General features: G+C 39.8%; 1 protein-coding gene and 1 long non-coding RNA gene across 6 annotated transcripts; both read left to right on the top strand.

The window, feature by feature from the left end:
* Window positions 1–1,646: 1,646 nt before the first annotated feature.
* Window positions 1,647–3,194, top strand: LOC129643766 (uncharacterized). The gene is made up of 2 exons (XR_008710492.1): window positions 1,647–2,541; window positions 2,967–3,194. It is a non-coding gene; the product is annotated as an uncharacterized LOC129643766 (long non-coding RNA).
* A 2,819-nt stretch (window positions 3,195–6,013) lies between these two features.
* SENP2 (SUMO specific peptidase 2) lies at window positions 6,014–44,158 on the top strand. Of its 5 annotated transcripts, none has more exons than XM_055568828.1 (17): window positions 6,014–6,424; window positions 11,312–11,367; window positions 14,850–14,983; window positions 15,623–15,689; window positions 17,347–17,437; window positions 20,858–21,026; window positions 22,834–22,937; window positions 24,187–24,281; window positions 25,015–25,073; window positions 25,735–25,797; window positions 27,749–27,925; window positions 29,758–29,889; window positions 31,119–31,322; window positions 32,376–32,455; window positions 34,777–34,861; window positions 41,163–41,258; window positions 42,843–44,158. In XM_055568828.1, exons 1-17 carry the CDS (start codon window positions 6,150–6,152, stop codon window positions 42,903–42,905), a joined length of 1,950 nt encoding a protein of 649 aa, XP_055424803.1. In that variant the 5' UTR covers window positions 6,014–6,149; the 3' UTR covers window positions 42,906–44,158. The 5 variants fall into 5 exon arrangements, with proteins under 5 accessions (XP_055424803.1, XP_055424805.1, XP_055424804.1 ...); XM_055568830.1 differs by lacking the exon at window positions 6,014–6,424 and adding an exon at window positions 7,370–7,679; XM_055568826.1 differs by lacking the exon at window positions 6,014–6,424 and adding an exon at window positions 8,890–9,218.
* Window positions 44,159–50,803: the final 6,645 nt, after the last annotated feature.

Below are 50,803 nucleotides of genomic sequence, written 5' to 3'. Positions count from 1 at the left end.
CTAGTCAAGGCTATGGTTTTTCCTGTGGTCATGTATGGATGTGAGAGTTGGACTGTGAAGAAGGCTGAGCACTGCAGAATTGATGCTTTTGAACTGTGGTGTTGGAGAAGACTCTTGAGAGTCCCTTGGACTGCAAGGAGATCCAACCAGTCCATTCTGAAGGAGATCAGCCCTGGGATTTCTTTGGAAGGAATGATGCTAAAGCTGAAACTCCAGTACTTTGGACACCTCATGCGAAGAGTTGACTCATTGGAAAAGACTCTGATGCTGGGAGGGATTGGGGGCAGGAGGAGAAGGGGGAAGACAGAGGACGAGATGGCTGGATGGCATCACTGACTTGATGGTCGTGAGTCTGAGTGAACTCTGGGAGTTGGTGATAGACAGGGAGGCCTGGTGTGCTGCGATTCATGGGGTCGCAAAGAGTTGGACACAACTGAGCGACTGATCTGATCTGATCTGATCTGAGCCTGCCATTTTCTTGCTCAGCCAGATTTCCCAAGTAAAGTCGTATTCCTTGCCTCAACATCTCATCTCTGGGATTTATTGGCCTACCATGCAGGAAGAAGAGCAGGCTTGGACTTGGTAACAATAATCCAAATATAATAAATAATATTTTATGATCCTATATAATAATGTGATAAATTATATAAATATTTAATAATATATTTGTGTAACATTATTATATGAATTTTTTGGTAGTTTGTTATAAAACAAGAAGGAAAATATCTACATACTACTTTTCTGGCCTAAGAAGTATTTTTCATGGAATTGAGCTCTTTGGTTTAGAAATCATGACTCCCTTGAAAACAACTTGTCAAACAAAAGCAGAGGGAGCTCAGCTCAGTCATTTCAGTAACTACTTGATTTTGGAATGCTGCTCAGAACATTTCAAGGAGAGATTGCTCTAGCAAGACCTGTATGCACAATGGCAAGACATAGGCAAAATGCTTTTTACTTAGTAAAGTTCATGAAAAAAAATTTTCTTTTTCAGAGGAATGTTCAGCATTTCAAGTCCATTGGTACCATGTTTTATAGATTTACTTGAACCTTAAACCATTGTTTTATTTTATTTAAAAATTAAAAAAAATTTATTTGGCTGTGTTGAGTTGGTTGCAGCACAGGTGGTCTTTGTTGTGTCATACAGGATCTCCTGTTGAGGAGGTGCAGGGACTTTCTAGTTGTTACTCTCAGGCTTGGTTGCTCCACAGCATGTGGCATCTTAGTCCCCCGACCAGGGATCGAACCTGTGTCCCCTGCATTGCTTCCCTGGTCGCTTAGATGGTGACGAAATCAGCCTGCAGTTCAGGAGAACTGGGTTCAATCCCTGGGTTAGGAAGATCCCTGGAGGAGGAAATGGCAACCCACTCCAGTATTCTTGCCTGGAGAATGAGGAGCCTGGCAGGCTTTCATGGGGTGTTGCAAAGAGTTGGACATGACTGAGCAACTATCACTTCCTCCCCTGCATTGCAAGGTGGATTCTTAACCACTGGACCACCAGGGAAGTCCCAAACTGTTCTTTTAAAATACTGTTATTAGAGTCAGGTTTTGTTATTATTTATTTTTAATTAAAGGCTAATTGCTTTACAATATTGTGTTGGTTTCTGCCATACATCATGTTTTTATTTTTATTCAGCTGGCTTCCCAAGCATTGCTCTTGAGAATCCTGCACCTTCATTAGACAATTATTCCCTGGAGTATGCACATAAAGTTGTCTGTGCAAGAAACATCTCAATGGAAAAGTTCACCCCTGGAATTTGGAAGATCTATCCTTGTGACTTTTGACTTGGGTGACTGTTTGGAACCATCGTGAACACTTTGAGGGGCTTACAGTGTCTAAATTGGGAGGGTATTTCTTGCCAGGCTTTTCCTCCTCACCTGTCTGCACCTCAGTTTCAGCTGCTTTCAGAAATACTTGTCTCTCTTTTTGATATTCTCCCTAGGGCCATCCAAAGTAAATTTTAAGGTTGCCACATATTTCAAGTCAGGCTTACTCCAGACAAACCTCCCAAATTTGGCAAAAATCAACTCAACCATAGTTGCTCAGTAACAGAAAAGTAGAAGCATGAGTTATAAATTTATTTTCACTAAGAAAAAAGAACAACAATAATATAAATTTACCTTCCTTAACAACTGGCAACAGAAGAACAACAACAACGAGAAGACAAAGAGAAACCTGAAAACAGAAGAGGGGCAGGGTAGAAGGGGAGACAGCTACGGCAATGGTGTGAGAGATGCTCAGGCCCGAAGGACGGTGATTTGGATGGGTTTGTGTTCTTGTAACAGAGTGAGATGAGCACAGCCCTTAGCAGGCAGCCATTGCTGGCCGCAGTACTTTGCACCCTGTTACTAGGCAACAAGCGTTGCTCAGCGCCACAGTGGGCCCTCTCCACAAGCAACCAGCTGTCAGTGAGTGACCGTTAGTTGTTCTGCTCAGCTATTGGTCAGTGCTGCAGTGGGCCCTGTCAACAAGTAATGAGGGACCATTAGGGAAGTGATTCAGCCAAGGGTCAGTGGTGTGGTGGTCATCAGGTGGAGAGTGAGGTAAGAGGCAGATTCAGGCCTTCTCCTGGAGGCCCTCCAGCTCACGCAGTCTTGGGCCAGCAGAAGAACTGGAGGGCCCAGGGATCAGACTGGGGCTACATCCTGCAGGCCTGCAGGGCCCTCACTAAGGCCCTCCTCTAGCTTTGGCCTACACCTTGAGGAGTGGTGAACCTCTCCCCCATCCCTGTTTCTGTGACCTAGTAGCAATGGCTGACTGCCTGAGTTGCAGTGTGTGAGACTTGGTCTCTCCCATTTGGGTGGCCTGAGGAGACTGAGGGACAGTTGGGTTGGATGCCTGGCTCCCTCAGGGATAACAGCTGGGCAGGGTGTGGGAACCTGCCCCTGAAGGAGCTGCCTCCTCTTAACCAGGACTGGGACCTTGGAGGGGGAAAGTTGGGCCTTGGACCTTTGCCCTTTCTTTTCAGGACACAGAATAACAGGCAGAGATTTGCAGGAACATCGTTACCTGACCATGATCCAACCTCAAGAGCAAAGGATCTGACACCAAGAAGGCTGCAACAACTAACCACATGCCTCCCTTAGCTTCTGCTTTTAAAGGGGCTTGCTGAAAGCTTTCAGTAACTTTCAGATGGGAGGGCATGAGCCTCCCATCTCCTGTATGAACCTGTAATAAACCTTTCTCTGTCCAAAACGCTAATGTTTTAGTATTGATTGGCCTCAACTGTGCGTCAGGCACATGGACTTGCAATTTGGTAACATTCCCAAATTGGTCCTATAGACCTCAACTTGGGCTCTGGCCCAGCCAAAGTCCCTTGCCTTAGTGGGGAGGGTTCTTTTTCTATTTGGATTCACATGACTAATAACAAAACTGATGCTGAGACTGAAACAGCACATGCTTTAATCAATGGCCAGAGAATGAGAAACAGGAACTTGGCTTGAGACTCAGCTTCTCAATCTACCCGAGATACCATATATATAGGAGGGTTGAGGTCAAAGGAGGGGACTGAGTAAAGAAGAAGAGGAGGATTTCGTTGGTGGTCCTGTGGTTAAGACTCCCCCCTTACACTGCATTGGGGATGGGTTGTTGGGATCTAAGGTCCTGCAAGCATGGCCTGAAAAAAAAAAAAAAAGAGGGAGGAATATTTACGACGTATCTGAGAACAGGGATGTGCTATGCTTGGGAAGACAGCAGTCTTTTTATAACACTGGATTTCAGTCCTTCAGTGGGCTTGCTTGGCTGTTGCCACAGCAACTGTCAACTGTCGGATGTGTTATCACGCAAATATATTACCATGAACATAATAAGGAGGGTCTACTGGAGGCTTTCTACCATCTTGGACCTAGTTGGTTCTAACAGATTTTGGAGGGCTCTTCTTTTCTGGTGGCTTCCAGTAAGATAACACTTCCCTGCAGCTTAGTTTTCTCAATGAAGGGGGAGGATTATAGCTGAAGGCTAACAGCCTTGGTAACATTTGGAGAGGGGAAGGGGCAGATGTGTAGGAAATAAAGGGTGCAGAACTGGCAAGTTAAATGACTTATTAGTTATCAGAAAGAAAAAAAAAGAGGGAAGAGATTATTAATAGTAAGCACTTAGCTATGCTGGGCATTGAAGTAGCCTCTTTATATACATAAACACATTTAATGCGCCCACAGATCTCTTACTGAAAGCTTGGCCTCTCTGTACACTGATGCTGAATCAAATCTTGGAAAACAGTTTTGGGTGAAGTAGAAAGTTATAGTTGCTCAGTTGTGTCTGAATCTTTGCAGCCCCATAAACTGTAGTAGGTCACGGCTCTGTCCATGGAATCCTCCAGGCAAGAATACTGGAGTGGGCTGCCATTTCCTTCTCCAGGGATCTTCCTGATTCAGGGATCGAACCTGGGTCTCCTGCACTGCAAGCAGATTCTTTACCATCTGAGCCACCAGAAAAACCCAAGAAGAAAAGGATAGCTTTATTACTTTGCAGGCAAAGGGAGATACCCCAGGTTTTTGACTTGAAAAACTATGTTTCAACCCCAGAGGACTTAATGAGGCTTTTTATAAAAGTGGGTCAAAGGTGGGGTCTCGAGACTTCCCTGGTGTTCCAGTGGTTAAGAATCTGCCTGGCAATGCAGGAGACATGGGTTCAATCCCGGACTGGGGAACTAAGATCCCACATGCCTCGAAGCAACTAAGCCTGCTCACTCTGGAGCTCAGCTGCCACAACTAGAGGTCCCACATGACAATGACGCATGATGTCAAGATCCCGCATGCTGCAACTAAGACCTAATACAGCCAAATAAATATTAACCCCCCCTGGTGCCCCGCCCCCCCATCTCTGACAAGATTATAGTCTTCCCTGGTGGCTCAGCAGCAAAGAATCTGCCTATAGTGCAGGAGATACAGGAGATGAGGGTTTGATCCCTGGATCTGGAAGATCCCCTGAAGAGGGAAATGGCTACCCACTCCAGTATTCTTGCCTGGGAAATCCTATTGACAGAGGAGCCTGGCAGGCTATAGTTCTTGGGGCAAAACTTTGAGCCTAAACCACCTGACAAGATTGGGGTGTGAACAGGGCTCCCTATGCCCTTAATCTCAGGTGGTTTGTTTCCTAATCTTGAAGATCTTCTCTAGGCCCTTTAGTCTTGCCTCAGGTGATTTCTTGGCTGCCCCTCCCTTGATTAGCAACTGCTCTAATCTGCCCTTTGGAACTCAAGGAAGGTCATAATGGCTGGAGTCTGCCTACCAGAAATGAGAAACAGAAAGGCCTCTATCCCTGGGAGATCCACAGGGCCCTACTTGGTTTCAGATCTGAGAGACAGACACTCTGTTTTACAGTTGGGGAAGTAGGCGTAGGTAGGGCCTGGTGCTATTTCCCTACATGAGGGAGGCCGAGCCATTTGCAGTTAATGTGAGCAAATTTTGTGATAAAATCTAGGACACAAAAGCTGTACTTGCTTTCAGCATAATAAGGCCAAAGTTATTAGATGAATTGAAAAAGATCAAAGTCACATTGGGCTTCCCAGGTGGCACAGGGGTAAAGAATCCACCTGCCAATGCAGGAGACACAAGAGATGCAGGTTCTATCCTTGGGTCGGGAACATCCCCTGGAGGAGGAAATGGCAACCCACCCCAGTATTCTTGCCTAGGAAATCCTATTGACAGAGGAGCCTGGCAGGCTACAGTCCATGGAGTTGCAAAGAGTTGGACATGATAGAGCGACTAAGCACACATGCAAAGTCACAGTATCAGAAGGGCATGTTTTCCTTGAGTGCCAGAGGAGTTGGTCTGCAGAAGGAAATTAATTTTCAGGGTAGTGAATTATGGTAGACATTAGGCACATCAGGCCCAAACCAACAATATCTCATCTTTGGGCTCCTATCCATGTCCATTACATGGCCCAGACGTCTGTTCCGACAGGGGTCAGCAGAAACAAAGTTGAGACGAAATCTTTTAACACTCGGAGAAGGCTGGCAAAGGGAAAAATTTGCAAGCCTAAAGAATGGATTAGAGGGCTGGGTCTTCATTGTTCTGGGAGGGGAGGTAGGGTTTGAGGAAGACGGGGGAGGGGCCATGGAAAGACTTGAAGGAGAGGATCTCCGCTGGAGGAAGAGGTCTTTTTAGAAAACTAGGGTAACCAGTTAGGAAACCTTACGAAATCTGAAGCAATGCGGTTGAGCTCCTCTGATGGTCCACGGGTGCACATTATCCAAACCAAGGACAGAAATGTCAGTATCTTCATTACTGTATGTGATTTTGGGCTTCTCCTCTGGGCCTCCGGTGAAGAGTTGCTGGGTCTGGAAATGGCTGCGGCAGTGGTGGACTTGGGGTTAAGGATAACCCCCCTCCTTGGTCAGTGGATGGGCAGTGGTCCAGACCTCTGCTGTGGACAACAGGACATCGAAGGCACCAACCGGCAGATGAGACCCAGGCGGAAGCGACTGTAAGGCTCAGTACCTTTTCTCCATTTCCAAGAGTGGCTAGAGAAGTAGACGGACACGGGGCTGTAGGTGTGGGGAAGGGCTGGCAGAGTTACTATTGGCTGATAAGGTCCTGAGATTCTGACTAAAGTTTGTAATTTCACAGCCTTCCCACTGTTTCTGGCGGGTGACTGACATTACAGAATTGGGTTTGTGAGGGTGCAGGGAAGGAGGCGGGAAAAGAAAAAAAATTGTGTCATGGTGATGTACTACACTGTTCTGAGACTTGATGCCAATGTTTCTCTAATCTTGGTGGCCAGAACCTGGGAGAAGCTGCTATTCTAAAGCGGCTTGCAATTTTCTGACTTGTGTTTTAATGAAGACCGCTCTTTGGTGTTGGAGAATTCCTTCCCTGAACTTGAGGGGGTCTTTTTGGTTTGGCAATAGTAAAGACCAACTTCTTTAGCGGAATGTACAGTTGGGACACAGCTGAACTGCCCTGCAGAATAATGCCCATGGTAATCTCCTTTTAAGTTAACTTGAGAGTCCCCCCTGAAATGAGTTGGGGTAGAAGGGCAATTGTCTTCTGTTGGTGACATGTAGAAATTGCTGAGAAGAGTGAAGAGATGAAATTTTGGGAGACAGTAGGCTTTAGATGCTGTACTTTTTTTTTTTTTTTTACTGCACCATGGGGCGTGCAGGATCTTAGTTCCCCAACTAGGTAAGAAATCTGTGCCCCCCTGCACTGGAAGCAGAGTCTTAATCTCTGGATGGGGAAGTCCCTAAATGCTGTACCTTGTAATGCTGCTACTGCTGCTGCTAAGTCGCTTCAGTCGTGTCCGACTCTGCGACCCCATAGACGGCAGCCCACGAGGCTCCCCCATCCCTGGGATTCTCCAGGCAAGAACACTGGAGTGGGTTGCCATTTCCTTCTCCATAGCCATTTCTAAATCTTTTCAGCTTTGCAATTCTCCTTTTATTTCCACATTATCTCTAACAGCCACGTGTTAGCTATATTTTAGGGCATTGAAGGAGGAGCCCATGTTCACACTTAGAATTTGCTTCTAGCCTCTAGAAACTGCCTCCATCTCCCCAGACTAGTGTGAAGGTAGCCACTGGAGGGTAGCTGGTGGTTCTGGGACTCTAGGGGGTGGCTTGCAGCAGAATCCAGGAACAGTGTTTATCGAGCAAAGGATGAAGCTGTACTGAGGAGTGCCTGTGTTGAAGTTCAAGCAAGTCTGAAGTATGACCTTAATTGAGGATGAGATTAAGGATCAGGTACATACAGAGAGGATTTTTGTAGGGCATAAAAACTTTTGAGGATTCTCAGGAGTGTTGGGGGAGGGGAGTGGATTTGGGACTGGATTTTCCATTAAAAAGGATGGGTCATTTTCTGTTGTAGATAATTAACCAGAACTAGGACCTCTAAAAAAGAGAGGGAGAGTAATTAGCACTCCCTGCCAGCTCTAGGCGGAGAAGGCAATGGCACCCCACTTCAGTACTCTTGCCTGGCAAATCCCATGGACGGAGGAGCCTGGTAGGCTGCAGTCCATGGAGTTGCTAGGAGTCGGACACTACTGAAGCAACTTAGCAGCAGCAGCAGCAGCCAGCTCTAGGGAGACTAGTAGGCCGCAGGTAACTTTTCATCCTTAAGTTTCTGTGAGGCCTTCCTTGAGTTCTGTCCTTCACTTCCCTAGCCGACTGTTTTCCTTTCTCTGGTTCCTACTGCACTTTGTACCCACCTTTATCACAGCAGCCAATTATCTTTTTAAAAATTAATTGAAGTGTAGTTTACTTACACCCAATTATCCTGTATTGTAATTTGTAATCATATCTCTCCCAGTAGACCTCAAGGGCGAGGGACTGGCGCTGGTACACAGATCGCAGTTCAAATTCCAGCTATGCCACTAGCTACCTCTTTGACTTTAGGTAATTACTTAATCGCTGTATGCCTCGATTTCCTTATTAAAAATAGGCACAAAAAGTAAAAAATAGAAATGGGCACAAGGCTCCGCATCGCCTGCGGTTGCTGGGACAAATGAAGGTGACTGCGTGTAAAGTACCAGGCACAAAGTATGTGCAAAACAAAGGGCGCCTAGTAGGGTAAATTAGAAAGGGAAAGGCTACCCACTCCAGTATTCTGGCCTAGAGAATTCCGTGGACTGTATAGTCCATGGGGTCACAAAGAGCCGGACACGACTGAACGACTTTCACTTTCAGTAGGGTAAACATTTGTTAATTAACGTGTACTCAATTATTTACTGATAAACCACCCAGGTTTCAGGCCTGGAAGCACTCCCTCTCTCTTGGAGAGCCCTCACGTGCGGTCTGTGGGCCTTGTCCCGCGGGCAGCCTCAGGACTGGCTCTGCCGAAGAGAAAACCCCTCCCACAGCCCTTACGGTCTCGTGAGCCATTGGGCCAGGACCAGGCTTTCAGGTTGCTAGGCTAGGGAGGTGGGGATCTAGGCTGCGCCTGCGCAGACTGAGGGCTAAGATGCTTTCCGGTCGGGCGGGAGGAGGTGACGTCAGAAGCGGGGGCCCGCGGGGGCCGCCTGTAGCCCTGGGGACGTTGTATCTCTGGGCCCTCGGATCGCGTCACAAGTCGGCGACTGAGCTTTGGCGGCGGTGGCTGAGGCAGCGAAGGCGGCAGCGGCGGCGACAGCTCTGGGGTTTGCGTCTCGGGGTGTGTCGGCCGCCGCTGCTGCTTGGGCCTGGTATGTACAAATGGCTGATTAGGATTCTCGGCACCATTTTCCGTTTCTGTGACCGGCCGGTGCCCTCTGCCAGGGCCCTCCTGAAGAGGCGACGCTCGAACAGGTGAGAGGAGAGGGGGCCGAGCCACGGCCTGGCTCTCCCCCTCCCCCACCCCGGATTCGGCTGGCGTAGCGTGATCCAGCCAGGCAGGCCCCGCTCGGCAGAAACAGGTAGCTGGGCGGAGGCGTTAGAGGTGCGGGTCGCGGGTGTCCCGGTGACGTAGTCGCTCCTCGGCGCTGTGCAGATGCGACTCCTGATGATGAAAGGGACTAGTGGTCGGTGATGTGAATATCTTTCTTTTAGAGTCCAAGCTGGTTTCTATCAACAAATGGGGTTTTTATCATATTTTGCTGCTCTTAGGTTGAAAACTTAAAATTGAAGGAATACTGTGTTTGTGTGGCTCATTGTTTACAAAACACACTCCCAAGTGTCATCTCTGCGCAATAAGTGCAGTTAAGGGAAGTGAACTTCATAGTTTGCGCAAAGCCGTTTTGACTACACTTTCTGTTCTCTTAGCACCAAGACGCAGTAGCTGTCTTGTTTGGAAGGCAGCTGTCAAACTTTGCGTTTGTGTGTGTGTGTGTGTGTGTGTTTTGCTGGGGAGGGAGGGAGAGTGATCCTGTGCTTTAGCATTGCTGCTGCTGCTGCTAAGTCGCTTCAGTCTTGTCCGACTCCGTGCGACCCCAGAGACGGCAGCCCACCAGGCTCCCCAGTCCCTGGGATTCTCCAGGCAAGAACACTGGAATGGGTTGCCATTTCCTTCTAAAAGATTACTAATCTGTACTCTAAAATTTGGGGGAAACTAAAAGTTGTTCTTAGCATTTGCCTGTTGGTTTGTCCAGTTTCCTAGTGTCTACCACCTTCTTTAAGAATTAATCTAGAGAATAAAATACCATACCAATTCTATACATAATCCCCCCAACTTTTAATGATCAAATGTTAATTTCATTTATTAAGCCTCAAGATCGTCGGAGGGTGGTTTCTTGGAGCTTGAGAGAGCAAGGTGATTATTTACTATGTGAGTCTAAGAATGCAGGTCATTGAGGAATTAGTTGTGGACTAAAAATTCCATCATGTGTTCCGGAGAGGGCAAGGTTTCAAAATATTCTTTCTACCTTTCTGCAGGGTTGATATAGGGATCATTTGAGAACAAGTTGTAAAGTGCCTAAAATGATGCTTAGGGTATGTAAGGGTAGTGTTTATGTATTTTGTCCCAAGGGCCTTGTGCAGAGGCTGACGTGGATAGGCACTTGCTACTTATTTATTGAATAGAGAATTGTAAATTTCCTCTCCCTCGTCCTTTATTATTTTTACTATGAACCTCTACTGGTCAGGAAAACAGTGGTTTGTATATCAAAATCCTGTTCTTTACCACACATCCTTAATCTAAAATAACTTTTAAATGTAGACCATTTTTAAGTCCATCTTTAGAAAGATGATTATACCATGAGCTTTTTTTTAAATTTTATTTTATTTTTAAACTTACAAAATGTATTAGTTTTGCCAAATATCAAAATGAATCTGCCACAGGTATACATGTGTTCTCCATCCTGAAACCTCCTCCCTCCTCCCTCCCCATACCATCCCTTATACCATGAACTTTTAACTTTCTTGAAGCATAGGCCCAAAAATTTTCTTGAATTTCCAAATTCTTGTTATCACTAGTAATATAGTTTCCATGATAAAAATGTAGTTAAATATAACACCTTTTTCTGGCTGAGAACTATCTTTTAAGGCGTCTTGTCATCTTGTGTTTCCTATTTCTATGTGAAGTAGAAAATGACTTTCTCTTGTGGGGAGTGTCATCTTTCAAAAGGAAATTATTCTTAAATCATTTCTGTAAAGAAAAGAAATAACATAGTCCTAAGCTTTTACCTATATTCCTTTACTAGGTAAATGATATCTGGTTGGTTTCATGTTTGTATTTTAGCCAGACTACAGGTTATTATATAATAGGGAGTTTTGCATCTCTCTCATGTAGTTGAACCATAGTGTTACATCGTCAAATACTAGAGGCCTACTATATCGTAAACATCAGTTGGATCTCTTGACAAAGTGAATGGAAGATGATGTATGAATAGTAAGCTTACTTATAGAAATGCATATGTGTGGATATGCATATATACATATATATCTCTCTTTTCTCTTTTTTTCAGCACTCTGTTTTCTACAGTGGATGCTGATGAAATACCAGCCAAAAGACCAAGATTAGGTATTAAATATTAATTTTAAAAGTTTTTTAAGTAAGAAAAATATATGTGTGGACAAATTCAAAAGATAAAAAGTACATACAGTGAAACGTAAGTCTCTTTCCTCTCCCTCTTCTACTCAGTTATCCTCTCTAGAGGTAACCAGCATTACCAGAGACTTAAGTATCTTTCCGGATAAATAAATCTGTGTGTTGAAAGTGCGCTTCAAAATTCCTAATCTTCCTATAAAGTAAAGGTGCTGAGATAGCTGAATGAGTCAGTCTAAGCTGCTGCCTCAAATTGTTTCCTTCTCTATGTCTGAAGGACTAGACATCATTTGGTAAATGATGTAGATAAGAGGGAAAAGACACAGGGGACTACTATAGTAATATTTTCCTCTTTCTCAAAAATGCATGTTAATTGAATCTACCTCCAGATGAGGTAAAGAGTGGCCCTGTCTGTGTTAAGATTTCATTTAAATCCAATGAGTGGTTATTGAGCCTGTCTTACTGTTAAGCAATGTGTTGGGTTCCACAGGAAATATAAAAATGAGTATGACAGGGTCTCTATTTTATGTACCTTAAAATTGTAGGAGGTGTCTGATTATTTAGTGGGGGGTTTTAAGACAAGTGTTATAAATAATACTAATGTCCATGAGGATATGATAAATGATACAAGAAAGGAAGTAACAAAATACTGTCCAGTTTTCTTCTGGTTAAGAGTCTCAATAAATATTTGATGAAGGAGCTAATATGTGAGATGAGTCTTGAAGGAAAGATGGGATATCAACAGAGAACAATAGGAAGGAAAAGCATTCTAGGCAGAGGGAACAGTATGGGAAAGTTGTGCAATTCAGGAAATAGCAAATAAAACTTAGGGAAAAAGTTGACAAAAGAGAGAGTTCAAAATATAGAGGGACTTTGACAGGAATTTATACTGAATTCATTAGGACAGTATTCCCAAAACATAGAATAGCTAATAATTCACAAAATGATTTTAGGAGATCCAACATTCATAGCATTAAGCAACATCTGAATTAGGTTATAAACTATTCATATTAATAAAAATATTGCATCTTTTTTCAGTTATTTTAATTTCTGATTATTTTAAGCAGAAAACATGTTAATTTAATGCTACCATGTATTTAAAACTTGGGTAATACATGTTGTATGCGTGCCAAGTTGCTTCAGTCATATCTGACTCTTTTTGACCCTATATCTGTAGCCCACCAGGCTTTTCTGTCCAAGGGATTTTCCAGGCAAAAATACTGGAGTGGGTTGCCAAGACTTCCTCCAGGGGATCTTCCCCTCAGGGGTCTCCTGCATTGGCAGGCGAGTTCTTTACCACTGCTGCTGCTGCTGCTGCTAAGTCGCTTCAGTCGTTGCCCGTTTCTGTGCGACCCCATAGACGGCAGCCCACCAGGCTCCCCTGTCTCTGGGATTCTAGCGCCACCTAATTGTCTCTTTTTTAACAGGCCCATCTAGAACTTAATATTGTTGTGTTTTCATTTCCTCATAAGGCAAGTGAGGTGTCTTTACATTAATGGTAGCAATATAAAGTAACCTTTTATAAATATATTTGTTTAGCCAAAGGAAAAAAAGAGTCAATTTTGTTTAGCCGAAAAAAAAGAGTCAATTTTATAGAAAAATGTAAATAAACAACTGTATATGGTTAAAGATTTGATAGTGATACTAGAGAAGGTTCCTGCAGTAATTTTGGCAGTTATCTTGGACTTCTCTGTTAAAGTTCCCTCCTTCCTTGATTTCCACAAAATATAAAGATTTCTAACTAGAAACTGTAAAAGGGAACTTCCCAAGGGGGAGGCAGTGGGTAACAGAGACAATACTTATTGGCACAGCTTGGAAAGGTCTCTAGCAGTCCTGGCCACTCTCTGCATTGATGGCTATTAAGCACCTCAAGTGGGGCTATGTAACTGAGGAACTGACTCAATTTTAATTGAATTTAAACTTAGGTAGCCACTTGTGGATACTGGCTACTATATCAGACAGTATGAATCTATTGGTTGCTTTGGAGAGAAGAAAAGGAAGGATGAAAATAAGGAGGAGCTTAGAATTGCAGACTCGATCTTACAGATGAAAGGGATTCAAAGAGGTCTATGTAGTGTAGTCTCAGCAAAATAAGATGGTCTTGTCTTCATTTTACAGATGAAGTGGACCTTCTAACCTTGCTCTCTTTTTTTTTTAATATATGAAATCTTTTGACATAATTTTGGAGTACATTCAGATTTTGACAAAATTTGTAGGAAAATACAACAGTACATTTTGTGCCCACTATTTATGTTAAGAGTACCTCCTGCCCTTTGAGGTCTGGATGGCAGTCTGGATGGTAAGTGCCAATTCCTGAAGTCCTTTTTCTCCCACTTACAGCTCAGGAGAGTGTGTTATCCCTCAACATTATTAGAGGGTTAACCTGAAATTCTTTCCTATTCCTAAAATGAGAAGACATTTGCAAAATTTGGTACTTCTAACTATTCTGTAGTGACAAATTACTTAAAATTGGATTCTGCTTTACCCATTTAGCACACCTTTCCTGTTGTTTAAATTATTCATTTATTTTTCTGGAAAGTATTTTATATCTTGTATGTTCTGGAGTGCTTGATGCTTAAAAGCCACCGTTTCACTTTCAGGCTGTTTTCCTGTGAAGCAGAATGTGGTTCTAAAGCACTCAAGCTAGTGCTTTAGAACACCATTAATTATGAAATAGAAAAGGAATTGTAGAAAACAAATCAGCAGTGTAGGAAGTGAGAAAGGGATAGTGAGCTAAAGGGAGGAAGTAGGGAAAGCATTGAAATCTACCCCCTCCACCCTTATTTATTTACTTAGTTTGTAATCTTTATTTTTGGTGACAAGGAGGGATGAGTCTGAGATCTTTCAACACATCTTCTCCAGTATAGGCTAGCCTTGTTTCCATCATGGATATCTAGGAACCACATATCTTATACTTCACTAATTTCTATCCTGAATGTAGCCAAGATAAAATAGGCACTAGGTAAGTTGTTGTTTAGGTCACCTGTATTGGTACTTGCCTGAAAAGTAAGGACAAATCAGTGAGTTAATGGTAATGCTTCCTATAGAATTCTGCTATACCTAGTAGCTATATGCTCCACCTTGTCTAACTTATACCCTTATCTCTCTAGGAAAGATTTATTTTACAGTATATATTCTGGGGAACTCATTGCTTGAAAGTTGTCCTTTATGGCCTTTATTGTGTGTGTGAATTGGTATGTAATTTGCTAGGTGGTGATTTCATGCTTTTGTAGCCTCCCAGATACTTTACTTAAAAACTCCAAAGTCACAATGCTGAAATTGCAGATATTCAGATATGAGAAAAATTATTTTTACAGGTACTTTTTTCTCTCAGTGGTTGAAGACAGGACTGCTAATAAAAATGGAGAGAGGCCTTTTCTAAGATACAATTTTTCTTTTGCTTGAAGCTTAATTACTCTATAGTTACATGTATATGTAATCTGTATTACACTTTCCAGATTGCTTTATTCATCAAGTGAAAACCAGTCTGTACAATGCTGCCAGCTTGTTTGGATTTCCATTCCAGCTGACCACAAAGCCCATGGTAACTTCTGCTTGTAATGGAACACGGAATGTGGTCCCTTCAGGAGAGGTCAGTGAGGATAAGGTTTCATTGGAGCTACTAGTCTTTGTACTTAATCATTAATGTTAAATTTTAGAAATATTCTCTTTTTAGGAATTAATGTGTAGAATGACTTCTTTCTGAAATGTTCATGTCTTAATTAGCCTTTATATAGAAATGAAATAATTAAAGGTTAAGAGATTATAGATCTAAAAAATATTTATAAAGAGCCTAATTACTAATAGAGTTGACCCCTGAAGAATGCATGGGTTATGGGCCCCACCTCTCCACATAGTCAAAAATTCAGTAGTTGGCCTTCCAGATCCATGGTTCTGCCATATCTAAAGTCTTGCATCCCAACCTGTAATCATGTAATGCTGTAGTATTTACTATTGAAAAAATCCGCATTTAATTGTATCCACACAGTTCAGACTCTGTTGACCAAGGGTCAACTCTACATCTGCTTTTTCATTTAAGTATGTGTGAAGAATCTTCAGTTGTTACTTTTTATGTCATTTTGTGAGTCTTCACAAATTAAACTTTTGGTATAATTGATGAAATTTCTTCTGTGAGGTAACTAAATCATTACCAGCAGAGTGATTTTTTTTTTCATATTAAAACATTTAAATTCTAAGAGTTATTACAGAGGTGATTCTTTTTGATTTCAAGGTGTTTTCAAACTCTTCATCTTCTGAACTGACCAGTTCTGGATCCTGGAACAACATGCTAAAACTGGGTGAGGTGGTCAAAAATATTTCTGTTTCCCCTTCCTCCTCCCACTTCTTTTCTCTGAGTTTTGGGAATATGAAAGGAAAACACTGATTTGGCTTTGGATGAGAGCATAGACATAGTCTCTACCATTCTAAAAAGCCAATAGCTTTCCTTTAGTATTGTCTTTGAATTTACTGTTATGATTCCTATTTGCTTTAACAGTGTCTTTAATGTGACTTAGATCAGGGCTTATTCATTAAAAAGAAAAAAAAATACAAAAAACAATGTTACCTGAGCACTTACTTTATGTTAGGCACTCTGCTAAATTATCAGGAATAACAAAATAATAAAACCTTTAGTAACAAAATAACAATAGTAAAACTTTAATAGCAAAGTAACAAAACAACAATAAAATAGCAAAATAATAAAACCTTGCCTTTGAGGGACATCATCTGGTTGGGGAGTAACCTGAGGTTCCCAGTTCTCATAGTTTTGTGGATTAGGAATCTCTGTATCATCCTGAGACCCCCAAACTGAATTGTAATTATTTTATATATGATATAAAATGCTCTGACAGGAAAAAATAGGAAGACAGAGTCCTGAAGATGACTGTGATCTGTGCTACACAGATAGGCTTGAACAGTTTGAAAGAAAGAGGGAAAAAGCTTATAGAGAAATTGTGCATTCAGAAAATTGACATATAGAGGAGATACCAGATTAACCTTGTGTCTGAATACTAGCACTATGTTTCTGTGGGTATGCAGAGCCTATTGAGAGAAGCACAGGTATTCCTAGAGCAGATTTCTTTTGTAAAGAAATCCACAGTCTCTAATCTGAAACGCTTGGAGATGTTTTTGGGAATTTTTTCTTTTTCTTTTTTTTCTTTTTTCTTTGTTTATTTAATATTTAAAGAATCCCAACAACTCCGCCTACAATGCGGGACATCTGGGTTGGATCCCTGGGTTGGGAAGATCCCCTGGAGGAGGGCATGGCAACCCACTCCAGTGTTCTTGCCTGGTGAATCCTCATGGACAGAGAAGCCCAGCGGGCTACAGTCCATGGGGTCACAAAGAGTCAGACATGACTGAGCCATTAAGCACACACACAAAACCCCACAGGATTGAACACCGATTCAAGTCAGGCTTTACAAACAAATGAATGCAGGTCAGTTTAAGTTTTGCTGCTACTGACTTAAACAAGTTCAGCTCTAATCTCTTTGCACTCCAAGGCCCTGTAGTAGCTCCAGCAGAAAATGTGGCTGAAGTATAGTGACCATCGCACAGGTATTGGAAACTTCTGGTAAATGTAGTAACATAGCAGATTTTCATTTAAAAATACTTCTGTTATCTTGAGAAGAAGAAACAATTTAAAAAATTTACTCAATTTGACTAGATTACAAAGAGTTTATAATCATTGAATTCCTCATGCCTGTTGTTAGCCCCAGCAAGCAAAACTAGTAAAGCTTTCCTGTGAATTATTACTGCCTACCTGAGAGCAAAGACAGATTAAATGCTATTGCTTTTCCTTTAACTTTTACAGAATTTGTGCTAGATAATAACAGAATTTGAAAAAAAAATTTAGTTCTACTGTATAGACTGCTTTGGATTTTCTTTTCTAATGAATACTGTTCACAGGTTCCTTTGTGTTTTTCTTTTACAATTGCAAATGGTTTTTAAAAATAGGTAATAAATCTCCTAATGGAATAAGTGACTATCCAAAGATCAGAGTGACAGTAACTCGAGATCAGCCACGCAGAGTCCTGCCTTCCTTAGGGTAAGTGTTAATTCTGCCCTTCTGTAAATGGAAACTTGGTAATTTTTAAGTGCTCATTCTCGCTGGGCATTTTCGCTTTTATTCTATTGTGTAATCTTAGTAAATAAGTACTTTGTGGTTAGTAACTTGCCAAATAATCATATAGCTGATGAGAGACTTGTACTCAAGTACAGGTTACTCTTTTCTACTGTATCATATGCTTATATAATTTTGAAAAACTTTTTTTTTTTAATTATTTTAATTTTTATTTGTGGGCATGCTGTGCAGCTTGTGGGACCTTAGTTCCCCAACCAGGGATCAAACCCGGGCCCTCGACAGTGAAAGCACGGCATCTTAATCGCTGGACTGTCAGGGAATTCCCTTGAAAACCTTTTAAAAAGAATTGTCACTCATAAACTTTTTTTGAAGAATAATAAGCATACAGAACAGTGCAGAAATCATGTATGCAATGAACTATTATTATTTTATTAGTAATTCTTCTCCTTTTTATATTCTCACTTTCTAGAATTTCTGTTGCTTGGATATTGGACCTCCTGGATTGATATAATTTTTCTATATATTCTCTTTAGTTGTTATCCTTGCCCTTTTTAAAAAAATCTTTTATTAAAAAATATATACATATGGTATATACATATACATATATGCATATATATATTTTTGGCTTCATAGTTTTTAATTTGTAAGCATCCTCCCCCTCCGTACTCCTCATGACTTTTTCTTTCTCCAAGCATTGGGTTCTTATTAAAGAGATGCAGTAACTTTTATCTTTTTAAGCTGTTCATTATTTTACAATTACTTCTCCTTGTTTTGCCTGCTTCCTTTGAATTCCTCCTTTGGTTTATTTTGGTCTTACCTTTTCTTATTCAAATATCTGATAATCCCTGGCTATCCACTCATGTTTGAAAATGAGACACTAACTTTAAAAAGTAAGGCTCCCTGGACTTGGATAAATGGCTAATTATAGGGTTAGGAGGCTTCCCTGGTGGCTCAGATGGTAAAGCATCTGCCTGCAGTGAGGGAGACCCAGGTTTGATACCTGGGTCTGTTAGGAGAGATAGTAAAAAATGATCATGGAACATCTTGTGCTAGCAATTAAAGGATGCTTCAAAATTTAGGGACAGTTAAACATCAAATTTTATTCATTTCATCTTTATTCGACAGGAATATAGATGTGTTAATAAATAAATACATAATGTGAGAGGAAAAGACCTTTAAGTTGGATGCTAACTATTAAGGATAGAAGGAATGATGGAATTAGAAAATCACCATCTTGTAACTATCACAGTAATAACTGATTTATACAGGGATCATCAGTTGAGCTGGAAGTAGTAAGTAAAAGTTTGATGGAGAAACCTGCCTGACACCACAACCAAAAGAACAAAGTTTAAATCACCTACTGTGGGCAGACTGACGTCTTGGCCTCCAGATACATTGCACTGAGCAAGACATCATCACCTACTGTAGTATTCCTGCAAAGATCAGTAATCTGAATGTAATTACAAGAAAACTGGTTAAGCTGAAATTAAAGTTAATTCTACAAAACGGCAGGCCTATACTCCTCATTTTACTCTTCATTCGTACTCTTCCTCTTTAACCTGTGATTATTTAGAAGTTTAAAAGTTTAATTATTTAGAAGATTATTTAGAATTGTTTAATTTCCACATGTTTGGGCCTTTCCAGATATTTTCTGTTATTGATTTCTAGCATAATTTCATATGGTCAGAGAATATACTTAGTATGATGTCAGTTCTCTTAAATGTTTTAACATTTGGGACTTCCCTGGCAGTCCAGTGATTAAAACTCGGTACTTCCACTGCAGGCGGCATGGGTTCAATTCCTGGTTGGGAAACTAAGATCCTGCATGCTGTACAGTGCAGCCAAAATATGAACAATAAAAATAAATTTGTTAACATTTGTTTATGTACTAGAGTATGTTAGTTTGGGTGTTATTCAGTGTGCATTGAGAAGAATGTGTATTGTGCTACTGTTGGTGGAGTGTTCTATAAATATCAGTTACTTTGCATGTTTATAGGTCTTACTGATTTTCTGTCTACTTTTTTGATGATTGATGAATATAGTGTTGATGCTTTGTGCTGTAATTGTGGACTTGATTATTTCTCCTATCCAGTTATGTTAGTTTTAGCTTCATGTATTCTGAAACTCTGTAGGTGAATAGATTTGACCTAGACCAGTTGTTACCATTCTGCCAGTTTGCTTTATCATTCTGTTATATGTACATAATGTTTTTTTCCTGATTCATTTGAGAGTACATCTTAGACTCATACCCCTTTAATCATAAGTACTTGACTGTTTATTTCTAAGAATGAGGACATTCACTTATATAATCCTAGATTACCAAAATCAGAAAATTTAACATTGATGTAATACTATTATATAATCTTATTTAAATTTCTCTATTACAGAGATTTTTTCTGGCCCACAATTCAGGGCAGGATCATGTATTATATTTAATTTTCATGTCTCTTTGATCTCCTTTAATCTAGAACAACCCCTCAGTCTCACTTTGTAATAGCATGAATATTTTTAAAGTGTACAAAGCAACATTTTCTCATGATTTGTTTAAGATCATGCAAATTTTTTTGGTAGAGATACTGCCTACGTGATATAGTGTCCTTTCTTTTTTTTTGGCCCTGCTATCAAGCATGTGGGATCTTAGTTCCCCAACCAGGGATCAAGCCTACGCCCCTTGCAGTGGGAGATCGGTGTCTTAACCACTGGACTGCCAAGGAGGTCCTTGTTGTGTCCTTTGTTAAATACCATATCAGGAGTGGTATGATGTCAGTTTGTTCCGTTATTGGTAATGTCAGGAGAGGCAAGATCTGTCAACCAGCAACAGTGACTAGGTGGGGGTTTCATGGCTTCTGATTCTTTAGCATTTATTAATTTATTGTTCATTAGTTTGCTATTCAGCAGACACTGATGGAGTGCCTTTTGACTTAGCTCATGTACCAGGATACAGTGGTGAAAGGATGGAGTCTCTGTCTTCGTGGAGTTTAAAGTTGAGTGTGGGTTGCAGACATTAAACAATCACACCAACACTTACTTGCAGCGGTGCCAAATGGCTAAAGGAAAAGCGCAGTACCAGCGGAGGGCGTGTAGTGGGATAGGGAGCTGAAGCCAGATTTGCAGTTGGAAAACTGGGCATGAGGAGGAGGGCAGAGGCTTTCATGTGGCAGCCCTGCTGGTTCATCTTAGTTTGAGTAGACATTTACATTTAATAGACATTCTATCACAGAATTCTGTGGTGTCCTCTGCTCCAGAGATCTGATTTTTGTGAATGGTAGTTGTCAGGAGCAAGCTTAACCTGAGACAGCTTAATCACAGGATGGCCTGGAGCTTAAACTCCAGCAATTTAAGCAGTTTGGGAGTAACTGTTTTTTCTTTTCTTATTTTTCTCAGTTTTACTTTGAGCTCAGAAGGCTACACTAGAAGACCAGGTGGCCGTCGCCACAACAAAGGCAATCCAGAGAGTTCTTTAATGTGGAGGCCTCAGGAGCAGGTTGTAACAGAGATGATTTCTGAAGAGGGTGGCAAGGGTCTGAGGCGTCCTCATTGTACTGTGGAGGAGGTAAGCCCTTTTAGCGTGATCTCTCTAAAGTAATTTTAGGAACTGGGAGTCGGTGGCAATAAATAATATATATTCTGTGGTACAAAATTCAAAAGATAATAAGGATCCATTCAAAAGGATGTACAGGGACTGTAAATTTCCCACTCTCCCTCCTGTATCTGGCTTCTGTTTGATACTTCGATGTATCTTTCTAGAAATATTCTATACATATTGTAATTTAGTCAGTTTTCAGGTAAAAGAAAGGAAAAGTAATCATGTTAGGAAAAGATATGATTATAGATTTCTTTGTTTTAGATGCCTGAATTATTCTAACTTGTTTCTTTCATAAGCTGTAATAACTGTGATTAAGTAAGGAATGTAAATGGTGTACATGTCTGTTTTTTCCTTAGGTTTTCAGGGCACTTAGTGTGATGTGTTCATCAGCAATCTTCCTTTCCTTCTCGAAGTCTTCACTTTGGGAGAATTTAGAACTATTCCTGTCTCTGGCATTTCCCCTAGACCATTACCTATTGTAATTTGCTAAATGGTTTTCTCAACCACTTAATTTAGTTCATCAAAGAAAGACTTACTTGGGTCCCAGCAATTCAAAATTGAATAAAATATTGTCTCTGTTCTCTAGGAGCTTATACATTAAATTGTATAATGTAGTCAGAAAAAATGTAGGCAGCGAAAGCAATGGACTGCAACCCTGGAGGGGGTTTTAAGGAGAGGTATTAAAGTGCTTTAATATCTCCTTCTGGTGGGCTGCTGTCTATGGGGTCGCACAGAGTCGGACACGACTAAAGTGACGCAGCAGCAGCAGCAGATGAGAATTCGGGAACTGAGGAGATATATATGGGGATATACAGGCTGTATTTTAGAAATATTGCGAGGTGATATTATCAAGGACTTATTTACTGGTTAAGTGTGATATAAGTTTAGATGGAAGAACCTGAGTCCCAGATTTCAATCTTGGATAAGTTTATGCCAAGATACCCTAGGTGTTTAGGGGAAGATGATGACTTCAGTTTTGAAAGTTTAAAGTGCTTGTGAAACATGCAAGCAGACATATCCCTTAGACTCCTGGATATGCATGATGGGAATTTTGAGAAGAAGACAGGGCTAGGGACACATTTATGAATCTTCTGCATATTGGTGTTGGATAAATCAAGGGAGTTGAAGAGATTACTCAGAGAATGTAGTGTGAGAAGAGATAATCTGCAGAACCATCAACAATTAAAGGCAGGAAGAAGAAATAATCTTCACTGGAGACTGAAAAGATAGTCTTCAAGAGATCAGGAGAATTTATTGTCCAGGAAGGCAAGGTGAGGGTGGCAAGGTGAGGAGCTGGAGAGGTCAAGTGACAGAAGGGCTGAAAGAGTATCTGTTAGATCTGGCCATAGAGGGTCATTGGTGTCTTTGGTAAGACCAATTCCATTTTGGAAGTTGAATGTTCTGAATGTGCAAGTGGATTATTTGTGCTGAGTTTTTTTTTATGGTTAATCCAGTTCCATTGTCAAAAACTCATATGCTATCAGGGTCCAGCAGATATTATAAATGAGTGAAATGGGCTGAAGTGAATAGCTCACCAACAGTTCCTGTTTGTTAATACAGTGTTTCAAAAGAGGCCAGATTTTGGGGGGATTTCTCTTTTCAAGTTATAAAATTGGTAAGTAAAATTAAAGGAGTTAAAAGAACACTGAGATAAAAAAAAGAATGTGCTGGTGAATGAAACATTCATAAGCTGCATTTGACTCTTAGTCTTTGTTTATGATTTAATTATAGGTTTGATGTGCTAGTAGTTATCTAAATGCTTTGTTTTACTTAGGGTGTTCAAAAAGAAGAAAGAGAGAAATACCAGAGGTTATTGGAGCGACTTAAAGAAGGTGGTCATGGAAACTCTGTTTCTCCTATAACTTCAACGCATCAAAGGTAAAGATGAGCTAACAAGATAAATGCTTTGCTAGACAACTTTTTTTCTTATATTTGGAGAGGGGATTGTTGGGAAGGGCTTGTTGAAAAAAGAGATTAATACTGAAAGCAGGAGCCCTATAATTTGAACATTGTATCTAGTGATGGATTATATAGAACAGTGGTTTTACAAAATATAATTTTCTGTTCGCTTTAGAGTCCTTTGTTCAAGTGAACTGTTACATGAAACTCTGATATAGAAAAGTGAAATCATTGGTTGAAGTTGGATTCCCAGTGAGCAGAATGTTTTTTCAGCCTCCCTAACACACACATTTCTCACAATCTCCGTCTTCCTTTCTCCTCCTCTTCTCCTCTGCCTTTTCCTCCCTTACCTCCCCTTATTCCTCCCACCACTGCCTCCAAAGACACATTGTCCCTAAGGCATCTTAGTGGATGGATCTTAGCATAGTTGGAAACTCTCCACTCTACAGATAAGACTAAAGTCACCCCAAGTCATAAGAAATGTTCCTTGTAAGACTGCATGTTACTTAAATGTGCTGAGTCCACCAAATAGTTGAGAATGGTAGAAGGAATTGATGTCTGGCCTTTTATTTCTCTGTAAAAAGGGGACAAAGATTATGTGAGCTCAGGATTGAGGTCTACTTGATAATTCTAGTAAGTGGTGTGAGAATACACAGAGGGGGATCCCAGAGATTATGTAACAATAAGTTGAAAAAGTCACAAGACTATCTAGCTTGTTAATTGCAGAAATAACAAGGGATTATTTGGAAATTTTAACTTTGGTTGTGAACTTTAAAAAAATGCTCAGTTTAGTCAGTCAGAATGTTCCTGTTTTTTTCCATTTTGACTACCCACTGTTGGAAGCAGCAGGATGAACTATTGGTTTTGTCATTCGGCTTTTAATGTGTTGTTTTGGGATGCATTTCAGTATATCATTTAAAATCTTTCATTTTTTAACTTGGGTATTATCATTCTGAGATTTTTCAGTCAAGGTGGCTTTGGGCATTGAAAACATCCAGTTTTATGGTAGAGAAACTGGAGGTTAGGTATCTTGGCTGGAATATTAGAATCAGGATCAGACTCCTTTTATCCTGGTCTCAGATGATACTATATTGTGATCTCTCTCTTGTGAGTTGACAATGCAGGGTAATCAGTAACTCTTGTCTGGAGAAGTTTGCCAGGTAGAGACAGTGAATACTTACGATAGATTTTCCTTTTATATCTGATCTTCACTTTTTGTGTTTCTAAGTTCTCAAAGAAGTCAGATGGACACATTAAAGACCAAAGGCTGGGGGGAAGAGCAAAGTCATGGAGTCAAAACAACTCAGTTTGTTCCAAAGCAATGTGAGTTCCCAGATTTAGCCCTATCTTAATACCCTTAATATGTTGAACTTAGTTCAAAAGCATATAAAATTGAAAAATGTAATACTATTGAAAGATGGTGTACCAAACTTTAAAACATTGTCAGACCCCAGGCTGTTGACTTACCCAGTACTAGTAATTTAGTAAGAAAGTTATTTCAAGTTAAAGCTGATCTATAAAATAACCTCCTGATTATTTTTCCTAGCTCCTATATTGTAGCATATATTTTGTGAGCCTAAAATTAGTTTTGTTGTATTCCTATATTAATATCCTTGTTTTTTTCCACTTGCTATTCACTAAATAACACTAAGTGATAGCTTACTAAATAGGCAGATGTTAGCCGGTTTACACTAAAGATTATATGTAAAGGAGAAAGAGATTTATGCAGCATTTTTTAGCAACTTAATTTGTATAAACACTAATGTCTTTGGAATCCATTTTAGCATTTCAATGTAAATGAGTATTTTCATACTTTGGAGACTGTAAGGTGAAATGCTAGCTATATGATTGATTAACAAAGGAAACACTTTTTTTTTTTTTTTTTTTTTTACCATTCTCACAGATAGAGTTGTTGAAACAAGGGGACCTCTGTGTTCAGTGAGAAGTGAAAAGAGGTACACCGTTCGGTTTATTCTAACTTCTCTTTTGACATATTTTCTTTCTTTCTTTTTTTGGCCGCACTGCTCGGCTTGTGGGATCTTACTTCCCCACCCAGGTATTGAACCCGTGACCCCTTCAGTGGAAGCGTGGAGTCTTAACCACTGGACTGCAAGGAAAGTCCCTGACATTATTTTCTTACTTTATAAACTGTATTTAAGAGTAACCACATCTGTGAAACTGTGAACTCTCCTCAGCTCTGGCATTCAGTCAGCATATGTGGGTATATAGGTAGCTCTTGTGTTAGATGCCCACCCTAGCTTGGGAGGGTGCCCTTCTCTCCTAGACATTAGGGGTTGGGAGGCATCAGTGAGTGCTGCTGAGATAAGACTGTGAGTGTGGTGGGTAGTTCTAGTGATCTAGTGATCAGCATCTCAAGTATATGAACAGTGAAGGTAGTTCTGTGTGCCTTAGGATTTTAGATGCTGGTCCATTTATAGCAGAGTATGGTAAACTGTGGCCCATGGACCAAATCTGGTCTACCTGTTTGTAAGTACATTTTTATTGGACACAGTCATGCTCATTCATTTACATGCTGCGTAGGGCTGCTTGAAAACAACAAAGTTGAGATGATATGACAGAAACCATAAGACCTGCAAGCCTAAGATATTTATGAGCTGATCCTTTTTAGAAAAATTTTGCTAACTTTTGGTTTAAAGGACTATATAAACTCAATGCAATATTTGTTACTAATTATTAAATCTTATTTCTAAAACTAGTTTAACATGTACCAGATTAAAATCATCCAGTCTGTAATTTCTCAGTTTTTTTCCTCAGGTGTTCAAAGGGGAAAATTTCTGATACAGAAAAGACAGTTGGAATCAGACTAGAAAATGAATGTGTAAGTAGAAACCTCAGTTAAATTTTATGCCTTTGCTTCTTTCACGTGACTTACATTAAAATTTTGGTGCCCATGAAAAATAAGAAAGATGATATTTGTTACTTTAATTTCTAATTCCATTATTTTGCTTGAAAAAGCAGCAAGCATTGAAGATACACACCTTTGGTTTTCTTCTAAGCTGCCAGATTTTTATCTCTCTGCAGTAGCCACCTTTGTGAGAGAGACCAGCTTGGCTCCATCTCAGCCCTTATCTGTGTTGCCTGGCTTCTTTTGGGGATTTTTTTTAAAACCGTACATCTTTGTGCTGTGTGCACTAATTTGCTTCAGTCCTGTCCGCCTCTTTGCGACCCCATGGACTGTAGCCCACCAGGCTCCTCTGTTCATGGGATTCTCCAGGCAGGAATACTGGAGTGGGTTGTCATGCCCTTCTCCAGGGGATCTTCTGGACTCAGGGATTGAATCTGCGTCTCTTATGTCTCCTGCATGGCAGGCGAGTTCTTTATCACTAGTGCCACCTGGGAGGGAAGCCCATACATCTTTAGGGAAGATATTTGTTCAGGACTTTTCAGATTCAAGATTTCATATTTACTTGAAACCATTACAAATCTTCTTACAAATGTTGAGTTTTAAGCCAGCTTTTTCACTCTGCTCTTTCACCTTCATCAAGAGGCTCTTTAGTTCCTCCTCACTTTCTGCCATAAGGGTGGTGTCATCTGCATAACTGAGGTTATTGATATTTTTCCCTGCAAAAACTTGATTCCAGCTTATGCTTCATCGAGCTCAGCATTTCACATGTACTCTGCATATAAGTTAAATAAGCAGGGTGACAATATACAGACTTAACATACTCCTTTCCCAGTTTTGAACCAGTCCACTGTTTTTATACTAAGAACAAGTTTACCTAGTATAAAAATAGCAGTGGTTTATTTTTATTTTGTTTTTTTTTTAAATATACAATTTTTATTATTTATTTTTAGCTGTGCTATGTCTTCATTGCTGTGTGTGGGCTTTCTCTACATGTAATGAGCAGGGCCTACTCTAGTTCCGGTGCTCTGGTGTGCAGGCTTCTTATTGAGGTGGCTTCTCTTGTTGCTGAGCAAGGCTCTAGGGTGCTTGGGCTTCAGTAGTTGTGGCTCACAGGCTCTGGAACATGGGCTCAGTAGTTGTGGCACAGGGGCTTAGCTGCCCTGGGGTATGTGAGATCTACCTGAACCAGAATTCGAACCCATGTCCCACGCGTTGGCAGATGGATTCTTAAAACCACTGGATCACCACGGAAGTCCACCCATGGTTTATTTTGAGTGATAGGATTAAGGGTCATATATTTTGCTTTTTTAAAGTTTTTCAATATATCTTTTGACTATATTATTTTTAATTGAGATAAGAGAAGTGAAAATAATTTTCTTGCTGCTGCTGTGGCTAAGGCGCTTCAGTCGTATCTGACTCTGTGACCCCATAGACGACAGCCCACCAGGCTCCTCTGTCCCTGGGATTCTCCAGGCAAGAACACTGGAGTGGGTTGCCATTTCCTTCTCCAGTGCATGAAAGTGAAAAGTGAAAGTGAAGTTGCTCAGTTGTGTCCGACTCTTAGCGACCCCATGGACTGTAGCCTACCAGGCTCCTCCATCCATGGGGTTTTCCAGGCAAGAGTACTGGAGTGGTTGCCATTGCCTTCTCTAAATTTTCTTGCTACCTCCTGGGAAAACGATGAATGTTCTGTTTCATGGTTTATAATTGAGGTGTCTTGTTGTGAACCTTAGGTCTTGAAGTTTTTATTCTCTCTTATAAAAACTTAGGGACAGGCAGATAACGCTTTTTGTACTCATTTGGGGATTTACTAATTCTCTTTTCTTTCAAAATAATGGTGCTGTTTTATACTTCATGTTTTATGTATATGTATATGTACAAGTATCAAACATGTCAGTAGACTATGGGAATTTTTTTTAACCAGAGGAGGGGACTTCAGCTGGAACCCGACCTGTCTGAAGAAGTGTCAGCCCGACTCCGCCTGGGTAGTGGAAGCAATGGCTTACTCAGGAGGAAAATGTCAATACTTGAGACAAAAGAAAAAAATTGCTCAAACAAAGAGAGGGATAAAAGGACAGATGATCTTCTTGAACTTACAGAGGTATTGTTTCTTGTGTTAATCAAATAAGAGGCATGTTTTTAAATAACCTTAGTTATTCAAGGCTTGAGTGCATGTTTTGTTTTGAGGAGTTTCTCCAGGCTAGGGAATGTATGTGTGAAGGAAATCAGGTGCAAGGGCAGGTTGCTACACTGATCATTCAGTTCAGTTCAGTTCAGTCGCTCAGTCGTGTCCGACTCTTTGCGACCCCGTGAATCGCAGCACACCAGGCCTCTCTGTCCATCACCAACTCCCAGAGTTCACTCAGACTCACATCCATCGAGTCAGTGATGCCACCCAGCCATCTCATCCTCTGTCGTCCCCTTCTCCTCCTGCCCCCAATCCCTCCCAGCATCAGAGTCTTTTCCAATGAGTCAACTCTTTGCATGAGGTGGCCAAAGTACTGGAGTTTCAGCTTTAGCATCTTGATCTGTAAAAGTGGCCTAAGGGATTAGATTAATTTCAGCAAATGTGAGTGGACAGAATTGTCACATATCTTGGAATATAATGGATTCTTTGTAGATTCTTTTTCTAAGCTTAAAGTATTTTGAGTTATGTAGTATGAGTTTGACATTACAAAGAGATTTGTTGAAGTTTTTTTGTTTTTGTCTTTTTAACATTTTATTTTATTTACTTATTTTTGGCCATGCTGCACAGCCTATGGGATACTAGTTCCCCAAACAGGGTTGGAACTGAGACTCTGGTAGTGAAAGTGCGGAGTTCAAACCACTGGACTGCCAGGGAACTCCCCTTCATTGCAATGTTTGTTAAGTGATTATGGTTCTCTAAAATGCCCCTTTCATTGATCATTGTACAACAAATAAGTGAAAACTTGTAGAAAACAAGGAAATGAAGGTAGTTAAAAATTCTCATTTTAAAAGTGAGCTCACATTTTGACTCCTCCATTGTTGTCTTAGCAGATGTCCTGTTGAGGTGATTATCTATTGAGCACTTTTTATGTATTGGGCATGCAGGTGGAGAGAAAGATCCATAAAGTTGCAAAATTGTGTATAGTGGTAGAGGAAGCAGAAGTAAAAATATTTGGATGAAAGTTTCTAGTTGGTTTGTAGATTCAGGCTGATAGCATAAATTTATGTTTATCTGTGTAATTCTTTAGAAAAATGATGCCATCTATTCAATAAGGACTCAGTTGCCAGACTGCTGCCTAGTTTTCTAGTTTCTGCTTATTCTGTTCACATCAGAAATGGATAGAATGATCTCTTTGATGCCCTAATTTTATTACTTTGATTTTTTAAAATCAAGGTTCAGGAGATAGTTAAGGAAAGTATGAAAATGCTTTTATAGTGTTGTGAAACGAGAAGAAAGTTCAGGAGTTAGACACTTCCTGGTTCAAATCTTGGCTCTGTTTTTTAATCATCATATGCATGTAACCAAAATTCTCTGAGGTTTACCTCTTCTATAATGGTAATGGTGACATTACCAAATGGTGACATTACCATTATTGGTGTCACCAATAATGGTGATAGTACTTTCCCCACAGATAGGGATCAATGATGCACTTCAAGCATCTGGTACGTGCTTGGCTCATGGTGCTCAATAAATGGTAGTAGGATAACTGAGACTATACTTCAAACACTTTTACCCAATAACTTTTTCTAGCAGCTAATAATTGGGCTGGCATTTCTTATAACCATTAATAAGACTGCTTTGTGGTCCTGAATTAAAATCTTTTTATCCTTTAATTTAGTAGGTCTTTGATAGTTTTTCATAAGGGTCAAGTATTACAGAGATGAAAAGCTTTTTTCAATCTCAGACTTTCAGAATCTGATAATGGTTCTTTATTAAAGTAACAACCTCTGGACTTTATAATTCAGGACATGGAAAAGGAAATCAGTAATGCTCTAGGGCATGGCCCACAGGATGAGATCCTAAGTAGTGCTTTCAAATTACGAATCACTCGAGGAGATATCCAGACCTTGAGGAACTATCACTGGCTCAATGATGAAGTAAGTTGTCTTTTTTTTTAACCCCTTGGACTATCATTATGCTTAACTCTTTTCTACCTGTAACATCGTGGTTTCTACACAGAAGGGATTGGTAAGGCAGCTTTAGTTTACCTAAAACAAAAACATCTTAAACCTTGAAAAGATAGTTAATTCGGATTGTCTGCTGCCTTTAATTAGCAATGTTTCCCTCTTCTGCCTCTGCTTTGTTTCATCTACATCTTCATTTATTAGTGACATTTTTATGAACCCTGGGTGCAACTGATAAATGGAAGGAAGCAGACAAGTGATCATTTATTTTAGATGAATTCTTACACGAGCCATTTTATTTTTTTCAATAATAAGTATTTTGATCACTATGTGCACTGTGTTTCTTTATTTCATTTGAGTGATAAGTATAAAAATTTGCCTAATTGTCTTGTATTGTTACGTCTTCACCTAAAGCTAGGTGTTAGTTCTTGCCAGTTTTCTGGTTGATCCTTTACCCAGCTGTGCAGCCCCCTGCATTTTCTCCCTTTGCCTTCCTTCCCTCTTGCCATGACTCATGGCATATAAACACATTCTTGTAGAAGTAGAACATTTCTGTTTCATATTATAAATGCAATATGTTTATTATAAAAAATTTAGAAAATATAGGAAAAGTGAAGGAACAATATTATCATTCAAAAGTGGCACAGCTCTCTTGTAAAAATCTATAATGGGAAAGAATCTGAAAAAGAATATATGTATGTAGCATTGAATCACTTTGCTGTACATCTGAAATATTGTAAATCAACTATATTTCAATTAAAAATGATTAAAATTACATATTTCTATGAAAACAAAAAATGGCACAACTCAAAAGCAAACAAAATAACTATTGTTTTGGTGTATTTCCTTCCAGTGAGTTTTTAAAAATTGAGGTATAATTTATGTAAAATTCACTTCCGTTAATATTTCTGCATGTTTTATGTGTGGTATAGTTACATACACCTTTTAGTTGTTGCAGATTCTCCTTGACTTCTTTCTCTTGGCTCTCTTACTCATATGCCTCAGAAGTACAGTCTCATTCCTTCTTAATCCGTCCCATTTTGCACTGATCATTTTTTGCTTTCTATCTTCTGTCATAGATAGCTCTTTTATCTTCTGTCCCTTCCCTTAGTGTCTTATTTCTACTTCATCCTACTCAGGTAGAAATCGAGTTTTGATAATATACTTGACATATTCCAATGTTTACTCTCTTGGTATTATAGGTCATTAATTTTTACATGAATCTCCTGATGGAAAGAAATAAAAGGCAAGGGTATCCAGCACTTTATGCATTCAGTACTTTCTTCTATCCGAAATTAAAGTCTGGGGGTTACCAAGCAGTGAAAAGATGGACCAAAGGAGTCAGTCTCTTTGAACAGGAACTAATTCTGGTGCCTATTCATCGGAAGGTACATTGGAGCCTGGTGGTAAGTTGAGAGGCTTAACTGTTGGAGTTTGGATAATGACTGTTTTGTTAAAAGCAGGAATACCTCAGTAATATTCCAGTCTTGGTTACGGGCCACCACTGTAAAGTAAATATCTCAGTAAAGTGAGTCACATCAATTTCTTGGTTTCCCAGTGCTTATAAAAGTTAAGTTTACACTGTAGTCTGTTAAGTCTGCAGTAGGATCATATCTAAAAACCAATGCATATAGCTTAATTAAAAAATACTTTATCAATACTTTTTATGCTAACCATCACCTGAGCCTTCAGTGAGTTGTAACCCTTTCACAATAGTAGCATCAAAGACCACTGTTCACAGATCACTGTAACAAGTATAGCAATGATGAAAAGTTTGAAATAGTGAAGAATTACCACGATACGACACAGAGACGTGAAGTGAGCAAATAGACACTTCCTGTTAACACTTCAGTGTTAGAAAAATGACACTGATAGACTCGCTCAATGCAGGATTGCCACCAGCCTTCAATTTGTGAGAACTACAGTATCTGCCAAACACAATAAAATGAAGTGTGCCCGTAATGAAGGTGACCCTTTTCTGTCCACTGAGAGTCCAGGAGTATATGTTAAAGGCATACTCTGTAGAGTCGCATCTTAGTTCTTTAATTGAACAGTTTTGAAAGCTATTAGAGTCTGTGTAGTGGAGGAGCTTTCAGTTTTAGTAGAAAAGAGTGTTAGTACACATGGGTTATTTTGTTACTTTTGTTTAGAAGATGATAACAGGTTTATTGTACAAGTATAAAGAAAAAGGCAAAAAAACCCAAAAACCCCAGAATGCAGCTCATCACTCTGAGAGGACCACTAATATTTTGAGGAATAAGTTTCTAGGCCTTTCTGTAGGAATAGAAAAATATAATTTTATATGCCTGGAGCTCATGTCGTCTGTGATGTTTTATGAAAAATGTGTCTTAGAAATCCACTCATGTTGGTACATATATTGATGTTTAAAAGATGCTTTTCTTTTTAGAAATAAAATTCTCGTTATGGTTGTTTCTGGATGTTGCATTTTTCCATTATAGGCTATAGACCTAAGAAAAAGGTGTCTTAAATATCTGGATTCTATGGGACAAAAAGGCCACAGGATCTGTGAGATTCTCCTGTAAGTAAAGGCTGAAAGCTTCACTGTTGCCTCAGTATGCCCTTCGTTATGTAGTCTTTCTTCTGTTTAATCCTTGGAAGCTCTGGTGTACTGTAGTCTAATGTGTAGTGAGGGCTGTCTTCCCCGTTGTTCAGGACTTGACTTGTATCTGTCTTTTTGTCTAAAAATAACCCCAAAATCAGATCTTTACTGAGAAATCTTATATAATTGCATCATTGAAAACAAATTTGTCATATGTAAAATATATCCTGTTAGAATCCTGTGATTTGAATTAGATTTCTCTGGGGTTCATACACTATCCTGAATGTTGTAAAGAGCTGTCAGCTGGGGAGAATTAGTTCTGTCAATTTCTTAAGCCCATTCATTCATGTCCCTGTGCTTTCCATGAAAGTTGGGCTCATCTCTTAGAATCTGGAGGTAATTTTTAAGTTAAACATATGGTTTGTAGGCAGCTATTTCAATAATAATTGGTAGAAACCTGTCTTTAAAGCATAGCCACCTATTAGCTGTGTAAAGAATAAGATAAGAATTTCACAGGGAGGAGGCAAAGCAGTGAAATGAGTCTATTCTGAATCCCTTATGGTCACTGGAAGCAAATGCAGATTCCAGGTTTTAGTTTTAATAAGGATACTTTAGTAAGGAACTTGTTAAATGAATGATATGAAGAAAAGTTGTTAACAGTAATCAGTTCTTGTTTATATTATTTAGTATAAAGATCCTTGTTATATATGGGTGTTGAATAAAATACCCATGAGAATAAAAAATGTAGGGAAGTTTTAAAAAATTTTAAAAATCATAAGATACACCAAATTGTCTATAAAGCAGTTATTTCCTTCTAGTCTTTTCTGCTTAAGATGTATGTAAAATGTGTATACATACATGTGCACATACATGTACACATATATTATCACATACTTAAAGATGTTTTCATTGGATTCATACAGCAGAATTTTATATGTTGCTTATAACAGGATACAAAAAAGACCTTACTTTTATAACATTCATACTTTTGTTCCCCCTCTGTCTTTTTTTTAATATATAAAGAGTTCAGCTTCTTTGGGCATCTGAGGCCCTCTCTCCTGATGCCTTTAGTCCAGCTTTTCTATTTTTTTCATTAACACCTCCCCACTCCAGATTTTTTTTTAAGTTTTCCATGACAAGAAAATAATGAATAGACTTTTTTGTTTTTTGGATTAAGCTTTAGATTGCTACCTTCTCAGAACCAGTTTTCACCTCTTTGGGAGTGATATTGGTGCTCCCACATAGAGCACATGCCCTGTTAGCACTTACATCTTACGTGCAGGTTAGCGTGAGAACAGAGATGCCTAGGTTAAATTTGATATCCCTTTGGCGATTTGGATAAAATTAATTACTCTCAGTACTTAAGTGTATAATCACCTAGGAATGAGGAAATTCTCTTACATAACCACATGCCATTATCAGCCTTCAGAAAATTGACAATCACTAATATGTAATGTGAACTCCCAGGTGGCGCAGTGGTAAAGAAGCTGCCTGCCAGTGCAAGAGATGCGGAACATGCGGATTTGATTCCTGGGTTGGGAAGATCCCCTGGAGAAGGAAATTAGCAACCCACTCCAGTATTCTTGCCTGGAGAAATCCCATGGACAGGGATTTTTCCTGTCCACGGGGCCACAGAGAGTTGGGCATGACTGAGTGGGGGGCTTCGGTCCATGGGGTCACAGAGGGCTGGACATGACTGAGCACACATGCACACACATGATGTGTAACATAGATTCATGCTCTGACACCATCAGATACCTACAGCTTTTGCCCCCTAATCCAGGAAGTCAGTCAGGGATCATGCCCGTACTTAATGTCTCTTTAGTCTCCTTTAGTTTAGACTAGCCTTCCTTTTTTTTTTCCCTATGGCAGTGCCCTTTTTTTTTTCTTTTAAAGCCTCCAGGCTAGTTGTCTTATTTAAATGTATCTATTATTAGTGAGTAAAAGTAACTTATAAATGAAGTGCTTTTTTCTTTCATTAGAATAAAATGTGTGCTTTAAAACGGAGTGGAGGAGAGAACTAGAAGACAAACAGCAAATCATTAATAAAAAATATTTCCAGAGTGGTTATTATGAGGTCTTTTACCTTTTACATACTTTGTTTTAACTTTTAAAATATAACCTTGTATAATTTTTATAATCAGAAACAAAGTACAATGTAAAAAGCCAAAAACAATCATTTAAAAAATCTAACAGGTGGATTTGAGAATAGCACTCTGTTAAACATCACAGTGTCTTTGTAATTAGAATACTAAGTGTCCACAGGGATTCATCAATATATGTCTTTGCTGTTTTTTCAGTCAGTATTTACAGGATGAAAGTAAGACCAAAAGAAATATTGACCTGAATCTTTTAGAGTGGACCCACTACAGCATGAAGCCACAGGTGAATGATGATCTTTGTATTTCAAATACTTTGTTGCATTTCCTGTCAGTAACATATTATTTTGACTTGGCTTTCTTCCTCCCCTTATTCATCCTTATGCATTCATTCTCCTGAGGTGTATGTCCTAAAAATGATCTAAATCTTTAGAAATTCACTTAACCAAGATGTTTGCTTTTAAGCCTTGATCTTGTTTCTTAAATTATAAAAGTTAAATATCTGCTAGCATGACTCAAAAATTGAAGAAGATAAAAAAAAAGATTCAAGTCAGATACTTTTCTTGGTTGGCATTAATGGGATCTTCAAGTTCCTGTTCAAAACTTATCTGAGAAATTTGTATATTTATATCTTAAGGGTTCCATGCTGTGAGTCCTCAACAGTCAGGTGTGTTTTTTGTGAATGTGCTTTGAATCTTGTCAGATTTGAATCTCATTCCAGGTTTAAAACTGCATACATCGTTCAGTCCTAATGGCTCTTTTTTAAAGGAAGCTACATGAGTTCAATTTTCGCGCTAATCTATGTGTAATGGCTCAGTTCTTTTTATCCAAAAGCAGTTGCATTTCTAAGTTGAATAATTAGAAGAGTAAGTACTGAAATTTCCTGAGGAGAGCACAGAAAAGAGTTTCTTAGGATGAATAATTGTGTTCTGGAATGGAAAATGTAATAAAACAAATTCTCTGTAGTGGAATCTATAGTTCTCTGCATTTGGATAGTGGAATCTGTAGTTCTCTGCATTCTGTGAGAGATGCTGGACTCACGAGAAAAGTTTGAGGTACCTACCACATGTATGCATTTTCAGCCTTTTCCTTTTTACAATAATAATTTGTGTTTCTTTAAATCTAAATTGAGTTGTCATCTAGTATGTTTTCCACAGTGGAATTAGACTCACTTATACTCTTATTCTTCTTATGCTTATACTCTTGTGCTCCTTATAATTGACAAAGTGTGTAAGGGGCTGGCCAGCATTAGGGCAACACGAATTTGGGAATGTGTGAGTTTGCTTCACCTGGCTTGGAATCCAGCACCTTTGGTTTATGTTGCCCTTGAGTTGTGCTTCAAGCAGTAAGCTCTTTTATTTTTTCAGGACAGAACTGTGCTCTTAAGACAAGATTTCCTGATTGGTTAAAGCCTTTCAAGAGGCTTTTTCTTTCTCCTGCTTGCAGCTATGGGGGTCCAAAGCAGTTCAGTTCAGTTCGGTCACTCAGTCACGTTCGACTCTTTGCAACCCCATGGACTGCAGCACGCCAGGCCTCCTTGTCCATCACCAACTCCCAGGGTTTACTCAAGCTCATGTCCATTGAGTCGGTGATGCCATCCAACCATCTCATCCTTTGTCGTCCCCTTCTCCTACTTTGAATCTTTCCCAGCATCAGGGTCTTTTCCAGTGAGTCAGCTCTTCGCATCAGGTGGCCAAAGTATTGGAGTTTCAGCTTCAACATCAGTCCTTCCAATGAATATTAAGGACTCATTTCCTTTAGAATTGAATGGTTTGATCTCCTTGAAGTCCAAGGGACTCTCAAGAGTCTTCTCCAACACCACAGTTCAAAAGCATCAATTCTTTGGCGCTCAGCTTTCTTTATAGTCCAACTCTCACATCCATACATGACCACAGGAAAAACCATAGCCTTGACTAGACAGACCTTTGTTGACAAAGGAACGTCTCTGCTTTTTAATATGTTGTTTAGGTTGGTCATAACTTTCCTTCGAAGAAGTAAGCATCTTTTAATTTCATGGCTGCAGTCACCATCTGCAGTGCTTTTGGAGCCCCCCAAAATAAAGTCTGCCACTGTTTCTGCTGTTTCCCCATCTATTTGCCATGAAGTGATGGGACCAGATGCCATGATCTTCGTTTTCTGAATGTTGAACTTTAAGCCAACTTTTTCACTCTCCTCTTTCACTTTGATCAAGAGGCTCTTTAGTTCTTCTTCACATTCTGCCATAAGGGTGGTGTCATCTGCATATCTGAGGTTATTGATATTTCTACCAGCAGTCTTGATTCCAGCTTGTGCTTCCTCCAGCCCAGCGTTTGTCATGATGTACTCTGCATTTAAGTTAAGTAAGCATGGTGATGATATACAGCCTTGATGTGCTCCTTTTCCTATTTGGAACCAGTCTGTTGTTCCATGTCCAATTCTAACTGTTGCTTCCTGACCTGCATACAAATTTCTCAAGCGGCAGGTCAGGTGGTCTGGTATTCCCATCTCCTTCAAAATTTTCCACAGTTTATTGTGATCCATGCAGTCAAAGGCTTTGGCATAGTCAGTAAAGCAGAAATAGATGCTTTTCTGGAAATTTCTTGCTTTTTTGATGATCCAGCGGATGTTGGCAATTTGATCTCTGGTTCCTCTGCCTTTTCTAAATCCAGCTTGAACATCTGGGAGTTCACGGTTCATGTACTGTTGGAGCCTGGCTTGGAGAATTTTGAGTATTACTTTACTAGCGTGTGAGATGAGTGCAATTGTGTGGTAGTTTGAGCATTCTTTGGCATTGCCTTTCTTATGGATTGGAATGAAAACTACCTTTTCCAGTCCTGTGACCACTGCTAAGTTTTCCAAATTTGCTGGCATACTGAGTGCAGCACTTTCACAGCATCATCTTTTAGGGTTTGAAATAGCTCAACTGGAATTCCATCACCTCCACTAGCTTTGTTCATAGTGATGCTTCCTAAGGCCCACTTGACTTTACATTCCAGGATGTCTGGCTCTAAGTGAGTGATCACACCATTGTGATTATTTGTGTCATTAAGATCCTTTTTTATATAGTTCTTCTGTGTATTCCTGCCACCTCTTCTTAATATCTTCTGCTTCTGTTAGGTCCATACCATTTCCGTCCTTTATTGAGCCCATCTTTGCATGAAATGTTCCCTTGGTATCTCTAATTTTCTTGAAGAAATCTCTAGTCTTTCTCATTCTATTGTTTTCCTCTATTTCTTTGCACCGATCACTGAGGAAGTCTTTCTTATCTCTCCTTGCTATTCTTTGGAACTCTGCGTTCAAATGGGTATATCTTTACTTTTCTCCTTTGCTTTTTGCTTCTTTTTTTTTCACAGCTATTTGTAAGGCCTCCTCAGACAGCCATTTTGCTTTTTTGCATTTCTTTTCCATGGGGATGGCCTTGCTCCCTGTCTCCTGTACAATGTTACAAACCTCCATCCATAGTTCATCAGGCACTCTGTCTATCAGATCTAGTCCCTGAAATCTATTTCTCACTTCCACTGTATAAACGTTAGGGATTTGATTTAGGTCATACCTGAATGGTCTCGTGGTTTTCCCTACTTTCTTCAATTTAAGTCTGAATTTGGCAATAAAGAGTTCATGAACTGAGCCATAGTCAGCTCCCAGTCTTGTTTTTGTTGACTGTATAGAGCTTCTCCATCTTTGGCTGCAAAGAATATAATCAGTCTGATTTCGGTGTTGACCATCTGGTGATGTCCATGTGTAGAGTCTTCTCCTGTGTTGTTGGAAGAGGGTGTTTGCTATATCCAGTGTGTTCTCTTGGCAAAACTCTATAAACCTTTGCCCTGCTTCATTCTGTACTCCAAGGCCAAATTTGCCTGTTACTCCAGGTGTTTCTTAACTTTCTACTTTTGCATTCCAGTCCTCTGTAATAAAAAGGACATCTTTTTTGGGCGTTAGTTCTAGAAGGTCTTATAGGTCTTCATAGAACTGTTCAACTTCAGCTTCTTCAGCATTACTGGTTGGGGCATAGACTTGGATTACTGTGATATTGAATGGTTTGCTATAGAAACAAAGAGATCATTCTGTCATTTTTGAGATTGCATCCAAGTACTGCATTTCGGACTCTTGTTGACCATGATGGCTACTCCATTTCTTCTAAGGGATTCCTGCCCGCAATAGTAGATATAATGGTCATCTGAGTTAAATTCACCCATTCCAGTCCATTTTAGTTTGCTGATTCCTAAAATGTTGATGTTCATTCTTGCCATCTCCTGTTTGATCACTTCCAATTTGCCTTGATTTAGGGACCTAACATTCTAGGTTCCTATGCAGTATTGCTCTTTACTGCATCAGACCTTGCTTCCATGACCAGTCACATCCACAACTGGGTGTTGTTTTTGCTTTGACTCTGTCTCTTCATTCTTTCTGGAGTTATTTTTCTACTGATCTCCAGTAGCATATTGGGCACCTACCGATCTGGGGAATTCCTCTTTCAGTGTCCTGCCTTTCTGCCTTTTCATACTGTTCATGGAGTTCTCAAGGCAAGAATACTGAAGTGGTTTGCCATTCCCTTCTCCAGTGGACCACATTTTGTCAGAACTCTCCACTATGACCTGTCCGTCTTGGGTGGCCCCACACAGCATGACTCATAGTTTCATTGAGTTGGACAAGGCTGTGGTCCATGTGATCAGATTGGTTAGTTTTCTGTGATTGTGGTTTTCAGTCTGTGTGTAAACATTCTCCCTCTGATGGAGAAGGATAAAAGGCTTATGGAGGCTTCCTGATGGGATAGACTGAGTAGTAGTCTTAGTTTTATGGCTAGGAAAGAAAAGTCTCTCTGCAGTGTTGAAATAGGTTAGTTGTATTGTAAGCATATTTCAGCAGTGGCCACAGGACTGGAAAAGGTCAGTTTTCATTCCAGTCCCAAAGAAAGGCAATGCCAAAGAATGCTCAAACTACCGCACAATTGCAGTCATCTCACACGCTAGTCAAGTCATGCTCAAAATTCTCCAAGCCAGGCTTCAGCAATATGTGAACCGTGAACTTCCTGATGTTCAAACTGGTTTTAGAAAAGGCAGAGGAACCAGAGATCAAATTGCCAACATCCGCTGGATCATGGAAAAAGTTCCAGAAAAGCATCTATTTCTGGTTTATTGACTATGCCAAAGCCTTTGACTGTGTGGATCACAATAAACTGTGGAAAATTCTGAAGGAGATGGTAATACCAGACCACCTGATCTGCCTCTTGAGAAATCTGTGTGCAGTTCAGGAAGCAACAGTTAGAACTGGACATGGAACAACAGACTGGTTCCAAATAGGAAAAGGAGTTCGTTAAGGCTGTATATTGTCACCCTGTTTATTTAACTTATATGCAGAGTACATCATGAGAAATGCTGGACTGGAAGAAACACAAGCTGTAATCAAGATTGCCGGGAGAAATATCAATAACCTCAGATATGCAGATGACACCACCCTTATGGCAGAAAGTGAAGAGGAACTCAAAAGCCTCTTGATGAAGGTGAAAGTGGAGAGTGAAAAAGTTGGCTTAAAGCTCAACATTCAGAAAACGAAGATCATAGCATCCGGTCGCACCACTTCATGGGAAATAGATGGGGAAACAGTGGAAACAGTGTCAGACTTTATGTTTCTGGGCTCCAAAATCACTGCAGATGGTGACTGCAGCCATGAAATTAAGACGCTTACTCCTTGGAAGGAAAGTTATGACCAACCTAGATAGCATATTCAAAAGCAGAGACATTACTTTGCCAACAAAGGTCTGTTTAGTCAAGGCTATGGTTTTTCCTGTGGTCATGTATGGGTGTGAGAGTTGGACTGTGAAGAAGGCTGAGTGCCGAAGAATTGATGCTTTTGAACTGTGGTGTTGGAGAAGACTCTTGAGAGTCCCTTGGACTGCAAGGAGATCCAACCAGTCCATTCTGAAGCAGATCAGCCCTGGGATTTCTTTGGAGGGAATGATGCTGAAGCTGAAACTCCAGTACTTTGGCCGCCTCATGCGAAGAGTTGACTCATTGGAAAAGACTCTGATGCTGGGTGGGATTGGGGGCAGGAGGAGAAGGGGACGACAGAGGATGAGATGGCTGGATGGCATCACTGACTCGATGGACGTGAGTCTGAGTGAACTCCGGGAGTTGGTGATGGACAGGGAGGCCTGGCGTGCTGCGATTCATGGGGTCGCAAAGAGTCGGACACGACTGAGCGGCTGATCTTATCTGATCTGATCTGAAGCATATTTCTAGTTGAGCCACCCTTAGCTCTTTTCAATATTTATAAATTCCCCTGAAACAGTTCTGACTAGAATTCCTATTCCTGGTAATAAACCTTCTTTCACTTTGGTTTATATGAGAGGTGAGAGATGGAAATCTCACTTTGCTTTTCTCTTTCCTTCTAAAAAACATTTTCTATGTGGGTCACATACACCATGTCATGGGTTGAGTTTTTATACCACATAAAGACTATTTGTGTTTGTGTGTGTGTCTATGTGTTTGTATAATAGCAGATTGAACATTTACCTTTATAATATTGTTTATCCACAGTAATGTTTTGGGAAAGTCAAAGGAGTTTGATGAAATTTCACCCCTTTCTCTCTTCTTTTTTTGTAATTATAGGAGATTCCTCAACAGTTGAATGGGAGTGATTGTGGAATGTTTACTTGTAAATATGCAGATTATATCTCCAGGGATAAACCTATCACATTTACTCAGGTAAGTGAAGACCCCTGCTTATCCATTTACTTGTTACTAAACAAGGTAAACTCAGAGCATGTTACCTATGCTTGGCTTACATTAAACTCTTGATCATGGTAGCTGTGCTGCTATTCTTGCTGTAAACCTTGGCCGTAGTCCTGCTCCTGCCAACATCAGGTTTGTCACTGTATATTCTCTCTTTTATCCTAGTCGTTGGTGACCGTTGGGACAATTTTCATATCTCTGAACTCCAGTGTTGACTGGTTCTTGAGTATTACTGATAGTTTTACCCAAAGAAGGAGGCATGTTAGAATATTTAATAGCATGGAGAAATCAGGCCTCATGAGAACTTAAGTTGCAGGTTTAAGACAGAGCTATGAATGCTTCTTTTCGCTTCTATTCTGATAATTTTTGGTTCTCCATAAATTATGGAGAACTCTGCATTTGAGTGGAAATTCAAATATGTTGGGAGCTGTTGAGAATTTATGTTAGTAAATTCTTTTTCTCAGTCTTTTTCCAACTAAGGACAACCTCCTTTAAAAAATAGCTTGCTTTAACAGACCTCATTTTGATAGCTACCACATTGTACATATTGGATAATAGGACTAATATTAATCCCATTCCAGTTTTTTGAACAGAATGCACTAAGGATCCCATGCTGAATTGATAAAATTGGTTAACGTCAGCAGTTTTACTAAGAATAAATGTGCAATATTTTTACTACATGTTTTGAGCTATTAAAATAATTTACAAATCCATGTGTTAAGACTTTTTAGGCCTCTCCATACTATTTTATAGGAAAATGGTATATCCAGATAATTAAAATGAAACACCGGGAGTACCTCAAGGGTATAGACTTCTGATTTCATCAGAAGAGTCATAGGTGATTTTGGATTTGTTTTGCTTGTTTTTGCTTTGAAAGTTGGCCCATGTGATTATTATCAGTTAAAGCAGAATATTAAGCAAAGGATTTCATTTTTTGATGCTTCTAAAGAGATCTTCCCGACCCAGGGATTGAACCCGGGTCTCCCTCATTGTAGGCAGACACTTTACCATCTGAGCTACCAGGAAGTCCTCTAAGTAACAAGGAGTTATTTATTATTTGACTTAAGATTTGAAGGAGAGAAGTTGCTATTTGAACAGAATTTGCAATGGAAAACATTTGATACAGCAGAAACTTGTAGGCTTATTTTTTCTGTATTTAAATAGAGTTCATGTTTTTCTCATAAGAAAGCAAAAAACGTCCATTTTAGAATGGTTTGAAAATACAGATAAGTAAAGAAGTTACTTTTTGTGCTACCACTTAGCTGTTTCCCTTTTTGGTACACATTTTTGTTACAAAGCTGTTATTGGACTCTTATATAATTCTGCATCCTGCTTTGATTTTCCTTAACATGTAAAAATGCTTATGATGCATACAATAGTACATATTATAAACATTCTTTTTTTATGGCTTTATAAATCTGTACCATAGGGTAGCACAGTCAAGGCTTACATAAAGAACACGGTCATCCTACTTTATTTACATGCTACACCCTAATGGTTGTTGATGCCCTGGCACTTTCACATGTGATGGATATGTTGCTTGTGGATTGTCTGCAGCACCAGATGCCTCTGTTCCGGAAGAAAATGGTGTGGGAAATCCTTCATCAGCAGTTGCTGTGAGAATGCCCCGCCCCGCCTCTCCAGCTGCTGGTGGTTCTTTCATGGACGGACGTTTCCATATACCTCATGCATTGTGGGTTAAGAAGTCCCTGCATCACCTCTGTTCTCGCACAGGTACTGAGCTGTCAGAAGTGCATGAAGGCCTCTCTCTGCACCCTGGTCCTGACTTGGTGTGCAGCGGGCTGCTTGGAACCCTTTTATAAGGCTGTGCCTGCTCAGAGCCCTGGACTATCAACCCACACAAGAACATATGCTAATTAATACTTTTTTTTTTAAGATTTTTTTTTCCCTATGAACTTGGGAAGTGCAGAATTTATTTTATGATTTTTCTTTGTGTTTGTTCACGTGTATTCATTGACTCACTCATTTGCAAACATGATGGGCAGTGGCTGTTTTCTGCTGTTCTTTTTAAAGTTAACTCTAAATTACTTGTTTGAACTATTTATTTCTGAAAGGAATGGTGATCAAGCTGCCGTTCCCTGCTAAAGATCCTGAGGGAAGTCAGTGGGGGGAGGAGAGAAGAGTTAATTAACCTCTACCGCTAGAGCAGTAACTGCCAACTTGGAGCAGGAGGTCTTCTTTCTTTTGAGGCTTGACAGCGCCGGGAGAGGCGCCGTGGTGTAGGGCTCTGGTTGCCTTTCAGAGGAAGTCCACACTACAGCATTGACATGGTGTCGTGGAAAAGTGGAACTATGGCCCAGGAACTCTGGCTATCTAAGTGTCTTCAGAAGAATATTGGAGTCATCCTAAAGAGACTTCCCTTTCTGGAAATGAGGTGACTTGGCTACTCTTAAAACTGGATTTGAAGTAACTGTAAACCCTAAATCTTCATTTTGATCCCAAATCTGGTTGTGTATTAACCTCAGATATGTAAGGGCTGGCCTGAGCAATTGATTTCAAAGGATACTATTCAATTTAAAGCTGTTTTTTCCTCAACGTTTTTTTTTTTTTTTTCCCTTTATATGAAGTTGAAATTAAGTTTTATACTCATTAGCATTTACATCTCCCCATTTCACCCCTACTGATTTCTGTGCAAGAAAATTTAGTACTTGGTTCTGAGGTTGCCAGTTCTACAGTAATCTATTTTGCATATGAAAGTTTGTATTTAACTGTTTTGTTCATTAAAAACCTTACAGTGGTTATGCATATTTAATTTCAGGAAATTTAGAGTTGGTCAGAACATATTTTGCAAAATCTAGTGCCTAGTGTTGCTTTTTTGATGTAATAAAAGGTTGTCTGGCAGAACCTGAAAAGTATATGCTGAAATGATTTCTAACCCTTTCCCTACTTCCCACACCCTAGTTCACAAAAGGAAGAGGTCAAACCGGAAAAATTGGGTGCCAGTTGTCACAGAGGCAGACTCTTGCAGGTTGTTTTCCCTGAGATGTGTAAAAGGTCTTGGTATAGGACGTGGGGCTGGTGGTACGGATTGAAACTGCTGTGCCTACCTGGTGGTCAAACTAGAGGACGTGTGCTTAGGGGATGATGAAAGAGGAAGCCAGTTTGGCTGTCTCTCTCAAGCTGTGGCTGTTCAGAGAACCCTTCTTGCAACCTCCATTCCTTTCCTGAGGCTGCTGGAACTGTGTCTGAGAATTGGGATCAGGCAGCTGGCACAGCCACAAAAGGCCAGGGAGGCACTGGGGGAGCAATACGCTGAACACTTGGCTCCCACTTGATACTAGTAGGTTTCACCTGGGAATTTAGAGCCTTGGTTAAGATTTGCTCCATGTGGGGTAAATCCTGTCAGGAATGGCAGCCCAAATGAGTGATGCTGGGGTCTAATGTATTTGTATTACAAGTATTTGGAGTGGCTTCTTAGAGCAACATTCACTGATATTTCCATTAATGTGATTCTTCAGGATAGCTCTTAATCTCCCAGGACATAAAGAAATTGATGAGAACAAAGTCAAGCTGAAGAATGCCATTCTACTTAACCCTGAGTTTCTGAATTTAATAGGAGATACCACAAGCCATGCTCCTCTAGACACTGATATTTCTCTCAGTATGGAAACTTGTAGGTAATAGAATTCTATTATTTTCTTTTCTTTTTTGGCTGCACCATGCATTATGTGGTACCTTACTTAGTTCCCCAACCACGGATCAAATCTGTATCCCCTGCGTTGCAAGTGTGGAGTTTTAACTATTGGACTCCAGGGAAGTCCTGGGAATAATATCTAAACAGTTTGAGGAAAGCAGCCAGCTAATTATCAGTACCACATTATTAGCATTAAAGTCAGTGAGATGGATATATATATATATATGTGTGTGTGTGTGTATTTATTTATTTATTCCAGCAGCTTGGGGGTCTGAAAGAAAGGTGGAGTGAAACATTGTTTTTGTTTTGGCATGCCATGTGGCTTGCAGGATCTTAGTTTCCCAACCAGGGGTTGAATCCGTGCCCCCTGCAGTGGAAGCATGGAGTTGTAATCACTGGATCACCAGGGAATTCCCACGGTTGTTCTTTTTTTAGTAGGCAGTCTCTCCTAAAGATTAATAAACAAGGGAAAAAACAACCACTGGTGAACAAATGTCTTTCTTTGACCTTTGACCTAAAAGGAGAGTGGGGACATGTAGAAGATGTTTGGAAAGCCCCATATTCTACCTCAATTACCTGAGGATATTAGAGCTTCTCATCTTTCTGTCCTTAGATCCTAAGCACAATGTGGGAGAAGCCATGTTGAATGGTGGATGTTTGCCTGCACTATGAGGAGTTATTTGGTGCTCAGACCAAGGTGTGGGTGCAGGGAGAATGTATTCTTGGAGTTACACTGAACCTCAGATACAAATAAATAACGATGGAGAAATTTAGGTTTGTAATAACCTTAGTACTACAGTTAAGCTACTGTTTAAACTGGCTTTTGTGAACTAGTTGGGAACTTAATCTCTTTAGGATAGTTTAAGAAAAGCTCTGCTGCTGCTGCTACTGCTAAGTCGCTTCAGTCGTGTCCGACTCTGTGCGACCCCATAGAAGGCAGCCCACCAGGCTCCCCCATCCCTGGGATTCTCCAGGCAAGAACACTGGAGTGGGTTGCCATTTCCTTCTCCAATGCATGAAAGTGAAAAGTGAAAGTGAAGTCGCTCAGTCGTGTCCGACTCTTAGCGACCCCATGGACTGCAGCCTACCAGGCTCCTCTGTCCATGGGATTTTCCAGGCAAAAGTACTGGAGTGGGGCACCATTGCCTTCTCTGAAGAAAAGCTCTAGGTACCCAGTATTCAAACAGATTTTTGGTACTTGTTTGTAAGTTGGGGATCTATGTGGCTGTATTGCTTTGATTTTTTTAAAATTTACCTAATATATACAAGAAGGGTTTGGGTGTTTGAAATACGTGCTGACTTTATCTGTTTATCAATAAGTTCATCTCATTAATTCAGTGAGTTTCAAAATATTTTGATTGCAACCCATAGCAATAAATGTATTTTATATTGTGACCAATACACACATGCATTTATTTTATGTGGTTATATATGGACACAAAAGTTTTATAAAAAATATTATCTTTACTACATGATAGTTTTCTTTTTTATTATTAGTTTGTTAATTTATTTTTTGCTGCACTGGGTCTTTGTTGCTGTGCATAAGTTGCAGCAAGTGGGGACTACTCTCTAGCTGTCGCGCACGGGCTTCTCATTGTGGTGGCTTCTCTTGTTGTAGAGCATAGGCTCTAAGGCATGTGGGCTTCAGTAGTTGTCACGTGGGCTCAACAGTTGTGACCCATGGGCTTGGTTGCCCTAAGGTATGAGGGATCTTCCTGGACCAGGGGTCCAACGCATGTCCCCTACATTAGCAGTCAGATTCTTGACCAGTAGACAACCAGGGAAGTCCCTGATAGTTTTCTTTAAAAATTAAAAAAAAAAAACAAAACTTTTTTTAATGTGGGTTGTATCTATCACATTGATTTCTCAATCCATTAGTGAATAGAAATCCAGTTTGAAAAACACTGCTCTAAAATGAACTGACAGCAAGATGCAAATTATATTTAAAACTGTAAAGCTTGAGACCACAAAAAATACGAAAAATATGGGGTAGTTTTGAGATGAATCCATCTAAATCTAGGGAAACAGGCTAGTTTTCAGACTCCCAGTGGAAATATGTGGTGTAAGCAATCCTTGTTTGTCCAAGTTTTTACATTGGAATTCATAAAATACTTTTCAGTAGATGTCCTATTGAGTCTATGTAGGTTGTTAAACAAAGGTTCTATGGCTCAGTGAATGAGTGTACCATATCTTTTTCTCCTGGGGATGCAGAGCAAATGTAACGAATTAAGATCTTAATCTAGTGTGTCTGAAAACTTAGACATTGATCCTTCTCTGTGTGACACTTGTGGAACTCTTTTGTGGAATACAGTTTGGCAACTGCCGGAGAAGCGACGTAGAGTTCTTGGAATCACATGCTTCAGATGTGCATCCAGTACCCCATCTCCCCATTGCACCCCCCACCCCCATGCCCCTACCAAGCACCCAAGTTTGTGTGTGCTTCCTTAAGGGCATGTGGTGATCATAGTCTGTGGTATCACTTACAGTTTTCTTTATCTGTCATAGGTGTTCATAGTAGAAAAATAAGCTGCTGATAAAAGGTAAAGAATAAGAGTTCTGCAAACTCACCACCCAGAGTGAGTAATTCTTAACATTCTGGTGTATATCCTGAATTTTGGTATATACTCCTTCATGTTTGTATGAATAAATGTGTGTTGAACACGCTTGTGCAAGTAGATTTTTTTTGGTTGTTAACAAATACGGAATCACACTATATATGTGGCTATATAACCCCCTTTCCATAGTTGCTGTGTAGTGTTCCAGTAAATGGTTATAACATAATCTATTTAATTGGTATTGTTAGATATACCATCTTGCAGCGTTTTGATTATTCGCTAATGAGAAATTCTTTCAATTCTAAATTAAAATTGCGTATATTTTTAAAAAAATCAGAGATAAAAATTACCCATTGGTATTTTGACTTTTTTTCTGGCATAGGCTGATAACTTGTATCTGCATTGATTTTAATTTTGTAATATTTTTTATGTGTAGGTCTGGCTAAGTTCATTCTGAGGGATTTCATGTCTCATTTTAGTGGACAATTTTATCTTTTTTCAACTGCTTTACAAAAAAAAATTTATTATGAAAATTTTAAGACACAATCATCACCACCTTTCAGCAGTTAATAAAATGTGTGGCTAATCTTGATTTACTTTTTTTTTTTTTTCCCATGGAAGGGGGAGGGTCTTTAAAGCAAACATGTCTTTCTGCCAAAATACTGATGTCTCCCTAACATATAATAACTTAAAAAAAACCTTTGTAATTTTCACATCTAACAAAATTAGTAAGAATTTGCTAATAGCATTAATAGTTCATATTCAAGTTTCCCTGATGATTAAAACTGTTTCATTATATTCTTCTAATCAGGACATATAGTTGGATGAATGTGACCTCCCCAAAACATTTGTCCACATCCTTATCCTGGGAACCTGTGAATATTACCTTCTGTAGCAAAAGATGTGATTAAAGATCTTGAGAAAAAGAGTTTATCCTGGATTGTCTGAATAGACCCTAAGTGCAATCACTTGCCTTATAGGAAAGAAGTAGGCAGTTTTGAGATGAATAAGGGAGGCACTGAAATGGGCCTTGGCGGTGTTCATTTTTATACCCATTTTTAGGTGTAAACAAAATTTGGAAAAAGATACCTGAGAGTTAGTGGTTGGCTGGACAGGCTGTGTTGCTTTCTAATTTATAAACTTGTGTTTGGAGTGTGTTTTTTTTTTTTTTTTAAAGAAGAAACAGTAACACTACAGAACAGAGACTGGAGTGATGCTCCTGCAAGCCTAGGAAGCCTGGAGCTACCAGAGCGGGAAGAGCCTTCAGAGGGAACCTGGCCCTGATGACACCTTCACTTCAGACTTCTGGCTCCAAAACTGAGAGAATCAATTTCTGCTGTTTAATCATCCATCAAATCTTTGGTAGTTAGAGCAGTCTCAGAGCACTAATATGGGATCCAGTAAAAAGTACACATTGCCGTTGGTTATTCTCTCTCTTGAGTCTTTTTCATTCAGTAGTAATCCCTTTCCTTGTGCTATTAGTTATTAGAGAAATTGAGTATTTCTGTGGAAAATTCCACTTCTATCTAGATTTGGCTTATAGCGCCTTGGTGGTATTTAACGGTTTCCTCTGTCTCTTGTATTTCATATCAACTGGTAGGCTTGATCTAGAGGCTTGATCAGCTTCAGGGTGAATTTATTTCGCAAGGGTCCTTCATTATTTGTCTTACTGTCTTGTATCACATGCATCCATTTACTGGTGCTAAGGTCTCTAATTCAGGCTATAAGAGTGGCCTATTCATCTTTCTCCTCTTGGTCTTAAGTTTTTTTTAAACATAATTGATGCTCTTTTATTAAGAGGTACAAAATGGTGATTTTCTAATTCTGTCATCCCTCTATATTAATTACTTTGAATTCTTCTATAAAGTAAAATCTAATCAGCTAATTTGGTTACCCTGAAATGTACTTCATCTAGGAAAAATATGATTTTAAAACATTTCTTTATTAATATAAAATATTAGCTGTATTCCCTGTGCTATACAATGTATCTATTCATTAGGTTGTCTTTTTTTTTTTTTTAAAGGTTTTTTTGTTGTTGTTGATGGTTTCCTTTGCTGGTTTTAATGTTTTAAGTTTAGTTAGGTCCTATTTGTTTATTTTTGCTTTTGTTTCCTTTGCTTTAGGAGGCAGATCCAAAATAACCTTGGCTCTGTTTTATGTCCAAGAGTGTTCTGTCTATATTTTCTTTTAGGAGTTTATGGTTTCTAGTTTTACATGTAGGGCTTGAGTTAATTTTGAGTTTATTTTTATATATCATTTGAGAAAATGTTCTAATTTCATGCTTTTACATACAGCTGTCCAGTTTTCTCAGCACCATTGAAGAGATCATCTTTTCTCCATTGTGTATTCTTGCCTCCTTTGTTGTAAACTAACTATAGGTGTGTAGATTTATTTCTGGGCTCTTTTCGTTCCACTGATCTATGTGTCTGTTGTATCAATACATTCCCTGGTAGCTCAGATGGTAAAGAATCTGCCTGCAGTGCAGGAGACCTGGGTTCGATTCCTGGATTGGGAAGATCCTCTAGAGAAGGGAATGGCAACCCACTCCAGTATTCTTGCCTGGAAAATCCTATGGACAGAGGAGCCTGGCGGGCTGTAATCCATGAGGTCACAAAGAGTCGGACATGACTGAGTGACTAACAACTTGATTACTGTAGCTTTGTGTATAGTCTGAAGTCGAGGAGCAAGGTACCTCTGACGCTGTTCTTCCTTTTCAAGATTGGTAGGGATTGCACTGAATCCATGGATTGTCTTGGATGCTATGGTCATTTTGACAATACAGTAAGTCCACTGCACACAAACCTTCAAATGCGAGCTTTCAAAGTTGTGAACATGGGTTCTCGGCCATCAGGCGTGCGTGAGATTGCAGCTTGCCCTCCACGTCTATTGCTGACCAGCCCTCAGCCCTACTGTCTCCCGCGTCCTCCCTGCCCTGCAGTCTTGGCTGTTTACTCAGTGCCGCTCCTGTGTGCCAGCTGTTGTACCGCACTACTGTACTTCTCAAGGTGCTGTACTGTCAGATTAAAAAGGTTTAGTTTTGTATTTTTATGTACATTTTTGGAGGGGGTGGGGCTGGACGGCACAGCCTGTTGGATCTTAGTTCCCTGACCAGGGATTGAACCCAGGCCCCAGCAGTGATGGTGTCAAGTCTTAACCAGTGGACCACCAGGGAATTCCCCAAAACATCTAACTTCTCCCTTTGTTCATCCATTCTTCTCCTTTGATCATCTTTGGTAGGGCCATGTCATGTGGCTGGCTACAGAACCCCGAGGAGCCCTGGGCTAGTGGTGGCTCTTGGGCAGAGCCGG

The sequence above is a fragment of the Bubalus kerabau genome, chromosome 2 (assembly GCF_029407905.1).
Source record: "Bubalus kerabau isolate K-KA32 ecotype Philippines breed swamp buffalo chromosome 2, PCC_UOA_SB_1v2, whole genome shotgun sequence".
In the NCBI taxonomy this organism is placed as follows: domain Eukaryota; kingdom Metazoa; phylum Chordata; class Mammalia; order Artiodactyla; family Bovidae; genus Bubalus; species Bubalus kerabau.
This window is presented reverse-complemented; position numbering and strand designations above follow the sequence as displayed.

Coding starts and splice junctions, on each gene's coding strand:
- SENP2 (XM_055568826.1), top strand. CDS start 8,896: ATGCTTTCCGGTCGGGCGGGAGGAGGTGACGTCAGAAGCGGGGGCCCG. Junction 24,282..25,014: donor TCAGTTTGTTCCAAAGCAAT/GTGAGTTCCCAG, acceptor TTCCCCACCCAG/GTATTGAACCCGTGACCCCT. Junction 25,798..27,748: donor TCAGACTAGAAAATGAATGT/GTAAGTAGAAAC, acceptor TTTTTTAACCAG/AGGAGGGGACTTCAGCTGGA.